Source organism: Impatiens glandulifera, chromosome 8 (genome assembly GCF_907164915.1).
Source record: "Impatiens glandulifera chromosome 8, dImpGla2.1, whole genome shotgun sequence".
In the NCBI taxonomy this organism is placed as follows: Eukaryota; Viridiplantae; Streptophyta; class Magnoliopsida; order Ericales; family Balsaminaceae; genus Impatiens; species Impatiens glandulifera.
Window position 1 is genome coordinate 5752556 of NC_061869.1, and position 72089 is coordinate 5824644.

The 72089-nt window shown below is 31.3% G+C and overlaps 7 protein-coding genes across 8 annotated transcripts; 3 read left to right on the plus strand and 4 right to left on the minus strand.

Annotated features, from left to right (window-relative positions):
• Window positions 1-7777: 7777 nt before the first annotated feature.
• LOC124912781 (pumilio homolog 2-like) lies at window positions 7778-9303 on the minus strand. The gene is made up of 7 exons (XM_047453429.1): window positions 9229-9303; window positions 9068-9147; window positions 8855-8996; window positions 8672-8779; window positions 8374-8586; window positions 7985-8290; window positions 7778-7912 (listed from the first exon to the last, which is right to left on the minus strand). Exons 1-7 carry the CDS (start codon window positions 9301-9303, stop codon window positions 7778-7780), a joined length of 1059 nt encoding a protein of 352 aa, XP_047309385.1.
• A 9362-nt stretch (window positions 9304-18665) lies between these two features.
• On the minus strand, window positions 18666-21599 carry LOC124912533 (pumilio homolog 1-like). Of its 2 annotated transcripts, XM_047453168.1 has the most exons (7): window positions 21468-21599; window positions 19992-21403; window positions 19765-19906; window positions 19359-19679; window positions 19165-19275; window positions 18897-19094; window positions 18666-18823 (listed from the first exon to the last, which is right to left on the minus strand). In XM_047453168.1, exons 2-7 carry the CDS (start codon window positions 20606-20608, stop codon window positions 18704-18706), a joined length of 1509 nt encoding a protein of 502 aa, XP_047309124.1. In that variant the 5' UTR covers window positions 20609-21403; window positions 21468-21599; the 3' UTR covers window positions 18666-18703. The 2 variants fall into 2 exon arrangements, with proteins under 2 accessions (XP_047309124.1, XP_047309125.1); XM_047453169.1 differs by lacking the exon at window positions 18666-18823 and having other exon boundaries at window positions 18903-19084; window positions 19992-21592.
• A 5852-nt stretch (window positions 21600-27451) lies between these two features.
• LOC124911127 (pumilio homolog 2-like) lies at window positions 27452-28250 on the minus strand. Its single transcript, XM_047451570.1, has 4 exons — window positions 28143-28250; window positions 27883-28077; window positions 27641-27809; window positions 27452-27572 (listed from the first exon to the last, which is right to left on the minus strand). The coding sequence occupies exons 1-4, from the start codon at window positions 28212-28214 to the stop codon at window positions 27526-27528; spliced, it is 483 nt and encodes a 160-aa protein (XP_047307526.1). The 5' UTR covers window positions 28215-28250; the 3' UTR covers window positions 27452-27525.
• Window positions 28251-29721: 1471 nt separating this feature from the next.
• On the minus strand, window positions 29722-33940 carry LOC124911558 (U-box domain-containing protein 33-like). The gene is made up of 6 exons (XM_047452061.1): window positions 33691-33940; window positions 33408-33526; window positions 33162-33271; window positions 31275-32124; window positions 30183-30905; window positions 29722-30098 (listed from the first exon to the last, which is right to left on the minus strand). The coding sequence occupies exons 1-6, from the start codon at window positions 33869-33871 to the stop codon at window positions 29916-29918; spliced, it is 2166 nt and encodes a 721-aa protein (XP_047308017.1). The 5' UTR covers window positions 33872-33940; the 3' UTR covers window positions 29722-29915.
• A 3008-nt stretch (window positions 33941-36948) lies between these two features.
• LOC124912172 (H/ACA ribonucleoprotein complex subunit 4-like) lies at window positions 36949-38720 on the plus strand. The gene has a single exon (XM_047452734.1). The coding sequence runs from the start codon at window positions 36988-36990 to the stop codon at window positions 38656-38658; it is 1671 nt and encodes a 556-aa protein (XP_047308690.1). The 5' UTR covers window positions 36949-36987; the 3' UTR covers window positions 38659-38720.
• Window positions 38721-45991: 7271 nt separating this feature from the next.
• On the plus strand, window positions 45992-47778 carry LOC124912495 (tyrosine N-monooxygenase-like). The gene is made up of 2 exons (XM_047453127.1): window positions 45992-46956; window positions 47145-47778. The coding sequence occupies exons 1-2, from the start codon at window positions 46003-46005 to the stop codon at window positions 47742-47744; spliced, it is 1554 nt and encodes a 517-aa protein (XP_047309083.1). The 5' UTR covers window positions 45992-46002; the 3' UTR covers window positions 47745-47778.
• Window positions 47779-62479: 14701 nt separating this feature from the next.
• LOC124912349 (tyrosine N-monooxygenase-like) lies at window positions 62480-64379 on the plus strand. Its single transcript, XM_047452958.1, has 2 exons — window positions 62480-63437; window positions 63622-64379. The coding sequence occupies exons 1-2, from the start codon at window positions 62502-62504 to the stop codon at window positions 64264-64266; spliced, it is 1581 nt and encodes a 526-aa protein (XP_047308914.1). The 5' UTR covers window positions 62480-62501; the 3' UTR covers window positions 64267-64379.
• Window positions 64380-72089: the final 7710 nt, after the last annotated feature.

Sequence of the window (72089 nt, forward strand, 5' to 3'; positions counted from 1 at the left end):
TTAAACATGTTTAAAATGTGTTAAACGGATAAAAATGTGTTAAATGAGTCAAATACATGTTAAATGAAAAAAATAAAAAATTAATTTGGGTTGGGTAATACGGGTTGGGTTTACCCATTTGCTCACTGGCTTGTCCCCTTGAATCTTCCTAACAAGAACAATAAAGCTAGAATTCCAACATTTATCAAAGGAAACCGTAACATTAAAGTGATTGAACGAGCTCAAATAGTCCTCATTAATAAATTTTCAAGACTCCTTAATAAAAGCGATTGTGTATCCATCCGGACCAGGTGCTTTGTCTCCATAACAACTTTTAATATCTTTCTAAATTTCCTCAATTGTAAAATCCTGCTCGATAGAGGATTTTTGTTGTTCGCTAATTTTGTTAAAGTCGTTTTCTCCCAAAATCGGTCTCTCACAAACTCGCACTATGAGAAGACTCTCATAGAAAGAGAGAATAAAATTCTGAATGGAGTTTGCCTCGACAATCTCAATTCCGCTCACCTTAAGAATATATATTTATTATATATTTTTCGATAGTTTACAAAGTTGTGGAAAAATATACTATTAGAATCTCCTACTTGAGACATTTACACCGTGATTTTTGTCTTGCGTTATATTCTTCCCATTTATAAAAAAAAAAGTCGATTTTTTCCTAAAGATGCATCGAAAGCATGTTTTGTGTCTAATCGCGACAACTTCTACCTTGTTGGATCCATATCATTTTGTTATTCAAAATGATAATCTACTAGTTGAGTTAAAAAAAATGAGGATATACATATACCATTCACTAAAAAGATACAGAATTGATGTTCTTACACAATTTCGTCATCTTAATTTTCTCAATTTACATTTTTATAATAGTTTTCAGAATGACCCGATACTCATAAAACAGTGATAAAATATGAGAATTCATGTCCTAAAATATGTTTTTGATTGACCAAAACTATCCATGTAATAGGAGGCCGTCAGTCTATAACATGTCCTTGCATCTAGACCTAACTCTAGAATGAATATTTTGTTCATGTTTAAAGTAACATATTGAATAAAAAAATAAATTAAAACTGCAAAAATGAATTAAGATTATGTACCTTTTCCTCGAATTGACTCTTTTTCCCACCAAATATTACAAGAAAATCATATAGTTATACTAACAAATTTGTATACTTCATTTACACTTGTAACGCCTTAAGAACCTAGATAACGAATACCTTAAGAAACAACTAACTAGATTCTTGAAGCGACCCGTCTTCCTGAGAGAAATATTTCTCCAAACAATGGATTTTAATTCGCGACAAAATCAACTCTAGTTGCTCATCATCACAAGTTTTTAGAAGAGTACGGACAACAAACTTTCCAGATTGGCCTTTCACTATTGTCTAACAACCAAAAATAGAAAGTTTTTGATAAGTTTCGTTAAATAAACCAAGAAAAAGAAAAAGAAAGGTACCTGAAGTGGCTCATTTCTATCCGTGGATCCAAGAATCACATTTAAGATAAGTTTACGGTCACACTGACTGCCCAAAACCCAACATTTCTGAATGACGCTCGATCCAAACCTGTTCAGGCTCACCTCAACTATGTTTTCAGCTAACTTTTCAACTATTTTACTACGGTCCTCGGGTTTTCCATGCTCAAGCGCACATTGAACAACATAATTGGAAAATCCATTGTTTGCTAAGATGACTACAGATGATACAATTCCATCGATCACTCTCTTCTGGGTCAATGGGTCCTTGCAATACTTCAATATAGTCTATTCACATGAAGAAGAATAAAAATAAAAAGAAAGTTTGGCCAAGAAAGAATTAATCTACAAAAAAGGTCACAGCTTTAAAGTAAAACCTGTATGATTAACGCTCCATAAGTATGCTGTGCCAATTTAACAATGTGATCTATGCAAACAGAAACAATGACACCGAGATGCTCTTCGGGAACAAATTCAACACATTTCCGGATTACATGGATAGCTTTATCATCATTAACACAAGTATTTACATGATTATCGAGCCCTCTAACGATTTTTATAGTTTGGTCCATATCAACAAGTTCCAATGCCTTCAAATTAAAACGAAATATATATATTAGATTTCTATACATATTTGAACAAACAGAATGTTACCTTCTGAATCACTCTGCAACCATACTGATCAATGCTAAGTGTAAACACATGACCACAAAGTTTCTCAGCCAATTCTTTTCTCTGCATAGCAACAATCAATCACAACACCATCAGCTTAATTCGTGACAAGATCAACTCTCGTTTCTCGTTTCTCATCATCACACGTTTCCAGAACCTTCTGTAAAACGTAGTTTCTAAACTGGTCTTTCATTATTGTCTGATCAAACTAAAAATAGAAAGTTCTGAAAACAATATCAGTTTGGAGAGATTCTCAAATAAGACGAGAAAAAAAAAGGTACCTGAAGTGGCTTATTTCCATCCCTGGATTCAAGAATCTCATTTAAGATAAGTTTTTGGTCACAATGACTGCCAAAAATCAAACATTTCTCAATGACTTTTGATCCATACGCGTGCAGACTCATTTCAACTATGTTTCCAGCTAAATTTTCAACTATTTTAGAACGGTCCTCAGGTTTTCCATGCTCCAGCACAAACTGAACAACATAATTGGCAAATCCATTCTTTGCTAAGATGACTACAGATGATACAATTCCATCGATCACTCCCTTCTGGGTCAATGGGTTCTTGCAATACTTCAATATAGTCTATTCACATGAAGAAGAAGAATAAAAAGGGAGTTTGTCCAAGAAAGAATTAATCAACAAAAAGGTCACAGCTTTAAATTAAAACCTGTATGATATGAGTTCCATAAATATTCTGTGTCAATTTAAGAATTTGATCTATGCAAACAGACACAATGACCCTGGTATGCACTTCGGGAACACATTGAACACATTTCTGGATTACATAGCTAGCATTCAGATCATAAAGACACGTACTAACATGATTATCGAGCTCTCTAACGATTTCTATCGTTTGGACCACCTCAACAAGTTCCAATGCCTTCAAATTGAAACAAAATATACATTAGATTTGTATACATATTAGAGCATTTATTTGAACAAACAGAAGGTTACCTTCTGAATGACTCTGCAACCATACTGATCAAGGCTAAGTGTATACACATTACCAAGAATTATCTCAGCCAATTCGTTTCTATGAAATTCTAGTCCATGTTCAAAGAACTGAAACCAACAAATACCATCAGCTTAAAACTTAATTACCTTTTTTTATAGGCATCTTTTTTTACCTTTATGATAACGTGATTCCCAAACTTGTCCATCATTAGATAAAGTGCATAAGGTTTTAATTCCCTTAAGACCTCATTTTTTTCCTCTGTCGTTGCAGTTTCAAGCATCTGTTGAATAAACCGGCTTCCAATAACATCCTCACTGCTTAGACAGACAGGTTACTCATTGTTATTATTCTTATTCTTTTTCAAGATAAACAAGAATCTAATTACCTGGTTTTTACAAGATACCCATAAAAATCTGAGAGTTCAAGATAATCGATTTCGCCTGAGGGTGATCTATAGGCATAATTCTGCATTTGTGTTGTAAAATATCAAGGAATTTTGACATATTAATCAGACCCATGTTCAAAATTATTATAATACTAAGTTAACCTCCTGAAATCTCCAATTCTCGTCCATCCTTCTTCTTCTTCTTCCAATAAAACTCAAGAATCAAATGCAAGATTTTCTTCAAGAGAAAAAGAATGCAAACTGAAGAAATGATGGAAGCGGGCGGGATTATATAAACGGGGATAAATTTTTAATGTATCCTTGAAATGCTGAGAAATATTTATGTTACCCCTCGAACCGAAAATTGTATGAAAACTATACCACCAATTTCTACGAATATTGCTTTGGTTGAAAAATTAAGCTTAATCAAATTACTATTTTAGTTTTTTTTTTTTTAATAAAAGAGAGTTATCATGACACTCTACAATGTTACATTCATAGTCCTTTGTTCTTTCCTTCAAAACGTTTTTATTTCAAATTAAATATGTGATTTTCTTGATAGGGTAGGGTAAACGTATTTTAACTTTACCTAATTTTGGTACATTATTATAAGTAGAATATATTAAAGTTAATTTTCAATATATATAAAATTAATATTTGTTTTGAAAACAAATTTGAGACATTTCTTTAAATAAAATTCTTTTTTACAATCTATATGTTTGGGTCTCAATCCTTGTCAAGCCGATGTACACCCAAAATAGGCTGAAATAAATCGGATAAAATAAAAAGTAACAAGAAATGATGGTACAAAACAAATCAACTAAAATGATGTACAAACCAAAAGTATCCCTACATTTAGGGTGGATATAAATTTTGTATATAATGATAATAACGACTAGAAAATACTGGCGTTATTGATATTTTCTGTCGCTAAAGGAAATTAGCGACAGTTAACTAGTTATATTTTGTTTATTTGTTGATATTATTATTATTCTAGCCATGATATATTTTATGAAAAAAAAATGATTTTTTTAGGCACGAATTTACGTTAGGGTTGAGATGGACTTAAACCCACCCCGAAATTATATTATTTTTTACGGTAAAAAAATAACATAACTCTTAAAAAAAAAAAAAAATTATTTATTCACATGGGCAACAAACAATATGTTACCCTCTGAATCACTTTGCAAGCATTCGGATGAAGGCTAACTTCAATACTTCATACACATGGCCAACAAGTTTATCAAACAATATTTTTCTCTGCAAATTTAGCCCATGTTGAATGAGCTGAAACCAACACAAAATCAGATTAAGACATGTTTTTACCTTTTGAATAACGAAATGCCCAAACTTGTCTTTCGTTAGATCGAGCAAATGCATGTGGTTCCAATTCAAGAAAAACCTCATTTCTTTCCTCTAGCGATGCAGTCTCGAGCTTGTTTTGAACAAACCAACTTCCAAGTTGATCCTTACTGTTTACACATGTAACAATTTTTAATTGTTTTCAATGTTTTCAAGATAAACGAGAATCTAATTACCTGAACTCAATCAAATTTCCAATAATTTCGGAGAGTTTAAAACAATTGATTGTTCCTCTCTGCAAGTGCATTAGTATATTTTGATCACTATGGCGATAATTCTGCATTAGAAGTTCTCATGAACAGAGATTTAAATAAAACTCAAGAATGAAAGGTTATAACATTATGATCTAAAATATTTTCTTCAAAAGAAAGAAAAGAAACTTGATGAGATTATATATACTGAAATAAGAAGACAAGAAAATGCAAGAAAATGGAAATCAATTGGAATTGGACTGACGAAGAGAAACATAATAAAGGCGGGATAATATGAATGAGGATAAATTCCAAATGTATCCCTCAACTTCTGAAAAATGTTTATCTAAACCTCAACCGTGCAAAGTGCGTTGAAACGTTACAAAAGAAAAAAAAACAATAAATAAGAAAATAATATAAGAAATTTAAATGTCAATAAGATTGAAAATTTTTCATCCCGTATAAGCCCCTCTTTGCGGATTGAAGCGAACGCGTGTAACATAAATCCTTTGAGACGCTCGTATCTATAACTTTTCCTTTCGAAAACTCTTCTATTTCTTTATTTCCAGATTGTCCACCACATGATGAGTTAGTTCTGTCCACCACATGATGAGGGAGTTCTTAATAAGGACCAACCTACCGCATTTAGAGAAAAGTTTGCTCTTCTAAAGTGCCAACCTATTTTCCATTTTCTCGATGATAGGATTCCAAATATCCTTATAACTAAATTTGGGGCCGAGAGAAAGCCGAAATACTTTGATGGGAGAGAACCAATTCTGAACCCCAAAATTTTGGCCAATGACTGAGTATTATGAACGTTACCGATGGAAAAGTTCAAACTTTTCTCTATTAATCTTCAACCCTGAGCATGCCTGAAAAAGAATAAGAATCTTCTGAAGAGAATAAAAGTTTCTGTAGTAGGTTTAGTAAGACAAAGAGTGTCAACAGCAAAAAATAAGTTAAATATGTAGTTGGGTCTTCTCGTCGTTCTATATTAATTCTCGTGAAAAGACTAGCGTTGATTGCTCTCTCGAATAATTTTGACATACCTTTCATAACAACCGTGAAAATGAGGGGAGATAAAGGATCCCATTGTCTAAGTCCTCTCGAGCTCTTGAAAAACTCAGATATCGTGTTATTTATAAGAATTGAGAACTTATGTTCAGTAATACAAGTTTTGATCCACCTCATCTATTTCACTACAAAACTCATCTTCTCGATGAGAGAAAAGAGAAAATCTCAACTCACATGATCAAAAACTTTTTCGATATCAAGTTTATAAAGGCAACCCATCTCATTTCTTCTAGTAATAGAGTCAATGCACTCATTTGCAATGAGAGAAGCGTCGGTGATCTGTCTATCTTGTATGAACGTCATTTGGTTAGGAGAAATGAGTTATGGCAAAAGAACTTTGAGCCTATTAGCTAAAGTTTTCGTCAAGATTTCATAGAAGCTCGTCACAAGGCTAATAGGTCTAAAGTGTTTGAGTTCCTTGGCCCTTGAATCTTCCTAATAAGGACAATAAATCTAGAATTCTAAAATTTATCAAAAGACGTCGTAGCACGTAAGTGCTTGAACAAACTCAAATAGTCCTTCTTAATAAATTTCCAAGACTCCTTAATGAAACGATTGTGTATCCATCCAGACTATATGTTTTGTCTCTAACACAACTTGTAATAACTTTCCAAATTTACTCAATTGTAAAATCATGCTCTGTAGGAACTTTTGTTGCTCGCTAATTTTGATAAAGTCGTTTCCTCCCAAAATTGATCCCTCGCAAACTAGCTCTGTGAGAAGACTCTCATAGAAAGAGTGAATTGAATCCCGAAGGGAGTTTGCCTCGATAATCTCAATCTCGTTTACCTTAAATATAGTTATCTAATTATGTTTTCTTCGATAGTTTACAAAATTGTGGGAAAATCTGCTATTAGAATCCCCTCATTGAGAACTTTACACCATGATTTTTGTCTTGCATTATCTTCTTCCTATTTATAAAGAAAGTCAAATTTTTCATTAGAGTGCATCGAAAGCATGTTTGGTGTCTAATCGAGACAACTTCTACATTGTTGGATCCATATCATTTTTATAACAAAATGATAATCTAGTTGAGTTAAAAATGAGGATATACATATACCATTTACTAAAAGATGCTATAAGATGCTATGAGTTGATAAATATAATTCTTAAGCAATCTCGTCATCTTAGTTTTCTCAATCTACATTTTTCCAATAGTTTTCTGAATGACCTAAGACTCATAAAAGAATGATATAATATGAGAACTCGTGTCCTAAAATATGTTTTCAATTGATCGAAACTATCAATGTAATAGGAGGTGGTCAGTCTATAATATGTCCTTGCATCTAGACCTAACCCTAGAATGAATATTTTGTTCATGTTTAATGTAACATATTGAATATTTACAATTTTTCTTAAAAAATGCACAAATGAATTAAGATTATGTTTTTTTAAATCGAATAGTGTACTTTTTGTTGGTCACAATGAACATCTTCCTCTATTGAAATGACTCTTATGTCCGACGACTTATCTCAAAAAACCATGTGTACATTTCATTTACACTTGTAACTCTTAAAATACACCGAAATACCAATATTTGTACCGATATTACAAGAAAGTCATATAGTTATACTAACAAATTTGTATATTTCATTTACACTTGTAACTCTTAAAAACCCTAATTGCGAATACCTATAGAAATAACTAGCTAGATTCTTGAAGCGATCAGTCTTCCTGGGGCAAATATTTCTCTAGACAATGGATCTTAATTCGCAACAAGATCAACTCTCGTTGCTCATCATCACAAGTTTTCAGAAGAGTACGCACAACAAACTTTCCAGATTGGCCTTTCACTATTGTCTGACGACCAAAAATAGAAAGTTCTTGATAAGTTTCATTAAATAAACCAAGAAAAAGAAAAAGAAAGGGTACCTGAAGTGGCTCATTTCTATCCGTGGATCCAAGAATCACATTTAAGATAAGTTTACGGTCACAATGACTGCCAAAAACCAAACATTTCTGAATGGCGCCCGATCCAAATCTGTTCAGGCTCACCTCAACTATGTTTTCAGCTAACTTTTCAACTATTTTAGAACGGTCCTCAGGTTTTCCATGCTCAACCGCACATTGAACAACATAGTTGCCAAATCCATTGTTTGCTAAGATGACTAGAGATGATACAATTCCATCGATCACTCTCTTCTGGGTCAATGTGTTCTTGCAATACTTCAATATAGACTATTCACATGAAGAAGAATAAAAAGGAAGTTTGGCCAAGAAATAATTAATCTACAAAAAAGGTCACAACTTTAAATTAAAACCTGTAAGATATAATTTCCAGGAGTATGCTGTGCCAATTTAACAATTTGATCTACGCAAACAGAAACAATGACACCGATATGCTCTTCAGGAACACATTCAACACATTTCCGGATTACATGGCTAGCTTTATCGTCATAAAGACAGGTATTGACATGATTATCGAGCTCTCTAACGATTTTTATCTTTTGGTCCATATCAACAAGTTCCAATGCCTTCAAATTGAAACAAAATATACAATATATATAGATTAGATTTGTATACATATTAGAGCATTTATTTGAAGAAACAGAAGGTTACCTTCTGAATGACTCTGCAACCATACTGATCAAGGCTAAGTGTATACACATTACCAAAAAGTTCCTCAGCCAATCCTTTTCTCTGCAAATCTAGTCCATGTTCAAAGAACTGAAACCAATAAATACCATCAGCTTAAAACTTAATTACCAACACAAAACCATATTATAGCAAACTTTTTTTTACCGATTTGATAACGCGACTCCCAAACTTGTCCTTCATTAGAGCAAGTGCATGAGGTTTTAATTCCTTGAAGGCCTCATTTTTGTCCTCTATCGTTGCAGTTTGAAGCTTCTTTTTAATAAACCGGCTTCCAATAACATCCTCACTGCTTAGACAGACAGGTTACTCATTGTTATTATTCTCATTCTTTTTCAAGATAGACAAGAATCTAATTACCTGGTTTTAACAAGATGCCCATAAAAATCTGAGAGTAGAAGATAATGGATTTCGCCCGAGGGGGATCTATAGGCATAATACTGCATTTATGTTGTAATACTAAGTTAATCAGACCCATGTTCAAATATGTGAATTATTATAATGCTAATTGCTAAGTTAACCTGATTTCTCCAATTCTCTTTGGTTGGCGAAGGTGGCGGAAACCCGGGGTTTTGACTATCATCTATCTCGTCCATCCTTCTTCTTCTTCAAGAATCAAATGCAAGATTTTCTTCAAGAGAAAAAGAATGCAAACTGAAAGACAAACCGGGAAGCGGGCGGGATTATATAAATGGGGATAAATTTCAAATGTATCCTTGAAATGCTGAGAAATATTTATGTTACCCTTCGAAACCGAAAATTGTATGAAAACTATACCACCAACTTCTACGAATATTGCTTTTGATGAAAAATTAAGCTTAATCAAATTACACTTTTAGTTTAAAAAAAAAAAAAATGAGAGCTCTCATGACTCCCTACAATGTTACACTCATAGTCCTCAGTTCTTTCATTCAAAAACATTTTTATTTTAAAATGAACCCGTGATCTTTGGTCTCTTAAATCGACTTTTATCACTGAACTACCTTGATATGGTAGGTAAACGTATTAACTTTACCTAATTTTGGTATATTATTATAATGGATACATAAAGTATAATATATTTAAGTTAATTTTCAAAATATATGTATAATTAATATTTGTTTTGAAAACAAATTTGAGACATTTCTTTAAATAAAATTCTTTTTATAATTTATATGGTCGAGTCTCAATCCTTGTCAAGCCGATGTACACCAAAATAGGCTGAAATAAATCGGATAAAATAAAAAGTAACAAGAAATGATGGTACAAAACAAATCGACTAAAATAATGTACAAACCAAAAGTATCTCCACTTTAAGGGAGGATATAAATTTTGTATATAATGACAATAACGTCGAGAAAATATTGTCGTTATTGATATTTTTCTGCCACTAAAAGAAATCAGCGACAGTTAATTAGGTATATTTTGTTTATTTGATTGATATTATTAGCCATAATAGATTTTATGAAGGAAAAAAATGAATAATTTTTAGGGACAGAACGGGTTCATATAAAGAAAGAAATCAAAATGAGAATATGCAGTATTATCAATCTCTTCAATTCACCCATTTTATTGCAAAAGGAAGGGAAGAGGAAGACAGTCTATTGATACAACAGGTTGGTATGAAAATAAAAATTCTGATTGAGATAGTTAGGATTTGATACAGTTTATAATCTTTGTTTGTATGTTTAATTGCTACTAATCATTTTCTTTAAGGTCGTTTGATTGTCATTCTATAATCATAGTTAAGATTTGTCTAGTTTTGATCATTGACCCTCCTACTTTGGAGATTTTAATGAAATGGTTTTAACCGTTTTAAAAAAAATAAAGGCGTGATAATATGAATGGGGATAAATTCCAAATTTACTCTTCAACTTCTGAAAATTATTTATCTAAACCCACAACCGTTCAAATAATAAGTGATTTTTTTTTTTGGAAAATGTCAACTTTTATTAAAAATAGCGTAAGATGCGTTCAAACGTTAAAAGATGAAGAAAAAAAATAATAAATAAGGAAATCACACAAGAAATTTAAATGCTAAAAAAATTGAAAAATTATCATTCCGTACAAATCCCTATTTTCGAATTGAAACAAACACATGTAACATAAATCATTTGACACGTGTCCTAAAATATGTTTTTCATTGACCGAAACTATCAATGTAATAGGAATGTAATAGGAGGTGGTCAGTCTATAATATGTCCTTGCATCTAGACCTAACCATAGAATGAATATTTTGTTCATGTTTAATGTAACATATTGAATATTTACAATTTTTCTTAAAATCTGCAAAAATAATTAAGATTATATTTTTTTTTTAAATCGATTAGTGTTCTTTTTGTTGGTCACAAGGAACATCTTCCTCTTATTGAAATGGCATTTATGCCCACCAACTTATCTCGGAACACCATGTGTATATTTTATTTACACTTGCAACTCTTAAAATACACCATGTGTATATTGACATGAAATACCAATATTTGTACCGATATTACAAGAAAATCATATAGTTATACTAACAAATTTGTATATTTCATTTACACTTGTAACTCTTAAAAACCCTGATTGCGGATACCTTCAAAAACAACAAGTTAGATTCTTGAAGCGATCAGTCTTCCTGGAACAAATATTTCTCCAGACAATGGATCTTAATTCGCGACAAGATAAACTCGCGTTGCTCATCATCACAAGTTTTCAGAACACTACGCACAACAAACTTTCCAGATTGGCCTTTCACTATTGTCTGACGACGTAAAATAGAAAGTTCTTGATAAGTTTCAATAAATAAATCAAGAAAAAGAAAAAGAAAGGGTACCTGAAGTGGCTCATTTCTATCCGTGGATCCAAGAATCGCATTTACGATAAGTTTACGGTCAAAATGACTGCCAAAAAACAAACATTTCTGAATGACGCTCGATCCAAACCTGTTCAGGCTCACCTCAACTATGTTTTCAGCTAACTTTTCAACTATTTTAGAACGGTCCTCGGGTTTTCCATGCTCCAGCACAGACTGAACAACAAAAGTAGCAAATTGATTTTTTGAGAAGATGACTACAGATGATAGAATTCCATCGATCATTCCCTTCTGGGTCAATGGGTTCTTGCAATACTTCGACATAGTCTATTCACATGAAGAAGAATAAAAAGTGAGTTTGTCCAAGAAAGAATTAATCAACAAAAAGGTCACAGCTTTAAATTAAAACCTGTATGATATGAGTTCCATGAGAATGCTGTGCCAATTCAAGAATTTGATCTATGCAAACAGAAACAATGATCCCGGTATGCACTTCGGGAACACATTTAACACATTTCTGGATTACAAAGCTAGCATTCAAATCATAAAGACACGTATTAACATGATTATCGAGCTCTCTAACGATTTTTATCTTTTGGACCACATCAACAACTTCCAATGCCTTCAAATTGAAACAAAAATATTAGATTTGTATACATATTAGAGCATTTATTTGAACAAGTAGAATGTTACCTTCTGAATCACTCTGCAACCATACTTATCAAAGCTAAGTGTATACACATTACCAAAAATTTTCTCAGCCAATTCATTTCTATGAAAATCTAATCCTTGTTCAAAGAACTGAAACCAACAAATACCATCAGCTTAAAACTTAATTACCATATTATAGGCATCTTTTTACCTTTATGATAACATGATTCCCAAACTTTTCCATCATTAGATAAAGTGCATAAGGTTTTAATTCCCTTAAGACCTCATTTTTTTCCTCTATCGTTGCAGTTTCAAGCTTCTGTTGAATAAACCGGCTTCCAATAACATCCTCACTGCTTAGACAGACAGGTTACTCATTGTTATTATTCTCATTCTTTTTCAAGATAGACAAGAATCTAATTACCTGGTTTTCACAAGATGCCCATAAAAATCTGAGAGTTGAAGATAAAGGATTTCGCCAGAGGGGGATCTATAGGCATAATTCTGCATTTATGTTGTAAAATATCATGGAATTTTGACATATTAATCAGACCCATGTTCAAACTTGTGAAATTATTATAATACTAAGTTAACCTGATTAATCCAATTCACGTCCATCCTTCTTCAAGAATCAAATGCAAGATTTTCTTCAAGAGAAAAAGAATGCAAACTGAAGAAATGCGGGAAGCGGGCGGGATTATATAAACGGGGATAAATTTCAAATGTATTCTTGAAATGCAAAATGTTTAGAAAAATGTAATGAGTCATTTATAGATTGAAAATATTTTATTGACTTGTGAGAATAAATATATTAATATTTTTAAGTGTTTTTTTTATTTTAAATTAATTAAAGCGGGAAAATAAATAAAATTACACAAAAACAAGCAATCAAACGGGTCTAAAGAGTTAAGCTGGACCATTGGAACCGGCCCAGACCGGGTTCAAGGCAAAAGGCAGGTAAGCTGGGCAAAATTCAATAGTTTGGGATGGTGTTATTGATCCTCGGTCGAAAAATAAGCCATAACTAATTTTCTCAAAAACTAGGTCATGGCATAAAAATGCGGTCAAATGTCATGACAAGTTGAAAACACGATCAACTAGTTGAAAATTTTGGTCAAATGTAAAGTCTAATTAGTTTTCTCGGTCAAAAACTTAGACAGGCTCATTTTCTCAACCAATCTTCCAAAACACGGTTAGAAAATAAGTCAGAGCTATTTTTTTTTTGCCTGAAAATTAGATCATGGCTATTTTCTTTCGACCATGACTACAAAAGTTAGTTGTTGGTCAATTTTCTTGGTCAGATGTTCTTGGCCAAAAACACCTATTACTCAAAAATATCATAAAATTGAAATTTAATTAAACACAAATGTTAATTCATGTTGTATAAACAATAATCCATTGTCAAACTAACATTCATAACATCAATCATCAAATAAATACAAACAAAAAATTAGAAAATCACATGAATTAATTTTTAATTTTTTAAAGTTAATCTAAACAATGTTTTAAGGACACCAAATACCCAATTTGGGTAATATACAACAACATACATGTTCTTGAGCCCTTGCCCTCGAACAAGGCCCAATGACATGATTTTATCAAATTAAATTTTTTTTCTCAAATTGTGTATTTTTAATCTATGTTGAATTAGCGAATTCTGTAAAAACACAAAGTTTCTATATCACACAAATATGTCATATATCAATTCAAGTATCACACACATACATAATTTAAAAATGTCAATATATAGATTAAATAAAATTGGATTTACAAAACGATTAGGAATGGGAAAATGAATATTTACAGTGCTTATGGATATCCTTACGAGCAAAACTACAAATTTTCAAAGTAAGACTCTTAAATTTGAATACCAAGAAGACAAATTTAGTGTTCTTACATAAAAATTCGAAATAATGGGTTCTAAAAGGTATAGGAAGGTGTCTTTTTGTAGGTTAGAAAATATAAATAAGCTATTATAAACAATTGAGCCGAAAATTCCAAGTCTAGCGTTCGAATTATCGAATTATCGATTTTAACTCTAAATGACCACAAGTGTTTCTTGATAAATTTCATAGAGCAGCTTTGAGACATAATTGTAATATTTTGAAAAACTTTTTTACAAACCGATAAACCGCACTTTTAACGTAACCATAGAACATTTTAATGAAAAACTCAATATCGAAATAACATTTAACTATTTAGACTTTCTCGAACCCACACCCAAATTCACCCCCAAAATGGTTTTCACTGCATTATCTCTAAAAAAACACAAATGCAAATTTGCACTATTCACAAACTCAAACAAATTTTAAATAATAATTTGGTCATCTTACTATTAATATATATCAATTTTATATATTTAATTTTTTACATAATTTTTATCCTATATTTTTTTTATTAATAGTTTTTTACATATCAAATAATAAATTAATAATGAACCACATTGATAAGAAAAATAAAAAATATCAAAATAATTTATTAAAATAAAAAACAAAGGTAGGAAAAATGAAAAATAATAATTGAAAAAGACATTCAGATTTTTTTTTCATGTTGTGTAATTTATCTCTAATATTTTCAACAAAAGAATTGTTTATTCTAAAGAGAAAAGTCTTCAATAGATTTTTTTCATTTCCATTAGGATATAACAAATGACTTATCATTTAATATTGGTCTTGTAAAATTGAAGAAAAATCTCTCAATTAAGTCTCATTTGAATTCTTTTACATGACTTGTACCAATTTTTCAAAAAATCATATAGCTATTGTTTATATTTCATTTACTCTTCTAACTCTTACAAAACTTGAGAGTGTACTAATTTGCTAAATTCTTGAAGCGATCCAGTCTTTCCTCGACAAATATTTCTACATATGATGGATCTTAATTCGTGATAATATCAATCACAAATGTTTCTCGAGACGATGAATCCTAATTCGCGATAAGATCAACTCTCGTTGCTCACCATAACACGTTTTCAGAATAGTATGTACAACAAACTTTCCAAACCAGCTTCTAGTTATTGCCTAACCAAACCAAAAATAGAAAGTCCTGATAAGTTTCATTACATAAACCAAGAAAAAGAAAAGAAAAGAAAAGAAAAGGGTACCTGAAGTGGCTCATTTCTATCCGTGGATCCAAGAATCGCCTCTAAAATAAGTTTACGGTCACAATGACTGCCAAAAACAAAACATTTCTCAATGACGTTCGATCCAAACTTGTCCACGCTCACATCAACTATGTTTTCAGCTAACTTTTCAACTATTTTACTACGGTCCTCGGGTTTTCCATGCTCCAGCACAAGCTGAACAACATAATTGCCAAATCCATTGTTTGCTAAGATGACTACAGATGATACAATTCCATCGATCACTCTCTTCTGAGTCAATGGGTTCTTGCAACACCTCAATATGGTCTATTCACATGAAGAAGAAGAATAAAATGGGAGTTTGTCCAAGAAAGAATTAATCAACAAAAATGTCACAGCTTTAAATTAAAACCTGTATGATAAAACTTCCATGAGGATTCTGTGCCAATTCAGCAATTTTATCTATGCAAACAGAAACAATGAGCCCAGTATGCTCTTCGGGAACACATTCAACACATTTCCGGATTACATGGGTAGCTTTATCATCATAAAGACAGGTATTGACATGATTATCGAGCTCTTTAACGATTTTTATCTTTTTGTCCATATCAACAAGTTATAATTTAACATGGTGTTACGTTTTGTTATAAAAACGCTACAAGGTTGCATTTTGTGTAAAAGTAGACTAACTGAAATACTGAATAACTATTTATAAGGCCTTTATCAAAATACTTGTAATCTAAAGTTGTTCACATAAATGTGCTTTGTTATCACAATAAGAATTACAATTTTATTGTCATGTAATTAATAATGTGATATTTTTATTTAAATGCTTGATGTAGGGTTGCAAATGAGTGAAGTTGTTCGTGAGCGCTCGGTCAAAGCTCGACTTTAATTTGACTTTGATTAAGTTTGAATCGGGCTCGAGCCGACTCGTTTAATATTCGATTCGAGCTCGAGCTCATATAATATTTGATCGATTGTTTGTCGAGCTTTTTCGAACATGATAATAAATAATAAACTTTTTTATTTGTTTTAATATTTAAATTTAATTAAAATAAATATTTTTTCTTCAAAAATATTAAAATTTTAATTTTATTCAAGTTTTCGAGTCGAGCCGGACTTATAGTTAAATAGTTGAGTCGAGCTTAAATTTATAAACTCGTTCGAGCTCGAGCTAATAAATACTTAATCGAGTCGAACTCCAGCTGACTTGACTCATTGGAAGCCTACCTTGATGTGATGCAAAATGTTGTTTAGTTTCAATAAAATATATGGTTATGAATCAGGCAAGGTGAAACTCTTTTCCCATTCTTGTTCGTCATTTTCATGGAAGTTTTTTCAAAAATATTAGTTTTCGTCGAGCATGCTAGCCTCATTAAAGGAGTGGATTGTGGAATGAGAAGGTCTCCCTTTGTCATTTCTCATTTTCTATTTGCGGACGATACCTTATGCATGATTCAAGTCACTCACAGAAATTTCAAGCATCTTTGCGATATTATCTGGTTGTTTTAGAGCCTATTCTGGATTGCGGGTTAACCTCAGTAAGTCTGAGATTTTTTTCTCAAACTCCGTATTCAATCAAAGTAAGATAACACTTTATAGCATATTGGGCTTCAGAATGGATCATTTTCGTATACTTATCTTTGGATGCATTTAGGTGTTAAAGTCTATTTCAAAAACTTCTTGGGATCCGATCATCGCCAAAATTGAAAGAAAGTTTTCAATCTAGAAGAGTAAGATGGTTTCAAAATGTAGGCGTTTGGTTCTCATCAAAAGTACTTTAGAATTTATGCATACTTAAATGATGTCTCTATTTCTTATACCTAAAAGTGTGGTTGTGAAGATGGAAAAAATTATTTGTAAGTTTCTTTGGGGGTCTTCTGAGTCATTCTTCCATCATTTAGTAAGCTAAGATAAAGTGAAGAAATTTAAGAACTAAGGGAGCTTAGGTATACGATATTTTACTCTGTTTAACAAAGCTCTTTTATCAAAATGGTGTAGCATATATTCCTCAGAGCCTACCTCTTTGTGGGCTACTATGATTAGAATGCAAATATGGGCAGGATTGGTCTGATTGGTTCACCAAACCTATTAACCGGGTAGTGGGATGCAGTATTTGGAGTGGCATCTCATTAATGTGGAAGTCTTTTTGTGGACAATGCAGATTTTCGGTTTGAGATGACTCTTCGATTAGTTTTTAGGATAATGTATAATGCAGTGTCAGAAGTCTTTCCTCATTGTACTCATCCCTTGCCTCGATTGCTATATGTAAAGATGCTATAGTCAAAAATATGTTTGACGCGAGTTCTAATGGTTTTACAATGAGAATTAAGTACAAGAGAAGACTAAATACTGAAGAGTTAGCCTCACATGATAAAGTGTTGAACTTGGTGAGGCGTAAAGAGGTGAATCCTTTCTTTGTGTGATATTTTGCGTTGGCAAGATATTAATAATTTTAAGATTAGTCATTGTTACTATTTAATTGCGGAGAATGTTCCTTACTCATATGGGAGAAGTTGTGGGACTCTAAATTCCCATCGAAAATATTGTTTTTTGGTGGAGTGTCATGCATGAAGTAATTTTGACAAATGATAAATACATAAAAGTGTATTATGTCACGTCGTTGTAAAATGTGTCATAAAGATGTGGAGTTAGCGCTTCATTTTCTTTTACAATGTAATTGAGTAATTGCGATTTGGAGTTTATTATGGAACATGACTGGTATTCAGTGGGGTTATGCCGAAATTCATCGTTAGTTGTTGGGAAGTATGGATAGAGACAGTGAGTTCGGTTAGTCTGAGTCGTTGGGTCCCTATTTCACTTATCTTCTGGTGGACCATTTGGCTTCAAAGGAACCGGAGAACGCTCAGTGATCGTTATCGACCAATGTGTTTAATTCGTAGTTCTATTATTATGACAATCAGGGAAGTTTCATTGGGTAAACTAGTTGAGACAGATGTAGAACTCATCGATCTTTTTTAATATATTTGTTCTCATTAAAATTTGTTATTTGTGTTGTGCTTTTTTTTTTAAATAATTTTCTTTCCATTTTTGTAATGTTAAGTTTAAATAACCATCATTTAACTAGATTATATACATTTCATATTTTATTTAATTTCAAACCTACTTTGCCTAATTAACATCCTCCGGGGTGAAATTTTCATTTAAGAACCTCTTTTTTTTAAAACATTCTTAATTAAGTTGTTACATTTGATACAACAACATCATCAACTTAACTTAATTACATAAGCAATGTGGTAAACACATACCATTTTCCTAGATATAAAGGCAATTGAAGCGACATGACTTAATGGATTCGATGAGTTGTTATGAAAACGGGAGGTCGATTTTAAAACCTAATGCAAGAAAATAGTTGAATGTATAAGATAAAGACGATCTGTTTGGTTACAAATGCGAATGGTTAAACCAAGCAAAAATGCGAAAACAACTAGATCCTGAACACGATCCACAATGAATTTTCGAAATATTATCTAAAGTTGTTTAAATCGGCCTCAACTCGCAACCGAATCAACTGTCGTTGCTCATCATCACAAACTTCCAGAGCCTTCTGTATAATGTAGTTTCCAAACCTGTTTTTCAGCATTCTCTGACCATACCCAAAGATATAAAGTTCTGAGAGACCATTTAGGATAGATTCTTATATAGGCCAAAAAAGGTACCTTAAATGGGTCGTATCCCCCCTCCATGGGAGCAAGAATCTCATTTATGATAAGTTTACGGTCAAAAGGATCAGTAAAATCAAGACATTTCTCAATAACATTAACCGCAAACTTATGTTGGCTCATCCAAACAACTCTTCCAGCTAACTTTTCAACCATCTTAGATCTCTCCTCAGGTTCTCCATGCTCTATCGCATGCTGAACTTATATGTCAACAATATATATTTGTTTATCCGAAACCACTAGGCCTTAAAAAGAAAGAAGATACCTGAACAACATGATTGCCAAATTCATCATGCACCAAAATGCTAGCAGATGCTACAATTCCATCAATCACTCTACTCCGGATCATTGGATCCTTGCAACACTTTAATATTTTCTATTCATGGTATAAGAATAAAAGTTATAAAAGAAATTTTCCCAAGAAAGAATTAAATCAACAAAAGAGTCCCAGATTAAAACCTCTATGATATGACTTGCAATAGGATGTATTGAGATGTAAACAATTTGATCGATGCAAGAAGAGAATATGAATAGGATATCCTCTTCGGAAACACAATCAATGCATCTCTGGATAACACAGTTAGCATCCCGATTAAAAAAACAGTTAATGACATTAGTTTCGAGCTCCTTAACTATTTTTATCTTTTGCTCCATATCAACAACAGCTAATGCCTTCTGAATCACTAGTGAACCATATAAATGAAGGCTAAGTATAAACACATGACCTAAGCATTTCTCAGCCAATTTCATTTTCTGCGTTGTTAGCCCATGTTCCAAGAACTGAAACCAACAATCAACAAAAAAACACAATCAATTGTAAGCCCGTTAGTAAAACCAAATCAGATTTAGATTGTTTTTTCTTTACCGTTAGAATCACGCGTACCCCATGTTTGTCGGTCATTAGAATAAGTGCGTGAGGTATCGATTCCTCGAAGATCAAAATTTTCTCCTCTATAGTTGCAGTCTCAAGCTTCTGTTCAATAAACTGGCTCCCAATTTCATCCATACTGCTTATTAGACATGTTTAATTGTCTTTTTTAATGTTTACCAATTAGGATAAAGAAACTGCAAGACAACCAAGAATCTAATTACCTGAACTCAACAACATGCCCACGAATATCAAGAAGTTTAAAAGAATGGGTTTCGTCTTTCATAAAGTCTTCTAGCACATTTCGATCCCTTACATCCCCATCTAAGTTTCCCGTATCATTTGGAAACATTTGAGAAGGTATCTGACTTTCATTGTTCAATAAGGAACTATTGGAAGGTTGTAAGTCAGTGCTGCTTTCTATATGAGAAGGTATCTGACTTTCATTGTTCAATAAGGAACTATTAGAAGGTTGTAAGTCAGTGCTGCTTTCTCTATGAGAAGGTATCTGACTTTCATTGTTCATTGAGGAACTATCGGAAGGTTGTAAGTCAGTGGTGCTTTTTATATGAAAAGGTATCTGACTTTCATTGTTCAATAAGGAACTATTGGAAGGTTGTAATTCTGTGCTGCTTCTCATATGATCACCATCTGACAAGTTTAAATCAGACAAAGCATTAACATCATCCTGAGATTCTTCTGGCACTGTAGTTAGTGAATTTCTCAAATTCCTCTCAGCACCAATTGGAGGAATGCTGATTTCGAGATCTCGAGTTGTAGAAGAGTATTCAGGTTGATCAATTGGAAAGTTTTTCTCTCTGTCTTCCTCGTCTCTGCTCATCGTTATTCTTCCAAATTCAGACTTCTTGAAAACCTTATAAATCAAAAACTCGTCCCAAGGCAATATTGAAGAATGAAATTAAGAACAAAACTCAAGAACCAAAGATTCTAATGATCCTATAATTGGGTCAGTATAGAAGAGGTGAAACTCATGATGAAATGATACACTGAACTAACAAGAAGGAGACAAGAATGTAAGGTAGCCTCAAAGAAAGCACTTGTTAAGTGGAATAAGCTGAAAGTTATAACTAACTGATTTAGGGCTTATAAATACAAATAAACCGCGATTTTGTACGGGTTGAGAATCTAGCCTTCTCCTTCTCCTTTTGTTCTTTTGTTTTTGTTTCTCTTCTCCCTCCCATATGTAGTTCATAAAACAGATCTTGCGGTTTCTTTTTAATGAAAAGTTTACATTTTTCAAAAATAAAAAAAACAGTGATTGCATAATAAACTCCTATTGATAAGCTGAAACGATTAAGCATATTCGAATAAGCTATAAATCAAACATACAAATGAGATATTAATTAATTAAATATTTGAAAGAAAATACTCTCACCCTTAATCTTATCCCGCAGCAATTCTCTGATGCCGAACGGATTGGACGAGTTCATGTGAAGCCGGTGGATCCGACGACGGGAGAGATTCGTCCCATGATCATTGAATAACAAAACTTTCGCTTCGCTTCCGCTCTTTTCCTATGATTTTCACTCTGCAAACTGGCAACAGAAGATTTCAAAACTTTCAATTCACACCGACGGATTGTTTTCTGTAGCTTCTTCATTGATTGTATCCTACACTGCATCATCGGCTTCCAACGTGAGCTTAATTCCAATTCTACAAGCAGATTCCAAACATTTTACCTTGTTTATGGATTTAAAAGCTTCTGCTTCAAAACATTTACTCTTTGATCTATGTATCGATGCTTCCATCGTTGAATCCTTGTCTATCGGAGTTAGATTTTGAGAGAAAACGATGGAATCGGGAGAAATTAGGGCACAAAGGATTTGGAGGGAAATTTTCTAATTTTCTTATTATTTATATTTGTTATAAATATTAAAACAGTCCTTGATAATGTTTGAATTTTAGTTACAAATCAATCATATTGGGACTCTATCTTATACCATTAACATTTCATTCATCTTTTATTAAATTTTATAATTTGAGGCTCATTATTTTTAAAATTATACCAATAACCGTCATTTGCGAGATCCAACTCTCATTCGCGAGACGCAACCTCCACTCGCGAGACGTACCCGCGATACACAACTGTTCTGTATCAAGCTCTGTCTGCGCCCGCCCCGCAACAATCGCGGTCGCTCGGCAATAATCGCGCCCGCAAGGCGAATCAACATGAGACCCCATCAATTAAACACCTGCCATCAAGGCAAATCAATTAAACAAACATTCATCAATTAAACGAGAGAAGAGAGAAGCGGCGATGAAGAGAAGAGAAAGGCAATGTCGTTCGTCATTCGGGCTTCGCAGTTCGCCGTTCGCACTTGTCTTCATCGTTGTGTTCTTCGCGAAGGGGAGGCGAAAGAGAAGAGAAAGGCGGTGATGAAAAGAAGAGAAAGGCGTATTAGGGTTACGGCGGAAAAAAGGACTAGAGAGCGAGAAAAGAGAGAATGAGAACAAACAAATGAAAAAAAATGGAATTTTATAAGGTAGGTTGGCGTCCCGCGAATGGACAAAATCGTCCAAAAAAATGAAAGTGATCACCAGCGCATTTAAATTTATGCGCTGGTCCATTTTTTCGCATTTGGCAATGATCTTGTACATAGTGAGATTAAGCTAATAGGTCTAATATTTTTTAACTCAACTGCTCTAAGGATTTTTCTGATAAGGACAATGTGTAGAATTCCAACTTTTGATTTTTGTAGAAATGGTGTCACTGTATTGATCTCGTCCTTAATAAATTTCATAGAACAGTCCATTTGAGACATAATTGTAATATTTTGAAATACTTTTTTACAAACAAATAAATCAAATTTTAAGGTAACCATAGTACATTTTAATGAAAAAATCAATATCAAAATAACATTTAATTATTTAGACTTTCTCGAACTCACACCCAAATTCATCCCAAAATGATTTTCACCGCATTATCTCTACAAAAACACAAATATGTGTTTACATTATTTACAAACTCAAACAAATTTTAAATAATAATTTGGTCATCTTACTATTAATATATATCAATTTTATACATTTAATTATATATATATATTTTTTTTTTATCCTATATTTTTTTTATTAATAATTTTTTTCATATCAAAAATTATAATAATGAACCACATTATAAGAAAAACAAAAAAAATATCAAACAATTTTATTAAAAAAAAATCAAAGGTAGGAAACATAAAAAATAATAATATGTTACAATTAAAATTTAAAAAAGACATTCAGATTTTTGATCAGGGTGTAATTTAAGTTTATTTAATGATGTTTAATTTATTTTTATGTGTATAGTTATTAATTTATAATTAATTTTATTATAATTTTTCTAATTAAATAAGAAGAAATATTATGGTCAGTTGGTAAGATTAATAAATATATAAGTAGTATTAAAGAAAAAGTTAAAAAATTAATATAAATATTCTTTTAAATTTAATGAATTTTTGTGTTCGAGATAGTCTAATAAGTGTTGCACTATTAAAATTATCTCTAATATTTTCAACAAAAGTATTATTTATTCTATAATGAGAAAAGTCTTCAATAAATATTTTCATTTCCATTAGGATAGAACAAATGACTTGTCATTTAATATTGGTCTTGTAAAATTGAAGAAAATTCTCTCAATTGAGTCTCATTTGAATTCTTTTACACTTGTACCAATATTTCAAAAAATCATGCATATAGCTATGGGTATATTTCATTTACACTTGTAAATCTTACAAAACTTGAGTGTGAATACTAATTTGCTAGATTCTTTAAGAATCCTCGACAAATATTTCTGCATATGATGGATCTTAATTCGCGACAATATCAATCACAAATGTTTCTCGAGACGATGAATCCTAATTCGCGACAAGATCAACTCTCGTTGCTCATCATAACACGTTTTCAGAATAGTACGTACAACAAACTTTCCAAACCAGCTTCTCGTTATTGCCTGACCAAAACAAAATTAGAAAGTTCTGATAAGTTTCATTACATAAACCAAGAAAAAGAAAAGGGTACCTGAAGTGGCTCATTTCTATCCGTGGTTCCAAGAATCACATTTAAGATAAGTTGACGGTCACAATGACTGCCAAAAACAAAACATTTCTCAATGACGTTCGATCCAAACTTGTTCACGCTCACATCAACTATGTTTTCAGCTAACTTTTCAACTATTTTACTACGGTCCTCGGGTTTTCCATGCTCCAGCACAAACTGAACAACATAATTGCCAAATCCATTGTTTGCTAAGATGACTACAGATGATACAATTCCATCTATCACTCCCTTCTGGGTCAATGGGTTCTTGCAATACTTCAATATAGTCTATTCACATGAAGAAGAAGAATAAAAAGGGAGTTTGTCCAAGAAAGAATTAATCAACAAAAAAAAAAAAAGTGAATTATTATTGTTTTGCTCGTAATGTTGTGTGGTTAATGCCTCTAAAATGTAAATGTTTTATTATTTAGAATTGTGAATAAAAATAAATATATAATATATATTAATTTTTAAAAACGATATATCAATCTCACGTGTCATCATTTAACCAAAAACTTAACGGATATATGTGAATATTACGTTATAGTTCAATGATAAAATTGACATTTTCCCCCAATTTTTCATGAGCAGTTTACGAACCGTTAGGTTAAAATACTCAACTTGAGTATGACTTTGACCAAGTTCGAGTTGGGCTCGAGCCGGCTCGTTTAATATTCGAGTCAAGCTCGATCTCATATAATATTTGTTCGATAACGTGTCGAGTTTTTTTGAACATGATAATAAATAAAAATTTATTTATTTATTTTAATATTAAAACATAAAATTTAAAATAAATATTTTTTCATCACAAATATTTAAAAATTTAATTTTTGTTCAAATTTTCGAGTCAAGCCTATAATTAAATAGGTGAGACAAACTCAAATTTATAAACTCGATTAGTTAAAGTGGCTTGACTCATTTACAAACCCTACCTTGATGCAAAATGCTTTTTAGTTTCAATAATATATATGGTTGGATTATATAAATTTCATATTTTATTTAATTTCAAACCGACTTTGCCTAACTAACCATCGTCCATGGTGAAATTTTCATCCAAGAACTTTTTTTTAAAAAAAAAACATTCTTAATTAAGTTGTTACATTTGATACAACAACATATTCAACTTCAACTTAATTACATAAGCAATGTGGTAAACACATACCATTTTCCTAGATATAAAGGCAATTGAAGCGACATGACTTAATGGATTGTTTTCTGTAGCTTCTTCATTGATTGTATCCTTCATTGCATCATCGGCTTCCAACGTTACCTTAATTCCAATTCTACAAGCAGATTCCAAACATTTTACCTTGTTTACGGATTTAATAAGAAAACGATGGAATCGAAAGAAAATAGGGCACAAAGGATTTGGAGGGAAATTTTCTTATTAATGAACTGATCGATAATATTCTTCTTATTATTTATAAGAGTCCTTGATATATTATCAATGTTTTAAGTACATTTTAGTTACAAATTAAGATTTCATTCCTCTCCTATTAAATTTTATAATTGGGATTCATTATTCTTAAAATTATTCAAATAAAAAGTTTTTTTTAATATTTCAAATGTTGACTTATTATCTAAGCAGAATTTATAAATAAATAAATAAATATTCATAATATTAATTTAATTACAGAATTTAAGTGAAATTAGAATTTTAAACATTTGGGATCCTTGCAATGTGGTAACAGATTAAATACCAAAAAAAAATTAAAAAGTGATATTTAAAACTCTTAATTCCCTCTCAAATCTGGTAGTTAAATTAGTGATATTAATTATTTATTTATAAATGTAGTGTATAATATAAATTAACAGAGTTAAACCATTAAAACAAAATATAGACGATTAAAATAAATAATTTAGGATGAATATTGAATCCATTTTATCTCAAATAAATTCTTTATTAAACCCAAAAATATAAAAAAAAATAATTAAATTGACAAAATAAATGTCACATTTATTTTAAATATTTTGTATATTTTAAAATATCTAAAAACAAAGCCAAAAGGGTGAATCACAAATCAATTTTAAATAAACCCTTAAGGTGTAAATAAAAAATTAAATTTGTAATATTGTGTAGCCGAAATTCAGAAGGATGGCTGCAGTAGAAACTGTGACCTTCGGATAGGCGTTGGATTTTCATCCAAAGCGCAGCAGCGTCGCCTGGAAGAAGACGCGCGTGAAGCAACAAACGACTGCTCCAATGTCGTCTCCTCCAAAACAGACGGAACACCTGCGGGCTGACGGAACGCACTACGACTACGCACGCACCCAAAAACAACGTCATTTTGGCCCTCCCTCCACGCTCAAACGTGGAAGTCCGAAACGACGTCATTTTAACCTGCGTCTTCGTCTTCCTCGTGACGCCGAGTGGATAAACATCCACAGCCATCTTTAATTGTTCAAAGATGGAATTTTGTCATTTCTTGATCGTTTGACTTGATTCAAACGCTGAAAATGATCACCCTACTTCGGTGATCATTCCCCTAAGCCTAGGATCATAATCTATATTGGCAACTGGACTTTAGAAATTTGAGATTTTAGAAAATTTCCATTAAAGTTTCAAAACTTCTAGATTTTTGGATATTCTGTATAAGGCATCAAAGCTTAGATTCAGGCATCCCTAAAGCTTCCTAAAAGTCTAAGGAGTGTTCTTCAATCATTGTTAACTTACAATCATCCTCTATATCGAATTACCAGTTTGAATTTGAATTTTTACATTTCAGTTTTGACAGTTCGATACTATCTGGTTAATTGATTTCTTGATTGGAAAATGATCTAAGGATCATTTGTGAGCTTTCTGTTGAAATCAAACATGATCAATCGATAATAAAAACCTCAATTTTGAATTTTAAAAAATTCAAAATCGAATTTTCTATTTTTGAGCTAATTCTCAAAAACAACAGCCTAAAAAGTTTTCCACATGTTTCTAATTACATTGAGCACCTATTTAGATCATGTTTGATCCAAATCAAAAATTTTAAATTAAATAAAAATTTTAAGTTTTTGAATTGGTTCAAATGAATAGTCAATGTTCATGATTTGGTATCAATCATATGAATAATGAAGTTATTGGCAAGTTCCTTACACTTTATTAAACTCTAAAAAAACAAAAATTCGAGTTTGGCCTTCAAACTGTTTTGAACAAATTGAACATCATCTAGGTCGATACAATTTTACTCAAAATTAATGTTTTACCCAATTTTATGACCTTCTAAATTTAATTTTTGTAATGTGAAATTGAAGCAAATGATTCTCCCAATATGTCTATTGTACTTTGGGCATGTTTCTTGCTATTTTTTTTTTGTTACAATTTCACATTATTTTCCATTACAGTTGTTCTATATATATATTTCATCTTTGTAAAAAAAATTCAAACCTAATTTGACTTATTGAGATCCTTAATGGTGAAATTTTCATTTAAGAACTATTTTATTTTAAAAATCTCAATTAAGTTGTTACATGTGATAAGAATATCAATAATGTACATAAGTAAAACTGCACACTTATATTTTTTTCTTGATAAGAAGACAATTGACATGAATTAATGAAATCAATGATAGAAATTTCTTTTAATCTTTTTTCTTTAGCTTTTGTTGAACGATGATGCGAGAACGTGTGGCTAAAAATATAAAAGTTCGAGTATAGTATTAATCGACGCGTATTAAATGACGTATTTGTGGTTTGTACTATAAAGTTTGTATATTTTCATCTACTAACCTAAAGTAAATAAAGAGCTTCTTCTGCTGCTTCTACCATCTTCCGTTCTACAAATATTTGCCATAATCAATTATTATCTGCTAAAACTGAGCAAAAACGCGAAAGAATTCGTTACCTCGAGCCTGAACTAGATTCCTGAAAATAACGTAGTTCTCATTCGAATTCCTCTTCAAAGCATTTAAATGAATCTTAATTCGTGACATGATCAAATCTATTTGCGCAACAACACATTCTTCCACAACCTTCTGTATAACATCAATTCCAAATTGCTGTAACATTATTGTCTGAAAAATATTAAAGAGGTTTTCAGTGTTTGAGAGGTTCTTAAATAAGCAAAAAGGAAATTAAAAAATGTACCTGAAGTGGCGTGTTTTCATCCGTCGATCCAATAATCCCATTTACGATAGTGTGACGATCATGAAGACTGCCAAAAACCATACAAGCCGAAATGATTATGGATGAGAACCTCTTCTCGGTAATCTCAGCTATGTTTCCAGCTATCTGTTCAATTAGCTTCGAACGCTCCCAAGGTTTTCCATGCTCCAACACATGCTGAACATATACATATTTATTTATCCGAAAACACTAGGCGATACAAAAAAGATAAAAATAAATACCTCAACAACATACTTGTGGCCAATTTCATCCCCTGCCAAGATATTAACACATTGTCCAATTGCATCAATCATTCTACTCCGGATGAATGGATCCGAGCAACAATTCAATATTTTCTATTCACGGTTTAAGAACAAGTTATAACAGAAACTTTCCCAAGAAATAATTAAGGCGCAGATTAAAACCTGTATGATATGAACTGCAACAGGATGTTTCGCCAAGTAATCAATTCGATCAATGCAAGCAGAAACAATTATCAAGACATCCTCTTGGTCACAACAGTCGATACATTTCTGGATAACATTGTTAGCATTCCAATTACAAACACAGAAAATGACATGATCATCGAGTTCTCTAACAATTTTTATATTTTCCTCCATATCAACAACATCTAATGCCTTCTGAATCACTTGTGAACCATTTACTTGAAGACTAAGTATAAACACATGGCCAAAAAGTTTCTCAACTAATTCCTTTATCTGCAAATCTGTCCCATTTTCAAAGAACTGAAAAACCAACAAACACCCCTGTTACTAACAGTCTAACACCAAATTAGATTTATGTTTTTTCTATACCTGTAGAATCAGGTTTTTCCCATACATATCAGTCGATAGAATAAGTGCATGAGGAATCAATTCTTGGAAGATCATATTTTTCTCCAATAAAGTTGCATCCTCAAATTTGCTTTGAATAAACTCGTTCCCAATTTCATCCAGACTGCTTACACAGGTTTAACCAATTAGGATACAGAAACCATACAAGATAACAGGGAATCTAATTACCTGAACTCCATAACCTGCCCATAAATATCAAAGAGTTCAAAAGAAGAATTGTTTTTATCATTCTTAAATTTTCGCAGCACATCTCGATCTCTTACACCCCTATTTAAGTCAGTGCTGCTTTCTATATGAGAAGATATCATCAGACTTCCATTAGTTCAAAATAAGGATGATTGGAATTGTTTGTGTTGTGATTAACATTACCCTGAATATTGCTTCCTCCCTCCATTATTCTTGTAAGTTTTCTTCTTCTTCTTCTTCTTCAAAATCATGTACTGAATTGACAAGAAGGAAACAAGAATGCAAGAATGTAAGGAGATGAAATGTGGAATAAGCTGAAACTTAACTAACTGACTTATTTCTGTTTATAAATTGAATGCCCTTTTGACTTAATTGAACCAAACTGTAATAACTGATATATTATTTAAACCTTAAGAAAATACTATCTCGACCCTTAATCTTATTCCCTGATTAGATGAGTTCATGTGAGCATCAATATATCTTCCTGAACCCGATCGGGGTTTATTTTGGGTTATTTCAGGTCGACCTATATATTAATCCGGTTAAACCGTGTTTTCATGTCCAAAATTGCCAACTCTATTATACGTGTTTCAAATATTAAAACAATCCGAGTACAATTTAATCATCAAACTTTGTATTTTTTACTATCAAACCTCAAGGCCTTTGAGATTTAAGACTATTTTAAGATTTCATTTTTTGCTAAAAATATACCATCTTCATTCATTCCTTATGCTTAATACTATTTTAACATAATAATCATTTTATTTTTAAAAGGGATACAGATAAAATAAAAGTCATTCATTCTAATACTCATACAATAAAATAGTCATTTCGAAGGCTTCTATAGAAAATAGTGAATCAACATACATTTTTCAATTCATTCTAATGAATCATATGACCTAAGAGGTATCCCTTTGAATATACAATACTAGTATACAACTAACTATTCACATGATAACAAAAACATCTATCATTTCAAGGTTTACATAGCCAATATTGAATTGCAAGTCGAACCGAGTGGTTAGGAGTCACAATCAAGTGATCCAACTTCAAATTCGTCATCGGTGAAGTTTCATTCCCGTTTTCCAACCACGTTAGTATCTCTTCTCCTTCGTAGGTGAAACCATCCGCCGCCACTTGAGGATCATACATTATTTCCTGCATAAACAAATAAGGAAACAGTATCGGTTATAGCCTAAACACAAAATTCATTCACCATTTTACTTCAAACAAGGCACACACCTTATGAATAGGACATAAGAAGAAAGAAGGAACTGATCGATCTTCCAAAGTATGCAAGTTCTGCAATTCCTTAACCAAATCCAACGTAATCATTGGTCTCTCCCTGCTGTTCAACTCGCAAAACTGTAATCCCAAATCAACCAATCTTCTCGACACAAACGTAGGCCATTCCCCAGCAGACATGTCCAATAAAGAAGCTAATTTCCTTGTTGAAACCGCCTTTCGTAACTCGTTTATCAATCCAATTGGACTCCTCCCAGTGAGGAGCTGAAGAACAATAAGCCCGAAAGAATACACGTCAGATTTTGGCGTCAGTACCCCTGTTCGTTGAAATTCGGGATCTGTATGGGAAAAAGCCCCCGCCTTTGGCTCATTGTATCGTCCAAAACTCGGGCATCTGAGGATATCTTCTCGCATAATAGTACAAATCCCGTAATCACATAGCTTGCAAGTGAATTCGGTGTCCAAAAGAATGTTCTCGGGCTTTAAATTACCATGGATGATACTCTCCGAGTGCAAGAACATGAGTGTGCTTGAAATTTCGGCCACGAGACGAGCTCTTACCTTCCATGTTAAGGAAGATTTGGTTTTGTTGTTCTTTCTAGTCAGAAGGTTCTGGAGGTTTCCGTTGGGCAAGTACTCGTGCACCACGGACCAAGCCTCAGGACATATACCGACTAAAGTTACCAAATTAGAATGTCGAAGTTTTCCAAGATTTTGAACCTGCAAAAAGAAATGGAAGAAGCGGGTATTCAACCAACTAAGACCCTCAAAATAATGATTTCAAATCATCTAAAGTAATATCAAATATTTATACTTCCTTTTGCAATAATCTATACCGAAAATATCATACTATTTATCAAAATAACCCAAAATCGAACAAGGACCCGGGATAAATATTTCAATGAATTAAGTGATTTGTAGCTGAAATAATAAGTGATATGATAAAGGGTATTTTTTGAAATAACCCAAGATCAAACAAGATAATACACTTTTCAATAACCTATATCGAGCAAGTTTATTTGAAAATAACATACTCCAAGATCCAAAAAAGGCATAAAAGACAATCTTTGCGGTTGGGTTTTCGAATACCTGTTGCTGAAACTCTTCCTGGCCTTGCATATTACGAGGATGCCACATCTTAATCGCGACAGTTCGATCTAACATTTCTCCTTTGTACACACAACCATTTCCACCTTCTCCAATTATAAAGCTCTCTGAGAAGTTGCAAGTAGCAGTTTGCAAATCCGCAACTGAAAATTCAGCTAACAAACCATTTGATCCTCCTCCATTGTCATGTCCTCCATTTTTCCACAAACCAATCCATCGAGTCGCTTCCGCCCTTTGTCGCTGAATCCTATGTTTTTCGCGCTGCAAACTTGCAATAGAAGTTTCCAGAACTTTCAATTCACTTGTAGCCTCTTCACTCCGACGGTTTGCTTCCTGAACACGACTATCTAGAACAGCTACATTCCGGATTGTCTTCTGTAGTTTCTTCATTATATCTTCTCGTTTTTCCACTAGCTTCTCCTGTTTCTGGATTGAATCCTTAACTGCATCCTCTGCTTCCAATGTGAGATTAATTTCAAATTCACATGCAGATTCCAAATCTTTGACCTTGTTTATGGATTTAGCAGCTTCAGATTCTAAATGTTTACTCTTTGACCTCTCTCGGGATGCTTCCATCCTTAATGACTCGATTTCTAACCTTATTTCTATTAGATGACTGTACAAGCTTTCTTCCTCGGTCTTCTTCGAGACTTCAGATTGATCCTGATGACCCTGTAATGAACAACTTGTACTACTAAAAGCTTCTTCTTCAGACGATGATTCCCTTGTCCAGACATGTTTCCCTTTGTAGATGAACCATATCTGACAGAAACGAGGAGCATGTTTTGCAGCATGATTCGCCTTGTTGGAGTTTCTTTTCACCTTCATCCAACTGCAGTGGCCATTGTTAATCTATTAATTACAAGTTATTTGTGCTTGAAAGATGAACATGTAACTTTACATGTGACTTTGTTGTGGGAAATTTCATTATTCTTTCGCATTTCCATGGAGGTTGAAAATAAGTTCTTAACATGATGTGATAATGAGTTCCATTGTGAATACCATTGATAAAAAAAAAAACATTGAAAGAAAACAGAAAGATTACAAGAGTAAGGATTGTTTGATGTGGTTTATTTAGATTTAATTTGGAGCTTGTTTCATATAGTTTATTTGAATTTAATCCAAATTAATCAATATCCCTTCATCAATAGCTTATTCCATTTATTTTATTCAAATCATCCACCAATATTTAATTCTTACTTCAACATAGGAAGGTAATATTTTTTATCTCTTAAACAAGAATGTTTTTCATTTCCACTAATACATAAACAAGTTTTACATATTTTGGTTATTAGACCAAAATAAACCATTTTGACATATACATAAAGTATTTTTAAACTTTTTGGTCGTTGGTTGTCATCTTATAAAGAAAACTAGGGTTTGTCTAATTTTGATTATTGACTCTTCCACCTTTTGAGGTTTTTAATGAAATGATGTTAAGCCGTTACCCCCAACCCCAAAAAAAAACAAGTAACTTTTTTTATAATTTGGATTAAAACATAATCTAGATCAAACAAACTCCAAACTAACCATTATTTAATCAACAATCATTCTTTCCATAAAATCATCAATCAAATACAAATTAAAACATCTTTAATTTATAATATAAAATTTAAAAGATTAATTACTAAACATATTTTAACCATTTAACCAAAATAAAACACATTTTTTATAAAATAATTTTCTTAAAAAAAATAGCTTGTCTGATCTAGGATTGTTTCATACAGGTTATTGAAAATCATGTTATTCAATGAAGTATTTTGATCGAGAATTTGTAAAAAAATGTGTAGGATCGAGTAGATTGTTGATTGAATAGTGAGTTATATTCGCCTAACATTCAAATAAGAAGCAAATTCATATAATATTCACCTGTCTGGTACATCTCCCATAACAAGCTTCTTGATACCATGCTTATTCACCAAATCTATGATTCCATTTTGAACTTGAGCAGCTTCAATTTGAAGAATGCTTGCTTTAACCTTCAAAAACAATAGTCATTCAAATGATTTCAATGCTGAAACAGATAGTAAAACCGCAGAAAACAGTAAAGATAGCAACAATCTCTTCTTCTTTCTGAATTAACTATTGTGCAGACTGCAGAGATAGAATGAAAACCTTAGATCGACGGCAGAGAGATAAATAACTGAGCAATAATTTGTTCGATTTCTCCTTTTCCTCAATCCTATATGCAGATACAACTTCATGATTAGCTTGACTTGCTGGTAACTTCCCTACTGTACATGATATACATTGCCAATCAACGAGACTTCAATTTCTAGTAAAATACAAAAGAGTTTTCCCTCAATTAAACCTAAATAATCGAATTAATGACATCTAAATCTTCAATATGAACATTACAAATTCCAATTCAAATATGCAGAGAGGAAGAGAGACTCACGGAGTGTAGGGATTAAAGGAGACGGTTGATGAACATGTAAAATACAAATTTCTCCGCCTGGAAAACTTCGGAAAGTCCAATCGAGAATCGAAGTTGCTTTCGCCGTAGATTTTCCGACCGCTACGTATACTTTACAGTCGATATCGCCGCCGATATTCTCCGGCGAAGAATGAAGCTCCATCTATCGCCGGCGTGAAGCTGATAACCGCTATCCGATTCCGATCTCAAATTGGGATTGAAGCTTCGTGGAGAAGATATGATTATTTATAGTAGAATTTGTACTATATAGTAAAGTAGTATTGACTTTTAACGACTTTTGATCATGATAGTCAAATTTCTCTCTTTCACGTATTTAATTATATTTATCTTATTTTAAAATTATTATTAAAAAAGGGGTATGGTGAGACTAGTCAATTGTTTTGTTTAATTGCTTGATTTTGATGTGGACTATTTGAATTAAAATTTATTATTTAGATAATTCAACATCTTATATTTAATTAAATTATTTAATTCATTGGTTAAAATAACAGTCTTTCTTTGATTATTTATATAATTTGAGAGATTTCAATTCACTTATTTGAAAATACTTTTTTTCTATTATATGAATTTAAATATATGATTACAACAAAATTAAATAACCGGTTAAACACATATCCTCAAACATACTTAACTATTTAACTAATGGAAAAACTCAGTAATTCTAGTTTCTCTTAGACATACTTAGAAACCCTATAAAACATATATTCTCAGTTCAGAACGTAGCCTCAGAAATAATCAACTAGATGTCAACGTTTGAAGTCGATTAAACGGTGCAAACTTCGGCAAACGGAAATCTTTTTCAACTGCTACCTCAAACCCTTGAATATGTTTTTGTTCTGATAAAGAACATATAAAGTTGGGTCTCTACAACTATGAGGACAAAACTCAACATTAACCAGGCACATAACTTGTCGTTTGACGGGCTCGAATCCAGGACCTCAAGGAGGTTAGGAATATTCACATTTTGTTGCCGCTAGGCTAGAAGAGGAGATTAAATATATGTTTATAAATTGGAGTATTACTGGATTCATTTAGTGATGCCCAAGTTTTCGGATAGTTCTTGAGAAATTTGGATTGATGTGACAAATATGTCATAACTATATATTTGTGTTACCGTCCCAATTGTTTTTTGGTGGATTATCTGGTTGAAGATAAATTATCGAACTTTCAATGATCGTAGTTGTTTGATGACTGATGTGTATCATTCATAATGTTATTATTATAACATTTTCCGAGATTCGTTCAGAAAATCTAGTGGCCTAGTAAAGTTTGTTAAAGAGTTAATCGTTCGTTCTCGAAGATTTACGAGGTTTTTTATTTTTAATTCATGTTTTTTCGTTGCGTGCTTTTTTTCATTTTTAATATACATTAACCTTTTAATTTATATATATTTATAAAGTTAACATTTCGAAATGATATTTTTTAAGTTAATATGTCGAACTAATATATATTTTTAATTTAATAAGTTAACATTTTAAATACATTAGTCGAACTAATATTTAAAAAAAAACTTTTAACAATTAAATTATTAATAATAAATTGTGTCAACACAGTATTTTCATAATATAAATAATATATTATTTAATTTATTTTTATTATATTTTTTTAATATCAAAATTTGATTTGAATTATAATTTTTTAAAACCTTTTCAAATATAATAATTGAATTATAATTTAATATAAATTTGAGTAAAATTAAAATTAAAAGATACCATTTTCAATTTCACTCCTCCAAAATATTCTGTAACAATTTCAATTATTATAATAATTGAATTGTAATAGATTTTTATTATTTAGAAGTTGACCTAATCACATGCCAAATCGGAAAGCTAGATTAAGTGATTCTATTTTTAAGACAAGTATAATAAAATATGTTAATTATACAATGCATATCATACATTAAACGTTACACAGATTTGGTGGAATATTTTAACCACAAATCATGCTACATCCTAGTATAATAAATTTATAACTAACAAAATAACTATATCCATTTAAAAATGGTTCCAAAAATGATTTCAAGTGGAATAGATAAGAATTTTATAGCATTTAAGATTTCATTATCAATAACTCCATTAATAAAAGTTGTATAGCATTTAAGATTTCATCCAACTCTAAGTTGATTTAAAAAAAGCTATTGATGTGAAAATAAATGTCCAACAAAATAAAGGCTTTTGATTAGCTAAGTAAATACTTGATTCCTCATAAATAAAGTCTAATTCACCACTTTTATTTGACAAGTAATTAAATGTGTCCAATTAAAAAAACACTTGCATGACCCCAACTATTATATTAGTTTTTTTTAATAGGGAATTAAACCTAAGCCACAAATGAGTCAAGTTGTTCGTGAGGCGCTCGACTTAAGTTTAAGTTTGACTTTAACTGAGCTCGAGCCAACTCGTCTAATATTCGAGCTTACTCAAACTCATACAATACTTGCTGCAATGATTCAGAGTCAGCCTTGACTTAAAAAAAATGTGAATTTTGACAACTAAAAAAAAATAAAAAAATTAAGTTTTAGTGAGGTTAGAAATCATAACCAAAGGATAAATTTAAGTTTTCATGCTAAAACTTTGTATAATTATAAAATACTTTAAATTTTTTTTTTATTTTATTTAATGGGCTACCCTGGGGAATGAGCTTCCCTAACCCGGGGGATTGCTAGGCTTACCCTAGGGTCGAACTTGTCATTGACTTGTCGAGCTTTCTCGAGCTTGATAATAAATAATATATATTTATTTATTTTAATAACAAAATCTAAATTTAAAATAAATATTTTTCATTACTAAAAATTTAATTTTAATTCAAGTTTTTCTATTTGAACCGAGCTTATAGGTAAATAGTCGAGTTGAACTCGAGCTCTAAGATATAAATTCGTTCGAGTTCGAGTTCCAATCGAAGTAATAAATACTTAATCGAGTCGAACTCAAACAGAATTATTTACCATCCTAATCAAACCTTATACTAATAAGTCTTTTAATTTGTAAATAATAATTGAAGTCATCAATTTATTATATACAAATAATTAATAAACTTATCAACTGAACTCTATCTACAATCTAATGAATTCAAAGTATTTTCTAAGTTAGAATATAAAATTGAAGTTATATAAGTACAAGAATAATATTCCAATACTTCCTATAAGTATAAGGGTTAATTTAAATATTTCGAAATCCTCTTTCACCTTAAACCCTACTAAACCCTGCCTCGTAAACCCTAATCAAGCTTCTCCCAAAGATCCATTAAGCTTCCATAGAAATGTCTGAAATCAAGCTTTCTCGATCGGAGAAGAAGAAGCACTCAGCCAAACTGGATTCAGAAGACAAAGAAGAAGCTCCAGCATCCGTCGACCAGACCGGCGATTACCTAATCAAGCCACAGAGCTACACGGCGCCGAACGATTCCTCCACATGGCCACTTCTCCTGAAGAATTTCAACAAACTCAACGTTCGAACCGGTCACTTTACACCTATTCCTTCCGGTTACAGTCCTCTGAAACGTCCACTCGCTGAATATCTCAGGTATGGCGTTCTCAATCTCGATAAACCTTCAAATCCTTCTTCTCATGAGGTAGTTGCGTGGATTAAGCGTATTCTCCGTGTAGAAAAAACCGGTCATTCCGGTACGCTAGATCCTAAGGTCACCGGTAATCTAATTGTTTGCATTGATCGGGCAACTCGCTTAGTCAAATCGCAGCAAGGTGCAGGAAAAGAGTATGTTTGTGTAGCTAGACTTCATTCCGAATTCACAGATGTTGCTAAGATAGCTAGGTCGTTGGAAACCCTAACTGGAGCAGTTTTCCAACGTCCACCTTTGATTTCAGCTGTTAAGAGACAACTTAGAATTAGAACTGTTTACGAGAGTAAACTTTTAGAATTCGACGCTGCTAAGCATTTGGTTGTTTTCTGGATATCTTGCGAAGCAGGAACGTATGTAAGAACTATGTGCGTTCATCTAGGTCTGGTATTAGGTGTTGGTGCTCATATGCAGGAGCTTAGGAGAGTTCGATCAGGAATCTCTGGTGAGAAAGACAATATGGTAACGATGCATGATGTAATGGATGCACAATGGATGTATGATAATTACAGGGACGAGACTTATCTCAGGCGTGTTATTATGCCTCTTGAGGTTATTCTCACGAGTTATAAGAGATTAGTGGTGAAGGATTCAGCTGTTAATGCAATTTGTTATGGTGCGAAGCTAATGATTCCTGGTTTGTTGAGGTTTGAGAATGATATTGAAGTTGGAGAGGAGATTGTTCTAATGACGACTAAAGGAGAAGCAATTGCTTTAGGAATTGCAGAGATGACTACATCTGTGATGGCTACTTGTGATCATGGTGCTGTTGCGAGGATCAAAAGAGTGGTGATGGATAGGGATACTTATCCGAGAAAGTGGGGACTTGGGGCTAGGGCTTCGATGAAGAAGAAGCTGATTGCGGAAGGGAAGTTGGATAAACGTGGGAAGCCTAATGAGAATACTCCTGCTGAGTGGAGTAGGAATGTGGCTATTAAGGCTGGAGATGATTCATTGATTGCTGCCATAGCGGCTGCTCCTGAACCTGAGCCTAAGACAGCAGTGATTGACGATGGAGAGAAGAAGAAGGAGAAACGAAAGGTGGATGAGATTGATGCTAGCCCAGAACATGATATGGCTAAGAAGCGAAAACTCGATGATGAGAAATCCGAGAAGAAGAAGAAGAAAGAGGCTAAACTATCATTATCATCTGATAACGAGAAATCCGAGAAGAAGAAAAAGAAGAAGGAAGCGAAATTATCGTCTGATGATGATGAGAAATCTGAGAAGAAGAAGAAAAAGGAGAAGAAGAAGAGCAAAGATGGTGAAGTTAATGGTGATGATGATACAAACAAAAGTGAGAAAAAAGAGAAGAAGAAAAAGAAGCAAAAAGATTCAGATTCTGAAGAGTAATGTGTTCTAATTTAAATTAAATGATTTTTTTACATTTATTTATCTAGGTTTTACTTTTTCTACTAGTACTTAGCAATAGAACTATTTTATGGTTTCATTTTATTTGTATTTGGAACTTCAGTTTATATTTATATTTTATATGTTCATCTCATTTAATTTCTTATAATTTCAAAGGTGTAACATTGAAAATTTGTTTGAATTTTGATCGGATGGAAATATAAGCTTTCATATAGATGTATTGTATCTTATTGTCTTATGCTCCAACTCACTACTTAGTCTAACAAAATATGTCAAAATTTGCATTTGGGCTAAATGGTTCAATTATTTAAATAATATTAATAAATTATTTAAAATAAAATATAATTAATAAAATAATAATTTAAAAATAATTACAATAATTAATAATAATATACTCATTTTTTATATAATTAATTTCAAATATTATATATTAATAATAAATTTATAATAAATTAATTAAAGAAAAATATAAACTTAAAAGAAAAAGAATTTTTTTTTTATAATTTTTTAAAAAATATTATTAGAAAAGTTAAATATGAAATATTTTAATAAAATTGTTATTAAAAATATTATACTTGTGTTATTATGTAAAATCTTTATATTTAATTTAAATGTGATTGATTCATTATTAGTATATATATTTTAAAGATTTTTTTTTATATTATTTATGTTTGATTCATAATTTTATATTTATAATTTGTATAAAATTTGAATCATCTTGTAAATATTTTTGTGGGTGCAAAATTTAGTTAGTATAATTAAATTTTATATTTTATTAAATTATGATATATTTACATATTTTGTATATTTTAAAAAGTTATACAAAATTATGATTTTTTTTATATTTTTAATTAAATAAAATATAGTAAAAATTATTGAGATTGAGACATAGTAATAATTTTTCTCTAATAAATCTAAATATTATGAAAATGATTATATAGTTCTAAACAAGACACTTTTATACATCATATTTATTTTTGTTATCCGTACACTATCAATCATATAATTATTCATATTCATTTATTTGAACCCTCAATTATTAAAAATACTAATGAGAGCTCTTATCAAAAGAATTTTATATTCCCTTACCGAGCAAATTGATTGTGCGGTTATTTGGATTTTTTTTTTTTTAATATCATTAATCAAATTAGTCCTAATAAAATTATTCTAATTTTTTATTTTATAAAATTTAAATAATAAATAATATTTAAATAATTTATCTCAAATAATTCTCTATTATATAAAAGTAAAAATAAAATAAGTTTTATATGTTTATAATCTAGATTTCTCTAAATAACCCAGAATTCATATAGCAATAATTAAGGCATTGGATATGATTTTAAGGAAAATGGATTTTTTTTTTTATAAAAAGACTTTGGTATATCTTGAGAAAGGATACAATTTAGTTGCCTGGTGAAATTTGGTATCTTTATTCTGATATATTACTTACTTTATTAAATAAAATATTAAAATTTACTATATTTTAATATATTAAAAGCATTCTCTTTATTATTATTGTTTTTATTAATTTGGTACAATTTACTTACACTCAAAGTTTATACCTTACTCTCAAGGTTTAGGACGTATTATCTTTATTCCTCAAGTTTATACCCTACACTTTACATATTGCTGTATTATCGGTTATATCTAAATAATATTATCACTCTTCACTCCTCGTTATCACTTAAAAAAACAAACATATATCCAATTGATCTTAAATTGTTTGATGATTTTTTAATCAAAATTTATTTCACAATTCATTTCTTTTCAATTATTTAATTAGTCCATTTCATTAATCAAAATAAAATTATATTTATTTATTTTATATAATTTAAATTTGAAATAAAAAATATAATAATAATTCAACTCATTTAAAACCAAATAACACTGATATTTTTTTTAAAACATTCAAAATAATTCTCAAATAATCCGACATAAAAAAAAGAGTCCAAAAGGGGAAATTGGACGAAATGACCCTACAAATAAGGGAAATTGCCTCCGTGGTCACCAGATAATTGAAATTGATCTGGTGACCACTTAATTTTTTTTGGACGAAATTACCCTTTTCGCGTAACGCGAAGGGACTTCGCGTTTCGCGAAGTGAGACGCTGTGAAAAGTCCAGAATACCCTTACTATATAATAAAATCCGGCCATCTTTTTTTCATTTCTTTTCTTCTTCTTCTCTCTCTTCTCCCCTCTTCTCCTCCTTCTCTCTATAGGAGGCGGCTTCTGCGGCGACGATGAGCACGAGCATCCCACTTGGTACGTTTATTTTCTTCAAGTTTCATATCTTCATGTTTTTGTTGTTCGTTTATCATCTTCACATCTGCATTTTCGAATCACTGTTTTTGTTTTTGAATCTGCATCTGCACCACGATGAGACTTAGCGTTTCGCTAAGCCTTAGCGTTTCGCTAAGCCTTAGCGTTTCGCTAAGACCTTCTCGTTTCTTTCTTAATCATCAATCACATCTATTTACCCCGATCTGCAATTTTAGCTAAATCTTATGCTGACTTTTATGGCCAAAAGCAGAGTCTGGATTGAAATATTGTTTATTCAATTAATGTGTCAGTTGAAACCTGAGGAAGGTCCAGATTATGAAATAAATGTGGTTCCTTTAATTGTTTCTTCAACTAATACCTTACCAGTTTTTTTTCTTATGCTTTAGATGATGTCTTACTTTCCTCTTTAGATAGATGGAAAGCTTCAAGTGGTATGTTTTATAGGGAAATCTTGTGCTTTCTTGCATGATTGAATTGTATCTTTGTTCAGATTGTTATATGTACTAAACCATTTTGAGATCTTATATGTCACTCTCTTTGTTTTCTATGGGGTCTTATATCTAGAGTGCTCTTCAAGCCTCGATAAATGGCAAATAATGAGGTGGAATCGAACGCACTTCGTGGAGTAGAATGGGAAGTTGTTTCACCTACAACATCGGCTGCTACTGCTGCTGCTGCTCCTAGTACACATGCTAAAGACACAAATACATTTTGGTCATTATTGGACAGCAATGGCAGAAGGAAATGTGGCAGGTTTTATCATTAAGATGGTGAAGGGACATCAATATTGCTAGTAATTTAAAGGGTGGAACTAACTATTGCACTTGTTAATATAAATTGTAGTAATTGGTTGTGAATTGTGATACAATTATTTTGATCATATGCAATGTTTCAAGTTAAAAGTTTTTTCTTTGCATACTTTCATTACAATCATAATGATGTTTTAAACCAAACTTTATTCATAGTGTTCATAATGATGTTTTAAACCAAACTTTTAAATATATGTTATATTACTAAACAAAACTTTCAATTTTCTTGTTGCTATTTTACTAGCATCTTGTCTTGGTGTAGCATTCTGGATTGGAATTCAGTATTTTTTTCAGATTAACAAATAACAACTCTAGATATAGTCGATGTAATCTTTGTGTTTAACATTGTTTTTATGAAAAAATCTTTTTAAAAAGAAGCATATTTGGACACTGTTGGACACAAAATTACAGAGGTTATATAACTACCTATATAAGTATATATAATGAGAACATGTTCTAAGAGTTACATCAGCCTAGTAGTAGTATTCTCATTCGTGGTTAGGAATGATCTTTATTGAGAGGTTTCAAGTTGATGGTGTGGGCAAGGCCTCTCCGGTTCTCCTCTAGTCCACATGATTATGAGATCTCCTCGTTTTCTTTCCAATGTGAACAAAGTGCCTGCATAGACAACAACAACCCATGAATTATGAGGTATCAAATGAAGTAAAAAAGGAAAAACTATAATTTAGATCTTGATAAGAGAAAATAATTGGTAATTTTCCAATAAGATCTTGATTATGAAAGTACAAATAAGCTGAATGAGTATAACCAAATGAAGTAACCAAAACTACACTATCTGGATCATAACCAAAGGAAGAAAAATCACTTTTAATTTTATGTTTGGTAATTTTTCCAACAAGATTGTGAATTTGTGAGTATGATGATAGAGATAGTGACAAATACCTAATCCATATGCAATCATTGACCATAAGAAATATCCTGCTCTGAGATTCTTCTTTGATAACCAGTCAAACCTCTTCATATGCGCGCCTTAGCGTTACGCTAAGTGCTTAACGAAACGTTAAGTGCTTTGCGTAACGCTAAGTGCTTAACGAATCGCTAAGTGCTTAGCGAGACGGGAGACGCGAATCTTCCCTGAAACGGAACTCTAATGAGCTGCAAATATCATCATGAACAATAATGAACCAAAATATCAACCAATATGAAGAATAATGAACCAAATATCAACCAATATCAACAAATATCAACAAATACCAACAAATATCAACCAATATCAACCAAATATAAACAAATATTAACCAATATGAATAGATTAAACGATTTAGGGTTAGAGTTTGGGTTTGAAACATGGATGTGTATGATGAAAATCGATTCAGGTTAGGTTAAGTTTACTTATCTTTCATTTGATGTTGTTTTCCGTAGGCGTCCTCGCCGTCGCTTCGCCGCCACTGTCGAAGTTTTGCCGCCGCCGACGAACAAGAACAGAGAGAGAAGAGAGAGAAACGAAATGAAGAAAATGAAAAAATTTTAGTATATATATTCACACTGTTTCACTTCGCGTTTCGCGAAGTCCCTTCGCGTTACGCGAAAAGGGTAATTTCGTCTAAAAAAAATAAAGTGGTCACCAGATCAAATTTATTATTGGGTGACCACGGAGACAAATAACCCAATTTTTAGGGTCATTTCGTCCAATTTCCCTCCAAAAGAGTTAAATAAAAGGCCAATCTCCTCAATTTTTTTTGAGCTAATAGTTTTTGTTTTTCTGCAACAATAACTCACAGGATACATTATATACGTTGTAAAAAATATTTATTAATTTAATTAATTTATTAATTATATTCATTTTATAAAATTCAAATTTTATATACAAAATATATTTATAACAAATTAAAAACTAAAATAACTTTCTTTTTAAATAACATAAAAATTTAACTTTAAAAAGATAGTAAAACCTCCCTCCAGATGACAATCCTAAAAATATAAAACCAACTCATATAGTCACTTTGAACCATATTTGAGTTTTTATTTTTTCTTAAAGAATTTTGAAAAAAATATAAGTGTTTTGGTATATTAACTTCAAAGAACTATTTAAAAAAAAAAAATTATTAGGAAAAAATCTGATAAAACTAAATCTCAAACGATGTCTTGATCTTATTCTAAGAAAATTAAAATTTTATAGACAATGTGTATGAAAAACTTCATATTAAAAAAAAAAATATTAAATCCGATTTCCCACAACTAAATAATTCACATTTATTAACACCAAAACAAGTTTTTACATTGAATCATTTCCAATACAAAATCAACATTCCAAACCCAAAATTAGATGGATACAATTGTCCATCTAATATAAAGTACAAACTCAAACAAACACAAAAAAAAGTACATCCCAAACAAACATTCATACGAATGAATGAGAAAAGAGTAATGATAGGGAGCGGGAAGAATCTTGACAAGAATGTATAGAGAATGATGTGTTATATTCTAATTGGTTTAAAAATCTGAAAATTCTCTCTCTTATTAAATTTTCAATCCATTTAGAATGTGACACATCATTCCCTACACATTCTTGTCAAGATTTTTACCGCTCTCTATCATTATTCATGAGAAAATAAAGCATACCTTCTTACATCATGGATATCTAAGAAGTCTAAACCAACCTCATTTGATTATTCATCTCCAGCTTAAAATTTCATAATCTTTTTACCATAAATAAACTCACCTTTTTCTTGGGTTCTCGAGCCAATGAGTTGTAGGTTCATTCCAAGATGTAACAATCGCATTTGAAACACTTTCTTTTCACCGTTTAGTGAGAACTCATGATCTACCGATTTATATAATACTCATTTAGTTTAAATGTAGAGTGTAAAACTATAAACATTACAAAAAAAAAAAATTATTGTTCAAAGTGAAGATTGAGAGACCATTGTATTTTTGTATATTATTGGTAAGCATTAAAGGAATAAACATCAATTAAAAGAAATAAACTTTTCAAAAGTATACAACTTGATTCCCTGAACATGTGAATATTATATATCTGGTCCCTATCCCATTAGTTAAGCATTGAAAATATCTTGACAAAAGTACAAATTGAGTGGGCATAATTACACAAAATATACTTTAATAATGTAATCATTAATGCGACCAGATTGATAGCTGGACGGTTTCATGGCATGCGTGATGCGATGTTACAGATGGCAGATGTTTTATTCATTTATTTAATAATTATTTTAATCAAAATTGCTATTTATTTATTTAGTTATTATTATTTTTAAATAAAATAAGTTAATATTAACATAATCTCAATCTCAATTTAAATTATATTTAACGATGATACTAGTGTTACAACAATATCATTACGACGATAGATGCAATTGTGAACTCTTTGGTATTATTAAAGATTTCCGAACTTCATAATACTAGTTTTGTAGTTTGTTTGTGATGAACATTTTTGTTTATATTTTTATTATTTTTTTCAAATAGTTAATCCCGTTATATATATTTTGAGTGTGTTCGGTGATATTTTGAATATTATTGTATTGAGAAATAATTAGAACAGAGAATTTGGGAGAGAATTTTAAAGGGAATGACGTAGCGTAATTTGATTGGTCGAAAAAATAACAAAATTTCTCTTTCTTCTCTTTTTATCCTTTTTCCAACAATTGATATAGTGACATATCATTCCCTCTCCCAAATTCCCTCCCATATCACTTCTCTATTTTATTTTATATTGTTTTTATCGTTAAATTTAACAACTCTGGTTTATATAAAATTCATTAGGACTAGCATGTTATGTATTAAAATAGGTAATTATTTATCCCCTTTTCATGTTTTATTGTTAACTTGAGTAAATTAATGCAACTTTCTAGCAACAAAAATATGAAGTTTGTCTAATTAAAACAACAGGAATGATAAACTCTGAAATGGAAAGTGAAAGCAATGCCGTGAATTCGACGTGGTCTGCCACGTTGCCTCCACATCCCGAAATGTACATATTAGGTCCCGAAATGCACATTTCACACTAGATTTGTTTTTTGTTCCGAAATGGGCGTTTCGAGAGCCAAAATGTGCATTTAGGAACATTTTTAATTTTTCTCACTCTTAACCACATCACACCGCGTCATTCGTGAACTTGCTTCCTCTTACTTTTTTACTATTTACTTTTTTTTGTGTTTATCATTTTTCTTAAAATATTTAAGAGCCAAATCTCTATATATGCTCTAATTCCATCTTTCACATGAATCTATCCCCACATTGCATTTGGCATCTTAATCAATGACCATCCTTGTCATTCAATATTTGATTTTATTTCTATTTCTTCCATTTATAACATTGGCTGCCATTTTCCTTTTCAAGAAAATACTAAGTACTCCAAGGTTACCATCTAAAGCATGTTTACCACCAGGTCCTAAACCATGGCCAATTATCGGCAGTCTTTTCATAATGATGAGAAATAAACCTAATTTTTCTAGATGGGTGCATGACACCATGTCGAAAATGGGCTGCGAGATCTTTTGCATTCGCATAGGGAGCGTGCATGTGATAGTTGTTACCTCCCCAGAGATTGCTTGCGAGTTCCTAAAGAAACAAGATGCAATTTTCGTGTCACGTCCTACATTCCTATCGGCAGAGATAGTGAGCGATGGATTTTGTACAGCGATCTCGACGCCTTTCAATGATCAATGGAAAAAGATGCGACGCGTATTCGTCTCTAATATACTCTCTTCGGCTACCCTCCATTGGATGCACGACAAAAGAGCCGAGGAGGCTGACCATCTGGTTCGCTATGTCTACAATCTTATTAAGAGCAATGACGGTATAGTGAATGTTAGGGTTGTGGCACAACACTTTTGTGGAAATATGATGCGAAATATGGTCTTTAGTAAGAGATTTTTTGGTAAAGGTAATGAAAATGGTGGACCAGGACCTGAAGAAGAGGAACATATGGCTGGGATTTTCACTATACTCAAGTGTTCCTTCAATTTTTGCATTTCTGACTATTTTCCATTTCTTCGACGTAGAATAGATCTCGATGGTAATGAGAAAAGAACACGACAAGCTGTTCAGAATGCGAGGAAATATCAAGACATAGAAGTAGATACGAGAATTAAACAATGGCGTGAAGGGATGAGAAAAGAGAAAGTTGATCTTCTTGATGTTCTAATCACTCTAAAGAATGACAAAGGAATAGCTCTCTTGACATCGGAGGAGATTAAAGCTGAAATTTTGGTAATAAAATTTTATTGTCCTTATTGTTTAAATGACAATATACACTTGTTGATAGAATAATCTCACAGTTCACTTTTTCTAAGATATAAAAATGAAGATAATTTATTACAAAACCTAAACAAAATTTATGAATACTGTTTTCATGTTGAAGGATTACAAAATAATTTATTTATTATATATGCCTACAGGAAATAATGTTAGCATCTATTGACAACCCAACAAATGCTATTGAATGGGCTCTTCTTGAGATGATAAACCAACCAAAGACATTGCTAAAAGCCGTTCAAGAACTAGATCAGGCTGTCGGAAAAGATCGGCTTGTCCAAGAATCTGACCTACACAATCTCAATTACATTAAAGCATGTGTGAAAGAATCTTTTCGACTCCATCCGGTGAGCCCATTCAATGTTCCACATGTGTCCATTTCTGAAACCACGGTGGCTGGTTACTTCATACCTAAAGGAAGTCACGCGCTCTTGAGTCGTCTAGGTCTCGGGCTTAACTCTAGGATATGGGATGAACCACTTCTATTTAAGCCAGAGCGTCACATTAAGGATGACGGTTCAGATGTGATATTAAATGATACAAATCTTCACCTATTATCATTTAGTATAGGTCGACGTGGTTGTCCTGGGGTCAACTTAGGATCCACTATGTCATTTATGTTACTTGCTCGACTTCTTCAAGGTTTCACTTGGAACTCACCATCAAACACTACTTACATTGAGCTTGTGGAGCCTTTACTTGCCTTTGCAAAGCCACGATTGAACGAGCAGTTGTATATATAGAGCTAGCTATGTACAATTATGTATATTCATGCTTCGTTTATTAATTTTACCTTACATTAAAGTACTTGAAAGGTTATAAGCAATAAATAAGTGTTCAATCTATTTAAAAATGGCTACTTGTTCATTAAATTAAGTGTCGCTAAAAGTATTTTTCTATTTTTTTTAGCAATTTATTTTCTTGTTTTTTTCAGTTTATTTCAATGTTTTTCTTAGCATTTAGATTTTCATATTTAATAAGATTATAAATGCATAAAACTTCCGTCGCTAACAAATTAAACAAGGATAAAAACGACAGAATTAGCCATGTCTTAATTTTCCGTCGCTATTGAACCAAAAATGAAATATTAGTATTTAGAGGAAAAAAATAACGACAGTAAGTTAGACCCATCGTAAAAACTATAGATTTCGATGCTATCTTAGATAGTCATCGCTAATCCTAGCTACTCGTCGCCATTGCGCTCCTAACGCTTTGCTAAATATTTATTGAAATAATTTTTACTTAGGTCAATAACGACAAATATCCGCAACAAAAAAGAGATAAGATACACTGGTAAAAAAAGGGTCTTTACCGACGGTTTTTCCCGAAGGTTTTGTAAACCTCTCCTAAATACTCCCGAGAGGAACAAATCTTTCGCTATTAAAAATAGATTCCGAGAGGGGTGTAAAACCTTCGGGTTTAATCATTATTACCGAAAGTTTTACAAAGAACTTTCGGTTTTTACCTTCCCAAAAAACCCAAAAAAATTCTAAGTGTTGGATGTGGGTTATTTGCGAAGTTTTTTGGAAAAACCTTCGGTTTTGAAATCCCTTGGTTTTTTAATTACGAAGGTTATTCAAAGAACCTTCGGTTTTGCCTTTTTTGAAAATTTCATTTCCGAAAGTTTTACAAAGAACCTTCGGTTTTGCTCAATAAAAAAAATTCTAAATTTTGAAATTGTTTTTTCCGAAGGTTTTTTAATAAACCCTCGGTTTTGACTAATATCAAAACCGAGGGTTTTATGAAAACCTTCAGCCTCAACCTCTATAAATACAAACCCTAACCCTTCTCTTTTTCATTCCGCTCATCTCTCATTTCTCTCTCTTCCGCCGCCGCCGCCGCCTGCCTCCTCCAAGCCGCGGGTTCTTCTCATCTCTTCAGGTAATTTGTTTGATTTGTTTTTTTTTTTGTTTTGTTTATTGTAAGATTTAGATTTCTTAAGTTTATATATATATTATAGATTTAGATTTATGTTAGTTTACGTTATTTTGTTTGATTAATATATATACATATATCTGAAATGCATTTAGGAAATGGGTGATTCGACATGGAAGAGACTTCGGCGTACACCGGAGAAACTACATCCGTGTTACCAGAATCTGATAACACAATCAGAAATTGCGGCACGTGAAGAAGAGGTCAGAAAGATGACGCTGGAAATGGAACAAATCCGATTAAGGGATGCCGAAAGAGGTCGTTTGCTCAGTGAAATCAAAGCGGACCGGGCCAAAATGTCTCAGAGATTAGAGAATCTCGAACAGGAACTTGTCTTGTTGAGGAGTCGACTGAATCAACCACCCCCTCCTTCCACCCCATCTAATAATTAATTTCTAGATTTATTATGGATTTATTATGGATTTATGACAATTAATATTTAATTTTATGCGTTATGTTTTAATATTTATGAATTATTGTTATTTTGTTTGTTTGGTATGGTTTAATATGTTTTAAATAATTATGTTTTTGTTGACTTTTCACCTTTTTAAAAAAAAAAAACCGACTCGCCAAAACCGAAGGTTTATTTGAAAACCTTCGGTTTTGACCCATTTTTTTTTAAATGTTGAGGTAAAAACCGAAGGTTTTCAAATAAACCTTCGGTTTTGTCCTTACATTAAAAAAATCAGATTTTTTTCTAAGTGTGGGGAAGGGTTAAAACCGAAGGTTTTCAAATAAACCTTCGATTTTGTCCTTACATTAAAAAAATCAGATTTTTTTCTTAGTATGGGGAAGGGTAAAAACCGAAGGTTTTCAAATAAACCTTCGGTTTTGTCCTTACATTAAAAAAATCAGATTTTTTTCTTAGTATGGGGAAGGGTAAAAACCGAAGGTTTTCAAATAAACCTTCGGTTTTGACCTTACATTAAAAAAATCAGATTTTTTTCTAAGTGTGGGGAAGGGTTAAAACCAAAGGTTTTCAAATAAACCTTCGGTTTTGTCCTTACATTAAAAAAATCAGATTTTTTTCTTAGTATGGGGAAGGGTAAAAACCGAAGGTTTTCAAATAAACCTTCGGTTTTGACCGGGTTAAAACCGAAGGTTTTCAAATAAACCTTCGGTTTTGTCCTTACATTAAAAAAATCAGATTTTTTTCTAAGTATGGGGAAGGGTAAAAACCGAAGGTTTTCAAATAAACCTTCGGTTTTGACCTTTCATTAAAAAAATCAGATTTTTTTCTAAGTGTGCAGGGAAGGGTTAAAACCGAAGGTTTTCAAATAAACCTTCGGTTTTGTCCTTACATTAAAAAAATCAGATTTTTTTCTAAGTATGGGGAAGGGTAAAAACCGAAGGTTTTCAAATAAACCTTCGTTTTTATCCTTACATTAAAAAAATCAGATTTTTTTCTAAGTATGGGGAAGGGTAAAAACCGAAGGTTTTCAAATAAACCTTCGGTTTTGTCCTTACATTAAAAAAATTAGATTTTTTTCTAAGTATGGGGAAGGGTAAAAACCGAAGGTTTTCAAATAAACCTTCGGTTTTGACCTTTCATTAAAAAAATCAGATTTTTTTCTAAGTGTGCAGGGAAGGGTTAAAACCGAAGGTTTTCAAATAAACCTTCGGTTTTGTCCTTACATTAAAAAAATCAGATTTTTTTCTAAGTATGGGGAAGGGTAAAAACCGAAGGTTTTCAAATAAACCTTCGGTTTTGACCTTTCATTAAAAAAATCAGATTTTTTTCTAAGTATGGGGAAGGGTTCAAACCGAAGGTTTTCAAATAAACCTTCGGTTTTGACCTTACATTAAAAAAATCAGATTTTTTTTCTAAGTATGGGGAAGGGTAAAAACCGAAGGTTTTCAAATAAACCTTCGGTTTTGACCCTTCCCAAAAACATCCTGTTTCAGGTTAGGACCGAGAGGTTTATTTAGAACTTTCGGAAATACAATTTAAAACCGAAAGTTATATAGAAAACTTTCGGTGTTATCACTTCATAATTTGTTATTTTAATTGGTTTTTCACCTACTAATCTAGACTCCTAAATAATCTAATCAATTGTGTGTTTTTTTTGAAAAATTTAGATTGTGTGTTAATATTAAAATGTTTATGATTGTGTTTGATTATATAAAGAAGTGTGCATATATATATATGTTTGTGTTTGATGATCACATTAATGTGTATAAAGTTTGATCATATGGATTGTCTAATATTTTAAAGTTATCAAATGTGTTCAATTTATGATGTTCAAGGTCATTAGAAGATTATAAATCAATTAATCTAACAATTTGTGAAATAGTAATTCCGAGAGTTAATGGTATAACTTTCGGAAATACCCATCAAAACCGAAGGTTATACCATTAACTCTCGGAATTACCATTTCACAATTTGTTAAATTAATTGGTTTTCTACTTTTTAATCTAGACTCCTAACTAGTATTATCAAGTGTGTGTTTTATTTGAAAATTTTAGATTGTGTTTAATGTTAAAGTGTTCAAGAATGTGTTTGATCATATAGAGAAGTGTATATGAATGTTTATGTAGGATTATCCTATGTATTTGTGTAATGTTTGATCATATGGATTGGGACATGTTTTAAGGATATCAAATGTGTTAAATTAATGTTGTTCAAGGTTATTAGAAAGTGAGAAACCAATAAATTTAACAATTTGCCAAGTTGTAAAACCGAAAGTTAATTACCTTACTTTCGGAAATATTGATCAAAAAGGAGAGTTTTATGATTAACTCTCGGAACTAATCAATTGATCAAAACCGAAAGTTAATCATAAAACTTTCGATAATGAAACATCAAAACCGAGAGTTTTGTGATTAACTTTCGGAAATAATTAATTAATCAAAACCGAAAGTTATTCATAAAACTTTCGGTAATGACCAATTAAAAAAACAAAACCCGCGACTTTCTTTCCTTTTCTTTGTTTCTTTGTTTCTTTCTATCTTTCTTCTCTCCCCGATTCATCTTCCGCGCCGCCCGATTCCTCCTTTCCGCCGCCCCGCTTCACTCTCCCCGACGCCGATTGAAGACGATGCCGGATTGAAGACGACGCCGCCAACAGCCCGCTGCTTGAAGACCTCGACCTCGACGACGACTGCAGAACTGCTGAGCCGCCGCGCCGCTTGAAGAATCTCACTGCCGCCGACCCGATTGGATTCCTGCCGCCGCCGCCGATTGGAGAATCGCCAAGCCGCCGCCCCACCGCCCACCACCTGCATCAAAGGTCAGTTTGAGTTATATGTTTGAATTAAGATTATTTGTTGGTTCAATTTAGGGTTTGATTTAGGTTAGTTGATATAATTTTAGGTTAGTTGATTTATTTGAGTTTGATTTAGGTTTTATTTAGGTTTGATTTGAGTTTTATTTAGGTTTGATTTGAGATTGGATTTGTTTGAGTTTGATTTAGGTTTGATTTGAGTATGGTATGAATGAAATTGATTTTAGGTTTGATTTGAGATGGGATTGGTTTGAGTTTGATTTATGTTTGATTTGAGTTTGGTATGAATGAAATTGATTTTAGGTTTGATTTGAGATTGGATTGGTTTGAGTTTGATTTAGGTTTTATTTGAGTTTGGTATGAATGAAATTGATTTTAGGTTTTATTTGAGATTGGATTGGTTTGAGTTTGATTTAGGTTTGATTTGAGTTTGGTATGAATGAAATTGATTTAGGTTTGATTTGATATTGGTTTAATTTGAGTTTGATTAATGTTGAATTCTTTTGGAATAATGATAGATTAGGTAGCGATTATGTTACAATTATGTAAGCCTAATTAATTTAGACAAATTTAAGTAAATAATAATGCGGGTTGTTTTCCATTTTATTAGAAATATGGAAGTACCCGATAAAAGCTGGATGACCTTACGTCGAGATCATCCAGATTACGAACAAGGCGTTGACAAATTCCTCGAGTATGCTCTTAGGAATACATCCCGACAAACCATGAAATGTCCCTGCGTGAAATGCTTGAACACGCCGTTTATGGAAATAGACGAAGTGAAGACTCACCTCATTGTTTATGGAATAAATGTGCATTATTAGTATTGGTATTTTCATGGAGAAAAAAGACGTACTACTCAAGTGGTGAATGACGATGTCGATGAAGATGCCGATGACTTCGATGATGATGATGATGATGACGATGATCAGTCGGAGGATGCCGTGCCGGAATTCAACGATGCGAGACCGGAGATGAATAATACAGTTAATGAAGAGGTCAACGAAGAACGTTATATGCACGAATTTATAAACGATATGTTCCCCAACGTTAATGACGTCCCGGATAACGATGAATCAGTCGAAGATGCGCATAGATTTTATAAATTGCTTGATGATTGCAAACGGCCATTGTATGAAGGTGCTCGAATAACGAAATCATCGGCACTACTGAAACTACTTCACATAAAAAATGTATGTCAATGGACGAATTCTTCGTTCGATATGTTGTTGCGTCTGCTTAAAGACTACATATTACCGATTGACGCTCAATTGCCAAACTCATACTACGAAAGTAAAAAATTCATTACTGATATCGGGCTAAAATATGACAAGATAGACGCATGTAAGAACAACTGTATGCTATTTTGGAAGGACGACATAAATGAAGATTCTTGCAGAGTTTGCGGTCTTTCAAGATGGAAAGTCGACCAAACAAGTGGGACAGTTCGGGAGAAGCAAAACGGGAAATTCATTCCAAAAAAGGTGTTGAAATATTTCCCTTTAATACCAAGACTGCAAAGACTATACATGTCCTCAAAAACGGCTCCAATGATGAGATGGCATAAAAAAGGAAGAGTTGATAGTGATACGTTGAGACATCCCGCTGATTCCTTAATATGGAAGACGTTTGATGAAAATTATACAGATTTTGCTTCAGAATCTCGAAACGTAAGACTGGGTTTATCAAGCGATGGGTTTCAGCCATTTGCAAATGGGAAAAAATCATACAGTGTTTGGCCAGTTATTCTCGTTCCTTATAATGTGTCACCCACGACTTGTATGGATTCTAGCAATTTCATCTTATCTATGTTAATTCCGGGTCCAAAGAGTCCGGGAGATGCAATTGACATATTTCTCCAGCCATTGATCGAAGAGTTGCATGAACTGTGGCAAACAGGTGTGAAAACGTTTGATGCACACACCTCGCAATACTTTAACATTCGAGCGGCGTTGTTGTGGACCATTAACGACTTTCCCGCATACGCGAATTTATCAGGCTGGAGTACGAAAGGTAAATTTGCTTGTCCTTGTTGTAACAACGACACGGTATCCCTTCGATTGGTTCATGGTTCCAAACAATGTTACTTGGGTCACAGACGTTTCCTTCCACCGAAGCACAAATACAGAAGGGATAAAGAGTCATTTGATGGTTGAACTGATTATAGGGATCCCCCTAGATTGTTAACGGGGCAAGAAAGTTATGAGAAAGCACGAGACCTAGAAGACATTATTCTTAGTGCGGATATGAGCAAGAGAACCAAGATATATCATGAAACGCGGGGAGACAATTGGAACAAACTTAGCATTTTCTTCCGTCTACCTTATTGGAAATCGCTATTATTGAGACATAATTTGGATGTGATGCATATTGAGAAAAATATCTGTGATAGCGTGTTGGGAACAATAATGAATGTGAAAGAGAAGACTAAGGATGGTCCTAAAGCGCGTAAAGACTTAGAACTCTTAGACATAAAATCATGGTTACATCCTATAAATGATGAAGGAGTTGTTCATTATCCAGAAGCGCCTTTCACTTTGACATCCGATAATAAAATACGTCTTTGTAACTTCTTGAAAGATCTTAAGTTGCCTGATGGGTTTTGCTCAAATATCGGGGGTTGTGTAAATTTGGAAGAGAAAAAGCTTTCGGGATTAAAGAGTCATGATTGTCACATTTTGTTGGAATATCTAATTCCTTTAGCAACTCGTGGATTGCTTCCAGAGTATGTGTATGATGCGTTAGTAAATTTGTCTCGTTTCTTTCGGTTGTTGTGCTTCAAAAAGTTGATTCAAGAGGACCTAGAACAATTGTACATGGATATTACATTGACACTTTGCAAATTTGAAATGATTTTTCCGACGTCAATCTTCGACATCATGATGCATCTCCCGGTTCACTTGTCATTTGAGGCTTTGCTTGGAGGACCTGTTCAGTATCGATGGATGTATCCCTTTGAACATTACATGGGTACAATGAAAAGATATTTGCGGAATAATAACCACCCCGAAGCCTCTATAAGAGAGAGCTATCTTGTTAACGAAAGTATTAGTTTATGTGCCAGGTATATGGAGGAACAAGATCAAGAAAATGCACAACCTGAAATCTCGGGGATTTCAATATTTGCATCATTGGAAGACCTATCCAACGGAAAAGTATACAACTTGGATTATATCGATTGAGTGACAGCTCATTCTTACATTTTGAAAAATTGTCCCGAAGCAGAACCTTTTTACACGTAAGATTCAATGTTGCTGTTACTAATTAGCATTAAAGAGTGTTACTAATTAGCATTCGATCTATTTGCAGAGATTATAACAACGAGTCCAGTGGAGAAACGTTTGCCGCATATTTCAAGCATCGAGTGAGTAAATTACAAACCATATATCCTAACTCTTCTTATTCATATTAACAACTACATTTCGGATACATATATAGGTCGCCCATTTAGCAGAAATTAACGACATATCAAGATACCTCAAGATCTTAGGAGAAGGTCCAAGTATGTATTCGTCTATGTATGTTTGGTGTAAAGTAAACGGATTCAAATTCTGTACAGAAAAACACGACGAAGGTTTGACAACTCAAAATAGTGGGGTGGTTGTTGAGGGGTACAACGGATCTGAAACTATGTCATACTACGGAGTTTTGACGGATATAATCGAATTACAATACTATTCTCACAAACGAGTTGTTTTATTCAAGTGTAAGTGGTTTGATACACACTCGGGGGAACTAGGAGTGAAAGTGGATAAATATGGCTTCGTAAGTGTAAATGTAAACCGAATTTTGAAAACCCAAAGTCAAGACCCGTATATATTGGCGAGTCAAGCAAAACAAGTATTCTACGCCCCTGATATGTCAGCCCGACCCGGTTGGAAGATTGTGACAAAAATAAAACCGCGGTTTACAAACATATAGTTCAGATTAATTAATTAGGTAGATTTAATTATGTTTTTAACTTTATATTCATTTTTATTACTACTTTATTTCAATTATTCACTCATTTTTATTAATGGTGTGAATTAAGAATGTCTGAAGGTCCTAAAACAACTTGGAAGAGTATGAGGAAGACACCCAAGAAATTGGATAAGAGTTACCAAAACCTACTTGCCCAATCCGAGTCGTTAAAGCGACGAGGATCGTCTTCTAGAGACCAACCACCGATTCCTGTGGTCCCGATAGCTACTGCGCCTCCCCGAACATACGAGACTGAAGACGATGATGACCTCGCAGAGTTTATAGAGAGCACATTCTCTGATAACCTGCCTAGCGATGAGGCTGAAGACGAGGGTCTTGAGGAGCCTATCGAGGAGCAGGATGACGAGGAGGAGCACGGGACCACTCCCGACCCATCATCGACAGGTATTTCGTTTACAAATTAGTTAGTGTTTCAATTGATTGACATATTTAATTAAGATTTTGATAATTTTGAAGAATCTTCTGCCCGCAAGAGACGGGGGAAGAACAAGAATATTGCGCTGTCTAAGAGGCTAGCGGGGACGGGATCCCTCTAACGTTTAGAGAGAAGGATGGGAGGCCAGGCGGTACAGACGTGGGAAGGACACGGTGGTCTAGACATGTGGGGTCGATTATCCGGGACCCCGCAGCCGTCTCACACCGTCTTCTCAAGTGGAAGGCTTTAAGTGCAGACCAATTGGATTCACTATGGACTGCTATCAAGGTTAATAATTATTACTTGATTATACATTACGTCATTAAATAATTATTTTTCACATTTGGATGTTATTTTTTTCAGGATCCGTTCGAAGCGACTAATGGTGACATTGAGTCTTTTCGAACGACGGGGTTGGGACACGCCAATCAGATATGGGATAGATGGCGGTCGGATTTGAACAAGAATTATATCCGCGTCCACAAAGGAGACGAGGCGGCGGTACTGGCTAATCCTCCACCGGACTACGATCGAGATGATTGGGAGTTTGTGTGTCGCAACCATTTCTTTACAGAAACGTTTAAGGTACGGTTTCATAATTCAAATAAGAGTTGATATTAATTAATCTAACTTCATTTGTTATTTCAAATACAGAGACACAGTACTACAAATATGAAGAATCGGAAGAATCTGAAATTCCCGCATCGAATGGGAAGTAGACCGTTTGCACAAATTGAATACGAGTTGGTAAGTACATTATTTGTAATAACTTAATATAAAGATTGTTATTAATTATATAAATCATTTATTTCAACAGGCGATTGAAATGGGACGGCCACCGTCTGTAATTGAAGTATTCAAGAGGACCCGTACACCAAAACCGACACAAGAAAACCCAACACCCGTCCCGGACGAACACGTGCAAGAGAAAATTGTAAGTGAATTGAATATGCCTAGTTTTTTTATTATAGAAATGATATTTTATTTGAATTGTGCAGGCTGAGATGGAGAAGGTTGTTAGTAACGAACCGGGAATATCTGATTTTGAATTGACGGAGAGGGTGTTCGGACAACAAAAACACGGGGTCGTCTTCGGAATGGGATCAGGCGTCCGGCCCACACACTTTCCTGAGGATCGTCGTAGTGGAAACAGTTCACAACGAAACAATGAGCGATTGTTAGAAGAGAATCAAATGATGAAGCTCAAGCTGGAGGAACTGGAGAAGAGGGATGAAGAAAGAAGGCGCAGAATGGATGAAATGAAAGCGGAAAATGAAGAAATTGTGGAAAGAATGGAGAGGGAGAAGTCAGAGATGAACGCAAGAATGGAGAGAATCGAATTGTATATGAGGCAAGGACCACCTCCTCCCCCCACAAGCTAAGGTTGTTTCGATTCAAAACATTTTTTCATTAGTGGTTGAATTTAGAACAGATTGTTCGGAATATTAGTTTGGTGTCGAATTTTGTAATGTTCATGATCAATTAATGTGATCGTTTAATGTATGTTGCATTTCTTTTATCATTGATATATTGGTTTGGTGGCTGAACAAGTTTTGGTTGCGAACAAAATAATCCGCACATTTTTAAAAATTTACAGGAAAAAACCGAAAGTAAAAATGAAATCTCTCGGGTTTTCTCTTTGTGGAAAAACCGAGAGATATTAGAAAACTCTCGGTTTTTAGCCGAAGAGAAAACCGAGAGTTATATGAAAAACCCTCGGTTTTTACCCAAAAGAGGAAAACCGAGGGTTTTTCATATAACTCTCGGTTTTTTAGTTTGTGGGAAAACCGAAAGTTTTGTAATATCTCTCGGTTTTTCCACAAAGAGAAAACCCGAAAGTTGTTTGCAAAACCCTCAGTTTTTCCACACAGAGAAAAACCGAAAGTTATTTGTAAAACCCTCGGTTTTTCCATAAAGAGAAAAACCGAAAGTTCTTTGTAAAACCCTCGGTTTTTCCACACAGAGAAAAACCGAAAGTTATATGAAAACTCTCGGTTTTTCCACAATGAGAAAAACCGAAAGTTGTTTGCAAAACCCTCGGTTTTTCCACACAGAGAAAAACCGAAAGTTATTTGTACAACCCTCGGGTTTTTCAAAAAGAGAAAAACCGAAAGTTCTTTGTAAAACCCTCGGTTTTTCCAAAAGAGAAAAATCCGAAAGTTTTCATATAACTCTCGGTTTTTCTCTTTGTGGAAATAACGAGAGAGTCAATACCGAGGGATGACGAGAGTTACTAAAACCTTCGGTAAGGTCTCTTTACCGAGAGTTATATGGTCAAAACCGAGAGTTTTAACTCTCGGTTTTGACCACTTTTTCACCAGTGATATTCACCGTCTCTCGAGATTTTGGGTTCGAGTCCGTTAGAGACATGTCTAATTAATTTGGTTGATTGTGTTTGCGAGGCATATGCTTAACCTATGGGGATTAGTCGCACTCCAAAATTTTGCGGAAACCAACGTATTAAAAAAAAAAAAAAAACAGATATATATCCACCAGAATAGCTAAGCCATAATGACTTAGAGAGTATAATTCAACTTCATAACACACTAGAGTTGTCCTAGGGATAGCCCAAACCGTACAAATAACTCGAAAGGTGACCCTAAATTTTTAGCATTAATTAGGCTCTCGTAAAAGTTGAATTACACAAGTTAAAATAAAAAAAATATATCTATTATAATATATATAAATTAGTCAAATAAAGTATGAATTGTAAATATATATTGATAAAATTGTAAATTATAAAAATTATTTTATCCAGGTATGAAAATACTATAAGTTATTTATGCATCAAAATTAAAAAGAGAAATACTCAATAAATTATTGAAATATGTCTTTCACTGTCACTAAATTTAGTTTAAACATATTTTTATTCAAATAATTAAGTTTGTATACTGCTTCAACTTAACCTACCGATTGAATTTCTTTCGAATTTTTATTTGATTTTCAATAATTTCTTAGACATCCTTATTTCTAACTACTCTGTGATTTCACTTTTGAATCGTACTTAAAATTGGAATTAATTTTATATTAATTATTTATAATTTAGTTCATTAATAAAATTAAAAATATTATATCTCACTACTTTATATTCATGAAAAATACAATCATAAATCATAAATTTTATTTCATATTATATTATATTATATTATATTATATTATATTATATTATATATATATATATATAAATATTTTAAATAGTCCATTATATTAAAAATAATATGAATCGTTAAAACAAAACGACAAACATTGTACGAAAAAAAAGAATAGATAAGTTATTGAACTAGTAAGTTCTAGAGTTGAACGATTAACTCCTCGACCGACTCCACCGACTTTCCTGAACGAATCTAAAAAACATCTATATAATGATACATAATACATAGTACTATAGATCATATTAGTTTGACAACGAAATTTCATCAATTATCATAATCATTATTGGCCTGGGTACACATGTAGGATCCGCCCTCCTTGTTTCCATTTGTAAACATTATAATGTTGCTCTCAACAACAATATGATGGACAGCAAAGACATAATTGTGCCGAGAGGATATTTTATTTTTCTAGATAGCCCTAAATTTTAGAAATATATACTTTTATTTTCTTCTTTGTAAATATAAATGATTTTAGTATGCAGTATCTAGTCTTGAAAAAATGAATTAATTTGCTACACACAACCCCTCCAGAGTGACCCGGTGAAAAAAGTCGATTTAAAAGACTAAAAAGTCACGTATTCGATTCCCACTGGAAGCGCTCTGAATGGAAGGACTGAACCGATCACTCTTTTCAATAATCTTATTATATAATTTGATCGTTACAAACCTATCACCCTCTTCTATCTTGTCTGGTTCCTCCATTGTATTTTTCGTTGAAAAGGACTGAACAATGAACAACAATTATAGAGTTAACTTTTCAAAAATAAATTACTCAACATGTGCATATTATCCAACCACTGTTCATTGTTGGACCACCCTGTTTGCCAAATTTTAATTTATTTAACGACTACATGAAGTATATATTCTAGTGATAGGCTTGTAGTAATTTCTATTTTATTGAACATAATGTTTCGGTTAATAACTTTAAGTAAGTTACAATGCAACGATTTGCTAATAAAGGAATATTAAATTCTTAATTTGTGTCTTAATCTTATACTACTTTAAGAGTTTTTTAACATCCTCCCGCAAAAGTAATGAAATGCCAAACTACGTACTTAAGCTTGTTTAATTTTTCAACTCCTTGTTAAAAGTATTAGCAATCCAATCATGAACTGATATATATTATTAGAATTGAGAAGCAATGTACTTACGAACAAAGTGAACGATCAATTTAAATGTGTTTTTTACATACAGAAATGAAATATGTGATTAACAATGTTGTCTCATCCATTAAGTGAGGATACTCGTCCGTTGTGTTGTGTAACCGTAATTAACAAAGTTTGACAATAACTTGAGCAATGACACAATGTGTTAAACTATGTAATTACCCCATCTTTCCTGCTTTGAGTCTGGCAATTATCTGTTTGTCATTGTGGAATAATTTAGGGAGGTTGGTAGGCACCCCAGATCTGCTGTTGCAGATTTGGTACTTCACCCTACACCACCTTCACAATATATGTTGACTTTTCATTCTCTCTTCATTACTTTTGACTTATCCTATCCATTTCGTCACCACTTTGTGGAAAATCGTTCGGTATGAATCTGTTAGATACCTGTGACTCGATTGGTGAAATAGTACCTCTCCCCCAAAAAGCATGTTTTTTTTTACCGACGCACAAAGAAAATATTTTGTTGCGAATGAACAAGATATTGAGGAATTGTCCATACGTAAAATCATAATTATTGATACGGGCCCTTTCCACATAAAAGGTGGAGCACCAAATCTGCAAGAGCAGATCTGAGCCCCAACAAAACCCGTTTGTAGGTCATATAGGTTTGATTCTTTCAACAAAATGCGTATTCAAAAAATAATTTGATTATATTATATTAAGAGAAATGATTTGACAACGAAATTATAACGGGTAAGAAAGAAAAATTTATTTATTTTTTTTAGGAAAATGGTCTGAGACGAGATTTTTGTGGCCTTGTGCATGATAAAGAGAAATTTTATTTTCAAAAAAATAGCAATTTTTTTTTGTGTCTATGTAAAGAAGAGAAAAAAAATTATTATTAATTTTTTTCGGGAGAAATGGTCATGTTTGAGAGATTTTTATCTCGAATATGGCCATGTTCCGGATATTTTTGTCCTTTTTTGGCCATGTGCAGGAGAGAAAAAAATTTAATTTTTTCTTCTTCGAAAAAATGACCATGTTCTAGAGTTTTTTTTGTCATGTGCAGGAAAGAGAAAAATATTTTCTTCAAAAAATGACTATTTTCGGGAGATTTTTGTGGTCATATGCAGGAGAGAGACTTTTTTTTTTTCGTGAAAATGGGTAATATCCGGAGATTTTTTTTTATAATCATACAAAAGTGGCAAACCATATCAGATTTATTTTTCCCAAATTCGTTGCCCTAATCAATTAGTCATTAATTAAATACCCACAATCTGACTCTATTTTCGAATGGATCCGTACGATTGAACATACATATTTGGTTAGCTAGTTAATTCAGATTTTCTATACATTTTGAACATAAAAAAAAAAAAAGTTAAGAAACTAGTTAGATTTAACTTATTAAAGTATAAAAGAGATAATATTTTGCTTATTTATGTATGTCCCATTGCAAAAAAGATGTAAAACAAATGTAGTATAAAATAAAGTTGATTTATTTATACTGGTTTCATATAATGTCTTTAAAGAATGAACATTATTTAAAAGAAGAAAAAATATCAGAGCCAAGATAAATAATAGACATATTATTGCCTTAATAAAATAATAGCCAACTATCTATAAATTCTCATTCCATCCTTTACAGTTCACATGCATCCCCACATTGCATTTGGTATCTTAATCAATGACCATTACTATCCTTCAAGATGTGATTTTATTTCTGGCATTTACATTGGCCATTTTCATTTTTAAGATAAAAATATGTACTCCAAGCTTACCTTCTAAAGCTTGTCTACCTCCGGGTCCTAAACCATGGCCAATTATTGGAAATCTTTTCATAATGATAAGAAACAAACCATTTTTTCGATGGGTTCATTCCACCATGTCCCAAAAGGGATACGAGATCTTTTGCATACTTCTTGGAAGTGTGCATGTGATAGTGGTTAGCTCCCCGGAAATTGCATGCGAGTTCTTGAAAACACAAGATGCAAATTTTGCGTCACGTCCTACAATCCTATCAGCAGAGATAGTGAGTGGAGGATTTTCTGCGACGATCTTTACGAGTTTTGGTGATCAATGGAAAAAGATGCGGCGTGTAATGGTGTCTAACATACTTTCTCCGACTACCCTACGTTGGATGCACGACAAAAGAGCCGAGGAGGCTGACCACCTAATTCGCTATGTCACCAATTCTATCAAAAGGAATGACGGCGAAGTGAAAGTTAGGGTTGCAACGCAATACTTTAGTGGAAATGTGATAAGAAGGATGGTTTTTGGTAAGAGGTTTTTCGGGGAAGGGACTGAAAATGAGGGACCAGGAGTTGAGGAAGAGGAGTATATGGCTGGGATTTTCACTATACTAAAGTGTGTGTACAATTTCTCCATTTCCGACTATTTTCCATTTGTTCAACGAATGGATCTTGATGGGAACGTGAAAAGAACACGACAAGCAATTGAGAGTGTGAAGAAATATCAAGACTCGAAAATAGATAAGAGAATTAAACAATGGAAAGAAGGGACTAGAAGAGAAAAAGATGATCTTCTTGATATTCTAATCACTTTACAAGATGACCAAGGAAATGCTCTATTGACACCCGAGGAGATTAAAGCTCAAATTGTGGTAATAAAACCTAAATCTCTTACCTTATTGTTTCACGGATGATGTATACTTCATAGTAAAAAGTAAACGTAATTTAAGTAGATAATTTTTAAAACCTAAATGAATCTCTAATTAGTTGGCATGAGAATTAACAATGTTTTCAAGTTAGTGCATTACAACATAGTTCTATTATACATGTGTACAGGAAATAATGTTAGCATCGGTTAACAATCCATCAAACGCTATTGAATGGGCTCTTGCCGAGATGATAAACCATCCAAAGATAATGATAAAAGCCGTTCAAGAACTAAATCAAATTGTCGGAAATGACCGACTTGTCCAAGAATCCGACCTGCACAATCTCAATTACATTAAAGCTTGTGTGAAAGAATCTCTTCGTCTCCATCCTGTGTCCCCATTCAACGTCCCACATGTTTCCACTTCTGACACTACGGTGGCAGGTTACTTCATACCTAAAGGAAGTCATGTTCTCTTGAGCCGCTCAGGTCTAGGGCTTAACTCTAGGATATGGGATGAAGCACTTCAATTCAAGCCCGAACGTCACATTAAAGATGACTGTTCACATGTGAAATTGAAGGATCCGGATCTTCACTTATTGTCATTTAGTATAGGTCGACGTGGTTGTCCCGGTGTCAACCTAGGATCCAACATGACACTTATGCTTCTAGCTCGACTTCTTCAAGGTTTCACATGGAGTCCACCACCAAACACTAGTTACATTGAGCTTGTGGAGGCTATTGATGAAATGTCTCTCTCCAAGCCTCTACATGCCTTTGCAAAGCCACGATTGAATGGGAGTTTTTATGTTGATATTGAGAAAAAGATGTAGAGCTATGCTTTGTTTCATAGTTATGTTATCTTGTTAGATTAAAATAAGGTTGTCTCCCTTGGTAGTTGATGTGTTTTACATTTGATTGTTCATATAATAAAATTTTGTTATATAAGGTGTTTATTATCTATTAATGTGAAAAGGATATAATGGAGCATAACATTAAAAGGTTTATGATGAGGTTACTTCAAAGGTTGTCTCCTTGGTATTGAAGTGTTTTACATTTAATAGCTCATCTAATAAATATAAGTTTGTTATATAATGTGTTTATTATCTATTAAAAGGATTTTATATATGATATAATAGTATATGATTTATAACATGCATAACATTAATGGGTTACAATGACATATTCAGGGACGGTCCCAAGAATTAGGGTTTGGGTAGACTTAAAAAGAAATTGGAGTAGACTTAAAAAAATAACGAAAAAATTCTGAATAAAAGTAGTAGATAAAAGTAAGTTTTACTATTTTTTTTAATAATTAAATTAAAAAATATTGAAATATATTGAATTGTTTTAAGAAATTAACGGTTATAGTCAAATTTGAACCGTAAAAAGAAACATTTTTTTTTGGAGCCCACCCGAAACCCTACATAGATCCGTCTCGGACACATCAATAATAGAGGGTTAAGATGATACTATAAAACCCTAACTTATTTGCCACAATATGTCTTTTATGATTAATAGTAAATCATATTTTTTTATATGCTCAAGGTTATTCGACAAAAACATAAATTTGCGTCACAAGATGCTTTAAGAATTCTTTTGTGACATTTAGTTGTAAGTGTTAGTGTTTTGGCTTAGCATTTTTATTTTTGTAATTTTGGATCATGTTAAAGAAAATTTATTTTTATTTTATATTCTTAATTATGAAATTTAATGGGTTGTTTCTCAAATTATTGTATACCTTAATTATATATATAAACAATAATGATATATAATTAATATTTTTAAAAATAAACTATTAGAATTTCAAAATGTCTAGATTTTACATATTTACAACATTTCAATTTTTTTTTCTTTTCTCAAATAAAATCATTTATCAACTTATGGACACTACAACTATCTTCCCATTGGACTTACATACCCAATTATATTTCAACACCTATTTGCAACAATATGGGACAACTCTATTACCACATTTCCTAACAATATAAAAAATAATTAAGGGAAATTAATAGCAATAAAAAAAATTATAATCTTAATTTGTCACATAACATTACTTTAACTTTTCCTTTACATAGTTTCGATTTTCATCATGATAAACTTATGAAAATGCATGCTCTACAATTTCAACTAAATAGAATTATTAATTTATTAAGATATTTTTTTTAAGAAATTTGTGTATATTTATTTAAGATCTCATTTGATGTGAAATTTTATGAAATTTTACTAAATTAAAATCATCTAATTACATATCTTTTCAACGAATGACTCTATTCATTAACTAAAATTTCAATATATTCTTATTTTATTTTGTAACATCTTAATTAAAAAACAAAAGAAAAAGTTGAAGAAAAAATAATTAAAATATTACTAAATTAAAATAATCTAATTACATATCTTTTCAACCAATATGACTCAATTCATTAACTAAAATTTCAATATATTCTTATTTTATTTTGTAACATCTTAATTAAAAAAAAAGAAAAAGTTAAAGAAAAAGTATTTAAAATATTTTGTTTGACTACAATGTATAGGGTGCTCGATTTTTATGACGAGAATTCATTAGAAAGTGAGGATGAAAATGAACACCATTCGAAAGTGAAAACTTATGATGGAGAAAATAGATACCACTTTTCGGATAACAATTGATATAGACGAAGGGAGGAAAGAGGTGAGAATCACACAAAATTTGTTAACCGGTTAATCCCTATTTTTTCCTTTATTTTACAAACCGGTATTGGTATCGGTTTTATCAGTTATGGCTAGCTAACAGTTTCAGTCGTTTAACCGAGTTTAACCGGAATCGATAATTTAAAATTTGATGGAATTTTAACATATTTTTATCATAATTATAATTCCACGTTATTGTAATATTATAAAAATAATTTTACATATTTCAATTTCAATAGTATTTTAGTTTTATTTATTTATTTATTTATTTATTTTTATAATTTTATATAAATTATAATTTATTTTTAAAATCAATTTTATACAAATTATAATTAAAATTAAAAAATAACTAATAATATAGATTAATAAATATTATAATATATATAATATTTACAAAATAATTAATATAAATTATAAAATATAAATATATAATTAAACTATTATCGGTAAAATAATAGTTAAATCGAAAACCGAACCATTTAATCGGTAAAAAACTGGTTAACCAGAACCAATTGAACCGGTTAACCGATAAACCAGTAAAATGAAACCGGTAAATTATCGATTCGATTATCAAATTTTCAATTATTTTTATACATCCCTAACATTAATGTTATTATTTTTTTTGGTATTTTCATTTCATTAAAAAATTCAAAATGAGAAAAAAATAACATTAGACTTAATTTAGAAAAAACAATGAAATGAAACAACAAAGCATTAAGTTAACAAAGGCACAAGTAAAAAAAAACAAATCTCTAACGCACCTTGAATGAAATAGTTGAGTGATTTCTTCCTATAAAATTCTCCAATTCTTGCATAATCTCTAACATTGCTCACTCATGAGTATTTTCCTCCGGTTTTATTAGCGAGTTCCCGGTTAGATATCTTGTCTTAAAATAATATAAAATATATATACATATAATGTTATAAATAAAATAAAATAAAATATACAAAAAACGAAAATCACAAAATAAAAAATTGGTAAATATTACTGAGAATTAAACCTTCAAATAAAATAATCCAAACGTTTATTAACAATGAAAATTGTTCATTAATTTGTCAATTAGTTCACAGAATTAACATCGTTGCATATACGTTAATTTGTTGAAATACGCTAGCTAAGTGAAAAATACATACGTTTATAGGCCAATTAAAGTTAAATGTTTATTATAATGTTATACTTTAATTTTCTAATTAGGTAATATTAATTAATTAAATAATTAATATTTAATTATAATTTAAATTAAATTATCTGTTAATTCACGTTTGAATTTAGTGTAAATTTGTTTTTTATTTGAATAAGAAGAACCAATCTTTTTATTTTCTCATAATTTCATTCAAATACGTTTTCAGATTAATTTTTATTTTTTTTATATTTATGTGATTTTCACATAGAACCGACCATTGTATTTTGAAAAAAAAGACTAATTGAATGTAACTCTAGAAAATATTAAAATGTACCTTTCAACCAAAAAAACTTAAAGTAATAAAGCTAATATGACACTCACATAGTCTCTTAAGAATTATTCTTGTTACTATATATATATATACTTTATAGGGATATGGAAATGTAAAATATGATTTTTTTTTTTTTTGTTAAATATAAGTGACTTTTAAGTGATTTTAATTGATAAGAGTACCAAATTACATGCCGTCGCTGTGGACTAGAATTGGATTGATTGAAAATTTGGAGGAGTGGATGTTGAAATTTGAAAAGAGATAAGATTACCCAATGACTACTATTGTAACCTTAAATTCATGAAATGATACATTTTTATGGTAGAACATAACATGTATTTGTGGGTGTTGTTATGAGTTCAAATTTTAACCTTCCGGACAATTTATAAAACAAATAATAATAATATAATTATACCTTATTTTAGAAAGTTAAAATAATATATATTTATTAAAATATTAAAAATAATTTATATAAATTTATTAAAATGTTTAAAAATAACCTATTAAAATATTTAAAATTATTAATTTGATAATTTAAATAGATTATCTAATTATTTGAAAATAATAAATTATATTATTTTGATCATTTTTACAAAGTTCTTTTATTGCCCAAGTTCAATAGTTTCTCTCATCACACAAATATAAACACACACATATATATATATATATATATATATATATATATATATATATATATATATATATATATATATATATATATATATATATTTAATTTTTTTTAATTTGGGGATAAATTTGAGAATCTTACAAACAAAAAAATGAATAAATTTGATATTTCACCAGAGGTTATAACGAATAAATCTTTTGTATTAATTATTTAGGTTACTTATATAAATTTGACTCATTCAAAATGAAAGATAAATTTAATATTTAATCCGAATTCTCAACGAATAAATGTTTTGCATAGAAATTAAGTCAATACATATAAATTAAGTTCTTAATTTTGCAGGATGTTGATAAAAATTTTGGGACGACTTAAATTGAAATGAAAGTCATATTAGCATGTTCCATTCAAACAAAATGCGAATAAATGTTATGGTATGAATTTTACACTTTTGACACTCTATTGAGTTTAGATGTATTTTTTTTACAGTATTTTTTAAACTCCCATCTCCATACCTATGTAATTGAATTTCTACTCCTAACTCATTTATGTGCATTATTCCATTTATCTTACAACTTGAAGGAAAAACAAAATTAAAGATATTTATTCATGACAATATGCGCGCAAATGTCTGCGCGAACAAAATTACATAATGTACAAATATTTTATTATTGTCACACTCAAGACATGTTTGATAACAGTATAAATTATATAGGATATATATAAATTGTATGTATAAGATAAATTGTAATTATATATTAATATTGTAAAGTATATTTATTTAATTTATATTATTAATTGGTTGTAATAAAATAAATAATAATATTTATGATTTAATTAAATTATAGTACACTTATAATAATATTTAATAAAATTATCAATATTTCAAAAGTATACATTTAAAATAATGAAATTAAAATATTTATATTATTTGATATTATATATGTAATAATACTACAAATATATGTTTAATTTAATGAAATCTGTTAAAATGGAAATTGTTTTAAACTTTGTATTGTTATTAGGCTCTTTTGGGCCTAGAGCATAGATGAAAAAAAAAACATTTTTTTAGAAAGTATTCACACACAATTACACTTTAATTTTGAACTGATTTGTGTGTTTTATGGGGGTGGGCAGGTAACTTTAAATATTAATTAAAGTTGATATATATATATATATATAATTTATAATTAACCTTACTGAACTCCTATACTATTAATTAGTAATGTAAAGTAGTAATTTTAAATTAGTCAATAGACACCAAACAAGAGTCTTCTTCTAAGGTGAATAGCGATATTAATTGAACTAGTATGAAACCCTACGTTGTACGGAAAAATATAAACGAAATTTTTATAAAATATTTAATTTAATAAAAGAGAATATATTTATATGAAGAGAAAATATAATATATATATATATATATATATATATATATATATAATTAGAGAAAAAAATAGAAGAAATAATTATTATTAATTGTTTCATAATATAAGTAAATTGTATAAAAATAAATAATAAACAAATAATATATAAATAATTGTGGAAAAATTATGTAAGGAAAAATATATTTATATAAAATTAATTATGAAATATATACATGATGTGAGAAAAAAGAATGATTGATTAAAACTGAAAATAATAATAATACAATACAAACCAAAAGGCTTGATTTAATTTAAACTATTGAAAGCAAAATAAAAATTTAAGTTAACACAATATTAAACAAACATTCATAAAAAAAATAAATGTATAACTCTAGTATAATTTAAGATATCCTATATTATAATAATAGTTAATAATGTATACTAATAAAAAAACAACTTCCATAAAATGAAATTAAAAAATTGTAAAATAAAAAACAAAAACTAAATTTTTTGTCTTTTTTGTCCTATCTCTTCAACAACTTTGTCTGTTGCTCCTCCCTAATAAAATTTAATTAACATATAAAACATATTTCAAAAACTTAAATAAGACATTAAAATAGATAATAAAAAAAACAATTTATTTAATCACAAAAAATTGAAAAAGTACCTCTTTAACAGCTTTGTTTGAAATTGATGATCCTCCATAATAAAATTTAATCAAATATATATAAACTTTTCAAATATCTAAATAAGACATTAAAATAGATTAAAAAAACAATTTATTTGATAAAAAAAATTGAAAAAGTATCTCTTTAACAATTTTGTCTGAAATTGATGCTCCTCCCTTAACAAAATTTAATTTAATATATAAAACACGTTTCAAAGTTGAGCATAAAGATATCCAAAATATGTTTACCTGTTGAGTAATGAGTGATTGACTTGGATCAAACACTTTTATAATTGTAAAATTGTGTGATTTTTTCTTGAGGTTGTAATCAGTAATATTAACTTGGAACACAAGTTTTCGCGATGACATTGATGATAACGGCAATGGTAAATCTTTGTCACAACTCGGATGTAATTATAAAATATTTAATTTAATAAAAGAGAATATATTTATATGAAGAGAAAATATATAATATATATATATATATATAATTAGAGAAAAAAATAGAAGAAATAATTATTATTAATTATTTCATAATATAAGTAAATTGTATAAAAATAAATAATAAACAAATAATATATAAATAATTGTGGAAAAATTATGTAAGGAAAAATATATTTATATAAAATTAATTATGAAATATATACATGATGTGAGAAAAAAGAATGATTGATTAAAACTGAAAATAATAATAATACAATACAAACCAAAAGGCTTGATTTAATTTAAACTATTGAAAACAAAATAAAATTTTAAGTTAACACAATATTAAACAAACATTCATAAAAAAAAATAAATGTATAACTCTAGTATAATTTAAGATATCCTATATTATAATAATAGTTAATAATGTATACTAATAAAAAAACAACTTCCATAAAATGAAATTAAAAAATTGTAAAATAAAAAATAAAAATTAAATTTTTTGTCTTTTTTGTCCTATCTCTTCAACAACTTTGTCTGTTGCTCCTCCATAATAAAATTTAATTAACATATAAAACACATTTCAAAAACTTAAATAAGACATTAAAATAGATAATAAAAAAAATAATTTATTTGATCACAAAAAATTGAAAAAGTACCTCTTTAACAGCTTTGTTTGAAATTGATGATCCTCCCTAATAAAATTTAATCAAATATATATAAACTTTTCAAATATCTAAATAAGACATTAAAATAGATTAAAAAAACAATTTATTTGATAAAAAAAATTGAAAAAGTATATCCTTAACAATTTTGTCTGAAATTGATGCTCCTCCCTTAACAAAATTTAATTTAATATATAAAACACGTTTCAAAGTTGAGCATAAAGATATCCAAAATATGTTTACCTGTTGAGTAATGATGTTGAGTAATGATTGATTGACTTGGATCAAACACTTTTAAAATTGTAAAATTGTAAAATTGTGTGATTTTTTCTTGAGGTTGTAATCAGTAATTTTAACTTGGAACACAAGTTTTCGCGATGACATTGATGATAACGGCAATGGTAAATCTTTGTCACAACTCGGATGTAATTGTAATAAATCTGAAACAGTTAGATTAACTAACTTATTTACAACTCTATCAAAAAGCACAAATAGTGCAGCTCCTGACTCGTCACCAACCTCAATCTCTAATTTATATCTAAAATAGATACAAAATAATTAATGAAAAAACAAAATAGTTATAATTAAATATATGAATATAGTTTGTTAATGATCAAAGAGACAAAAATAAACACCTTGGAGTAGGATTTTTTTGTAACTTTAACACATGAGTTGCAAAAAAAAACATCGCCCTCGAGCGTTACTTTTCTGCGACCATCATCACAAGAGTAGTAAAACCAACCATTGTAGTTGCATACATTATTGATTGTCGCTTCAACGGTACGTA

Bases quoted from the DNA above. Each gene is read 5' to 3' on its own strand.
- LOC124912781 (XM_047453429.1), bottom strand. From the start codon at position 9,303: ATGGACGAGATAGATGATAGTCAAAACCCCGGGTTTCCGCCACCTTCG. The intron at 8,587-8,671 runs GTAACCTTCTGT...TTCAATTTGAAG, and splicing joins GTTGCAGAGTCATTCAGAAG to GCATTGGAACTTGTTGATAT. The intron at 8,291-8,373 runs GTTTTAATTTAA...TCATGTGAATAG, and splicing joins CTGGAAATTATATCTTACAG to TCTATATTGAAGTATTGCAA.
- LOC124912533 (XM_047453168.1), bottom strand. From the start codon at position 20,608: ATGAGCAGAGACGAGGAAGACAGAGAGAAAAACTTTCCAATTGATCAA. The intron at 19,907-19,991 runs GTAATTAGATTC...TCTAATAAGCAG, and splicing joins GGGCATGTTGTTGAGTTCAG to TATGGATGAAATTGGGAGCC. The intron at 19,095-19,164 runs GTATCTTCTTTC...ATATAAGTTCAG, and splicing joins TTGGCAATCATGTTGTTCAG to CATGCGATAGAGCATGGAGA.
- LOC124911127 (XM_047451570.1), bottom strand. From the start codon at position 28,214: ATGATTGATGCAATTGGACAATGTGTTAATATCTTGGCAGGGGATGAA. The intron at 28,078-28,142 runs GTATTTATTTTT...GTATATGTTCAG, and splicing joins GCCACAAGTATGTTGTTGAG to CATGTGTTGGAGCATGGAAA. The intron at 27,810-27,882 runs GTACATTTTTTA...AATATTTTTCAG, and splicing joins ATGAAAACACGCCACTTCAG to ACAATAATGTTACAGCAATT.
- LOC124911558 (XM_047452061.1), bottom strand. From the start codon at position 33,871: ATGGAGCTTCATTCTTCGCCGGAGAATATCGGCGGCGATATCGACTGT. The intron at 33,527-33,690 runs GTGAGTCTCTCT...TATCATGTACAG, and splicing joins TCCTTTAATCCCTACACTCC to TAGGGAAGTTACCAGCAAGT. The intron at 32,125-33,161 runs GTGAATATTATA...TGGCCACTGCAG, and splicing joins ATGGGAGATGTACCAGACAG to TTGGATGAAGGTGAAAAGAA.
- LOC124912172 (XM_047452734.1), top strand. From the start codon at position 36,988: ATGTCTGAAATCAAGCTTTCTCGATCGGAGAAGAAGAAGCACTCAGCC.
- LOC124912495 (XM_047453127.1), top strand. From the start codon at position 46,003: ATGACCATCCTTGTCATTCAATATTTGATTTTATTTCTATTTCTTCCA. The intron at 46,957-47,144 runs GTAATAAAATTT...ATATGCCTACAG, and splicing joins AGATTAAAGCTGAAATTTTG to GAAATAATGTTAGCATCTAT.
- LOC124912349 (XM_047452958.1), top strand. From the start codon at position 62,502: ATGACCATTACTATCCTTCAAGATGTGATTTTATTTCTGGCATTTACA. The intron at 63,438-63,621 runs GTAATAAAACCT...ACATGTGTACAG, and splicing joins AGATTAAAGCTCAAATTGTG to GAAATAATGTTAGCATCGGT.